The 58,575-nt window shown below is 43.0% G+C and overlaps 1 protein-coding gene and 1 long non-coding RNA gene across 3 annotated transcripts; one reads left to right on the forward strand and one right to left on the reverse strand.

Moving 5' to 3' along the window:
- Positions 1-8,517: 8,517 nt before the first annotated feature.
- On the forward strand, positions 8,518-57,372 carry hs6st1a (heparan sulfate 6-O-sulfotransferase 1a). Its single transcript, XM_028395137.1, has 4 exons — positions 8,518-9,324; positions 49,827-50,049; positions 50,920-51,168; positions 53,790-57,372. The coding sequence occupies exons 1-4, from the start codon at positions 8,831-8,833 to the stop codon at positions 54,105-54,107; spliced, it is 1,284 nt and encodes a 427-aa protein (XP_028250938.1). The 5' UTR covers positions 8,518-8,830; the 3' UTR covers positions 54,108-57,372.
- LOC114427235 (uncharacterized) lies at positions 11,806-17,639 on the reverse strand. 2 transcript variants are annotated; one of them, XR_003669449.1, is made up of 4 exons: positions 17,582-17,639; positions 15,628-15,738; positions 14,992-15,201; positions 11,806-14,608 (listed from the first exon to the last, which is right to left on the reverse strand). It is a non-coding gene; the product is annotated as an uncharacterized LOC114427235 (long non-coding RNA). The 2 variants fall into 2 exon arrangements; XR_003669448.1 differs by having other exon boundaries at positions 11,806-15,201.
- Positions 57,373-58,575: the final 1,203 nt, after the last annotated feature.

The following is a 58,575-nucleotide window of genomic DNA, read 5'->3' on the forward strand; positions in this document are numbered from 1 at the left end:
GAAGAAGGAGGGGTTATATGCTCTGGCTTCCATATTTTAATATCCATCATGCGATCAGTTTTATCTTCTCTGTCCATCTGATAAAATGGAGGAATGGAAATCAAATTGTTCAGGGAGGGAAATGGATGCAGTGTGTTTTTTAGTCCAAGATCCATCTGCTGCAGCATTTTTTTCTGTGTGTGTGATTGAGGTGACGTCAGCCCGTACAAACTCAATTTGTCTTAAAGGAAAATTTCATGATTTTGTGATTGTTTTTTTTAAAAAATCAGAAGCTCTATATTTGTTGTGTCCGCTAGCTATAAGCTGTGCATGCGCTAAAAATCTAAATAAAGAGACGATGTGATGAAGGCTTCCCAAATCTCATCTTTTTAAAAGAATATAAAGACAACAAAGCATGCTGGGAAACTGCCAACAACCCAGAGAAAAATACAAAGTGTGTGTCAGAGCAGAATAAACCTGTTTCCACTGCGTACACTGCACATATGGAACACCTCCCTCAAGCAGACTACAAGTAAACCAGAAAGCATTGTCAGACTGACTACATGTCGTTTGATGAGAGTGTGTGTCTGTGTCCTACTTTCCAAGCTACAGCTGCTTTCCACTCATTTCATGAAAATCATCATGTTTTCGACTTGTTGACTCTGTGACACACAGTGACACACAGCCAATAACATTTAGACCTCGCCTTTATGTGCAGTCTCCTACTGCCCAGTCAATCTGGACGGTAGGAGAAAGGATAATAGGAGTTAGAGGAGTTTTTTTTTCCAATCTGAGACAAACATGAGATGCCAGATGTCAAAACTTCCCTCCAGCCACAAGAAACATCCACAGAGAGCAATAAAGCTCATGCTTCAAGCTTAAGTCTTTATTTCTTCATAGATTATCAATTACATCAGGTTATGGCAGTCAAGAGCCTGAGGTCTATAGATTCACAAGGACTTGGTTGGAGAATGTAGATAAGTGGGGTCACATTTTACTTTCATTTTCATTACGTTCAGGCAACAAAAACTAGTTTAGGAAAAGATCAGCTACCATGGTGAGAAATCCAAAGATCGCTTTGTCAATTGCCCAGTTTACACTGTGTGATTTTGGGCTGTCGCAGATGAAAGACCATTGTAGGAGAATCATGACCATATCTTTGGTCATGGCTCTAAAAAGGGTGGTGTTACATCGCACTGTGAGACAGGTTCCACGACTGCCGTTGTCAGCGTCTTGCGACCAAAGACAAGCTGAGATAAAATTTTAGCAGTATCAGAAATTTAGGATGACTGTCTTACAGTGTGACAGCTGCTATGACCTGTCACTCAGCATCCATGTCCTCCTCCTCGCATGTTGACATACATCATACCTGTGATCACCTGCGATTCAGTAAATGTGCACGCAAACGCAAACCTGACGTTATACCGAAGTTTATTACATTCACGCCGCATAGTGTGTCATGCAATGGTCTTATAAGATTGATAAAAATCGCACAGTGTAAACCGGGCATAAAAGATGCAACCACTTTTTCAGTTTTGTGGTAAAAACAAGCTGTGTATATGTCAGCCTTTTTGGGAAAACCCCAAAATTAGGCTTATGCATCTTGGCAGAGATCCCAGCTGACCCTAATCTGTACTGTAACCACACTGATATGGCAGTGCTACAGACATTTGTTTTCCTGTCCTGTGACGGTACCTTGGCAGGTTCATCGTACAATTGAAAGTGAGCTTCAGTTACAATCTGCAATCAGCTCATGGCAGAGATACAATACTGAAGGCAGACTCTGCAGCTATCTTTGGAGCAATTCTGCATTTGCCAATCTGTCATGTCAATAATGTGTAAGAGGCGGAAGTTGAGTTGGAGGGCAGGGTGTTGGGAGGAGGGAGGAGAGGCTCAGATGAAATAGATGAAACCGACCGAGAGGTGGAAACTTGGGATTCTGAGGTGGAAACCACCAACAGCACAGTAATTACTGTCCATTTATTTCAAAGGAGATAAGCAGTATGACAGAGGATAGTGTGGATTTCTCTCTGTGAGAACCTGATGCCATGCGGCTTACAATGAAAGGAAGGACAGGCGGGACTCCGAAAGAGAGAGAAATAAAGTGGTAGAAGAGAAAAAAGAGAGATAGAAAGATGGGAAGGGGGGAGGAAGGACGAAAGAGGGTGAGACCGTGTGAGGTTACGTGGCTTCCATTAGTCGTCTGTTGTCTTCCAAGAACTGAAGCAGCAGCTAGATCGGATTGCACTCCATTCAAACAAAGAGCCTTGGTTATTTGAGTCTTCTGCCATTGTACCAGCTAAGATTCCCAAGGCAAATGTTGACAGAGAAAATTGATATTGAGTGCGATATTATTCTCCTCCGATCAGAAGGCATTTCCTTCACTAACGTTGGTTTATGATGTCTGCTTTTACATTGGCCTCTGTCCAAGAACGGCCTTTATTCAAAGGATTAGATAACTGCTCACACAATAAAACTCATTTATCAACATCGCAAAACACATTTCCACCAAACATGTGACCTTTATTTCCCTTCTATACCTACCATTTTTACAAAACACCTGATTCTTAAGCTATCTATCCCAGGTTATCTCCATAAATCAATACAGTTTAAGCAGCCAATAAGCAGCGGACAGTGGTTATGCACAGCATTTTAAATAAACCCTTAATCATTAACAACTGCCCTGAAACACGAGACAATCTAATTCCCTGTGGACACATGTCTGTGCACTTTAATCCCTCATGTCTGTGAGAAAGAATTAAGTGTTAAAGCCCACCACACCCATAGAAAACATATGTCCTCTAGCAAAGAAAGTTCAAGGGTTAGCCTGTCACTAGAAAATAACAGCCCTGCACAGAAAGGTACAGCACAGCACATGCACGGGCTCTCAGAAATGTAGACACTAACACAAAGGAATGTTTGAACAGAGTCAGACTCATGACATGTGGAGGATTAGGACAGATGTATGCTTCAGGCTATGTCTTAAGGGAAAAGTGTTTGTACCTGTTCTGATTGGTCATACATGAAAACCATGTGTAACTACAGAGGAGGCTTACTCCATAATCACATCAGACCACAAGGTAAAGCATTTGTTATAAAACCATGTCAGATTGATCCAAAAGCCGAGAGGATGTGTCATAAGGTTAAAGCTACAGTGCAGGACGTTTTTCTCCCCCTACTGGCTGTAAAAGTAATTACATAGGTATCAACTCACCTATCAGGATGTGGTGTGACACCAGGACTATAAGCTATAGCTAAACTAACCCAGCTTGAACATAGGATAGAATCCACTTTGATTATTCACCATTTTAGAGAATTCTAAGAGACATAACAGGGACAGGTTCTCTCTCTCATCGCCTGCTCATGTCCTATTTGCTACTCACTATAAGGGGAGTTTGTTGTAGTGGATTATATAGTAAGCTCACTTGGAAAATTTTAGATGCTACTTACAGAATTCCTTAACAGGAAAATATAACATGAGGTCTTTAAGATGGTAAATGTGTCTTTTTCTCCAGCCACATCTCTACATGTTTATAGGGGGTGGACTCGTCCCAAAGGTAGCTGAAAATACAGTGATACAGTTATAAAGTGTGTGTAATGTCATGAATCTGTGTGTTTAAAGATGATTCTTACCAAACTCCTAACCTTACTGTTACTCCCTAACTTTAACCAGTATTAGTTTCATCCCAAATCTGACCACAATTAAAGAAAAATAAAGTTAAAAGTTGGTGAAAACAAAACAGCCTGTGGTTTTAGGGGGGCTTGGACCCCGGAGTCCTGAGTGAAATTCTACCAAGTTGCATGTACCCTCACCATCCCCAACCTCTTCTTCTCTGACTTTTGCAGCTGCATTGTTCTCATAATCGGATTACTTCAGTCATATCTGCATTTAACATAAAAAGTAAAGTGAGTAGGGGTTGATTTCGGACACACTTCAAACTGTCTGAACATGAACCTGAGACTGTCCAAAGCTAGGCTGTGTGTTGCCTTCATCATCTATTTTCCTTTATAATGATAGTTTTTTTTTGTTAATCCGCCATATTTCACTATCAAACCATATTCTTCTGATTGACAAAAAGCACAATTCTACAGGTGCACCAGCATGGGAATGCTGCCACAATGACCAGTTTTAAAAGTCTGGTATAATGCAAAATGCAGCTGAATGGCTTAGTCAGCATTACGTGATCTTGTTTGGTAAGGACTTGCACACATTCATTTATATGTAACTCCTGCACTCCAGCTGTAAATAAGCCCAATCAGGGAGCCATATTTCCTTTCAAGCCGTTAATTAAATCCTTACATAGTCATTCACACTTGCCAGCATGTAAGTGCACACCTGTACATACACATTTACAAATGTATGGCACACACACAGATGTGCAGAGACTTAAACAGCATGTATAGACCCTTGAACTTCCTCAGTGTACCTTTTTTTTCCACAAACACTCACACGTTCAAACACTTACAGGCTGTGGAATGTAGGAAATACACGGCGCCCAGTTTTGTTTTCTTTCTACAGTGTGCACTTCCCCCAAGGCACATCCAAAGAAAATATTTGTGTCTGAAACTCTCCAAGGTTCACAGAATAATTCATTTCAGGGGCCCTGAAATGAAAACTGTTTACTAATTCTTTTGACTTAATTTTTGTCTGTTTATTCAAAAAGAGCAAACAAAAATTTGTGAGCCGTGTGTGTGTGTTTTAATACCTTCCTGCTCTTGTTTTTATGTTTTTTTCACACTCAGTGGTATCCAGTCCTGGCTGCTGGCTGGATGAAAAATAAAGCACAAACAGACGGAGCATGTCTGAACATGTGTATGTGTGTGTGTGTTTGCAGGGCAGACATTAGGGCTTGTGAGCAGATTCCTAACAAATGTAGGGACAAAAATGAAAGCACTGCAAGATACATCTGATATCTGACATTTAATTGGAAGAATTTCATGGATCTCTAATATTTATAGGTAGACGTGTGCGTGTTGTTGTGTGTTCTTCTAAACATGATGATTTTATCATAACAAGACAAATCTTATTAATAAAATGGGCCAAAAAATACATAGCAGAGATACAATGTGTGCCACAGAGGCACTGAGGAAGGACATAAAACACAAGCGAAAGCCTCTGGTAACAGTATGGAAAAATCCATCTAAACGGGATCATTATGCAAAGGCAACAATAAACTGGTTCTGATGATAAACAGACTGTCATATCTCTGTGTACCCGAGCCAGAGGGCAACACACTTTGTGACATCCATCTTCTTTAAGTAACGCTGCTTATAATGGCACCGTGAGAGCCAAACACACTGGCACACATGACAACGAACTATCATAAACACACACGACATACACACTATTAATGTTCTCACTCTAACAGGCACACACACACACACACACACACAAAAAGAAACTAGTATTAAATACAACTGCCGTGGGCGAGGCAGAAGTCATAATCATGAGTGTGTTTAACAACAGTGTGACAGGAGGATGCTGCTTCAGTGTAAGTAAAGAACATGTAAATAAGCAGCTCACACACACGCTGGCCTGCTCACATCCAGTCACGCTGGGATAATCTTAGGAAGAAGAAGAAGAAAAAAAAGGTGCAAGGTGCAAACATTCTGCACACCAAGATAGAACCAAGTGGGGATTTTATAATGCGACAAATGTTGTGTACTCACATGACATGGTTGTAAATTTGAGATTTGTGTAGAGCCATGGAGATGCACATGTGGTGTCCAGCAGGCGGTGGTAGGCTCAAAGGAGGGAGCTGTGTGGGATGACAGCGGAGTTTAGTGTGGATCAAAGACATGAAATTAATCAATTAATCACTTAATTCATTAGTTAAATGACTGTTTAAATCTTTATTGATCGTTAACATGGAGAGTATGGTTTATTGATCACATCACTGACAATATAACAGTGTCCTCCGCCTTTTGTTGCAGGGTTTATCTGCAGCTTTTTTCATGTGGTGTTTCTTTGCTGCCAGCAGCCAAAAGCAGCTGAAAGGGGAATTTATCTTCTGCCTTTATGGTTTACATGGAATATTTTGTAATATTTCCCCATGAATAATCAGACAAATCCAGCTTTTCGAGTGTAAACGTTGTTTTATAGACCAAACAATCCCCCAACTAAACAGCTGTGAGTTAATCCGAGTAGCTATTCTATCAAAAGCAGAAATCATGGATCCCAACGTGGCGTATACCTTTACAGTGATAGACTAAACTGTAGAATAGTGATGCCACACAAACAACAAGCTGAAAAATAAGCACAATTCTACTCTAAACCACTAATAGACCCCTTGGTCTGAGTCTGAACTGTGCGTGCTGGGATTTTCTTTTTGTAAAAAATGACCAAAACAAATGACAAAATTTGGTACCTCTTACTAATAAGCAGGCCTTTATAAAGGGTTGTATTTGCATTTAATAATTAATTTAAGTGTGCTTTGCAGTCTAATTAAAGATAATAAATGGGTGCAACTTTTTGGTAGCAAGTTGTTAAAAAAAATCCCTCTAATGAACAGTATTAACATTCACAACTGCAGACTGCATTCAATAATTAATAGATAGTTTTAACTGTATTAATACCAAATACCATTAAAGTAATTGGATGTGTATTAATTAATAAAGCTGTTCATTAAAACAGATTATTTTCTGTATTTTTCTCAGCTTTCTGCAAGATTAGAAAAAAAATAGAAGGCGTGTTGTTTAGCTTACAACTACAGAAACTGTTTAAAAGTGTGATTTAAATGTTTGTGTGACTGAAAACTGTGAACACCTGGTCCTACTAAAACTCCACTTTGCATGAATTACAAGATGGCAGGTTTTCAGGAAGAGGGGACGAGCAGTGGCCTATGGAGATGTGCTGCTTCCAACTGGGAAATCACAGGAGCTAAAAAACTTGTGTGGAGAAGTACACAGGTAATTACAGCCTGACTAAAACACACATCACACCATCAGTCCAAACCACTCCAAAGAGAGTGTACCCTCATCCCTTGCTCACCTCATTTACCAGCAGCCACAGCTAACTGCTGCTTTCACACCCCGGAGCCTGCTGATCGAGCTGATCTTTCTGATTGAGCCTCATTTAAGATACATGTGGGGAATCGGGTCTGGCTGCCAGACTGCATGCAGGTACTCACTTCTCCACAAACAAAAAAGTTGCTATTGTCATGAACTACACACACACACACACACACACACACACACACACACACTGTCAGCTTTATCTGAGCTGCAGTTGTTTGTTCTCTTTGATTAAAGTTAAAACAAATCCGACAGTAATCACTTCCGGGAATCACATGAACGTGTGTGACAGGTTGGTCTGCAGCGCTGAAGATGAAGAAGAAGAGCAGCAGCAGGACTCTTTGCTGACCACCAGCGGGAGCAACGCGAGAAGCAACGGGAACCACTGGGAGCTGTTGATCTCATGGTTGTCGGGCCTAACACGCTGTGCTGGTGATTGATGGACATGTGCGAAAACCTGAACTGAGGAAACAAGTCATTGATTAGAGAACAGAAAAAAACGGGTCGCTCTGTGTTACTTCCTGTTTTGATCTGTCATTTGATTCTAGTTTCTGTTGATTCCGCGTTTTATTTTTAGTTAATTTAACTTCTTAGATGCCCTGTAGCCTATATGTCTGCTCTCTCTCAGTCAGGTTAATATTAACACTTGATTTTTAATTTTATGTGTGTTTATGTGTGCAATGTGAATTTCTTCCTCTTAATATAATCACTTCACATTTTTACAACCTTTTAAACATAACTAGATGATAATATTTGACATGTTAAATGTAATATTTGCTCAAAATGTACTGAAATGTATTATTCAATGATTTAATAATTGTTTACCTAATGTCATTTTGTTAAAGGCCTTCAGGCCATCATTAAGGCCATAAACTAGGCCATCATAGACTAGTTTGCATTTTATAGGCTCATCACAGGCTTTGTATTGCTTTATTTGCAAAGTACAAACAGCTAATTATCAGACCAAGCCATAATAAGTTGCTTTTTTTATCTAACAATAAGAATAAGAATGTGTGTCTTGATTGTTGTTGACTACCTGCTGCTCTTTTGTGAGTTTTATTAACTCATGCCACACAAGGAAATATTACAGATCAGATCATAGAAATGTCTGTGAAGTATGATGTCATATTTATGAACTAATTAATTAAATTACCACTGTTATGTACCCTTCTCTCTCTCTCTCTCTCTCTCTCTCTCTCTCTCTGGAGATGCTCACATGGATCCTGCAGCTGTGTGAAGTGGTGCACATGTGTTACTGATATTATATATATTATGTTTTTATGTCAAAGTTTTTCAGTTCTACTGCTGGCTTCTGTAAACGTAGCACACATTGCAGTTTTCACATATGCTGCTTTCAATGGCGGATGGCTATTGGCCCTTGGTGGATGACGCCGTCGTTACGTGTCAACCAATAAATTAAAGCGACTCTTGCTTTCGCTGGGGTTTCAGAGAGAGAGGGAGAGAGAGAGGGAGAGAGAGAGAGGGAGGGAGGTTGAAAAGGTAGTCTTCGCGCTGCATCCTGGGTACATAGCTCCACTGTGATGCAGTGAGCCTGTTGTGTTGACTGGAAACCAAAGTAAAGTAAACGGGGGAGGGTCGGCCACAGGGGGGGCTTTCTGGCGAGTTACAATGCGTCTTTCACGGTGTTGAACGGTCTCGGAGAGCCATGATCCAACTTCGCCGGTCATCTCGAAGAGGAATGAGCCACTCTTGAACCCCGAAAACGAGTCCCTCTTGGCGGGGGAGAGCGAAAATGAAGAAGCCGAGCGCCCTGCTCCCTGTTGTCGGCTTGACTGGGAAATGGTAGCGTGCTGTAGGAACCGCACTGGGAAGGATCATGGTCGAGAGGAGCAGCAAATTCTTGTTGATCGTCGTCGGATCCGTGTGTTTTATGCTGATTCTCTATCAGTACGTGGCCCCCGGGGTGATCAGTTTCGGTTCCCCGCACGGTTATTTCACGGAAGAAGACGAGGTGGACATCTTCCCCACTCCGGACCCCCACTACGTTAAGAAATACTACTTCCCCGTCAGGGACCTGGAGAGGACGATCGATTTCCAAATCAAAGGTGAGGACGTGATCGTGTTTTTGCACATCCAGAAGACCGGGGGAACTACCTTCGGCAGGCACCTGGTCCAGAATGTCCGTCTGGAGGTCCCCTGCGACTGCAGACCGGGGCAGAAGAAGTGTACCTGCTACCGGCCGAACCGCAAGGAGACCTGGCTCTTCTCCCGGTTCTCCACCGGCTGGAGCTGCGGCTTGCACGCCGACTGGACCGAACTCACCAACTGTGTGCCGGGGGTCCTCAACAAGAAGGAGAAGAAGAATCTAAGGTAACACGGGGGGCTGTTTATCCTCACTGAAACAAGTCAGGGGGTTAGTTTATAACCTGTAGACCCAGACTGCCAGGGAGCAGGAACTCCTTTTTGAGGTTTGCCGGAACTTTAACACTGAATAACTGTTGATTTAGAGCAAGAGACCGTACAAAACTAATCACATAATAAAACTAGTATAAGATCAATAACATAATTAATCCACTTCTAATAGAATTGCAGCTCTTGGTCCATTTAATGTTAAGTTTTCCACTACAAATGATCAGACGTTCCCTCAGTGAAATGTTATTTTAAACCAAAGGGTCTGGAGATCAAAGATTTCCCTGGCAGTCTGGGATAATAATAGATAATTGGAGACAAATATTTGATAGACATTTCAACAGTGCGCTGTCACAGGAGCTCAACAGTGTGTCTGACAATTGTTGATAGGTGCCAGTATCAGGGCATCCACCCCCTGAAATCACACACACTGAGAGCAGGCTGAGTTTCATTCTAAGAGATTGTAACATTCCCGGGCAGCATTTCCATGCTGTAATAATCCCTTGCTTTGACTGTGAGGTTTCCAGACATGATGTGCATTCTTATTGAGTTATAACCCATTTGGTCTCTGCACCACCCCATTGTTGTTGCCCACATATTGCATCCCTCACACAGACATATTGACGGCTGCATCAGCTTCCATTTCACTGCACCCTTGTGGTTAAAGGGTAGGCTTGTTGAATGGGTTATGTGCCTTTGTATTGTCTGAGCTTGCTCAATATTTTATTTTGGCTATGAATGATCAATAGGACAAAGAGAGTTCAGACATATGTGGAAATTTGTCTGTCTGGCAGCCAGGCATGCTGGAGATGTCAGGCCGGCTGCTCTGCTTCCCATGGCAGCTCAAACTGGGGATCAGTGCTGCAGGCTGGGCTGGGCTGGGCTGGGCTGGGCTGGTGGGGGGGAGAAAGGGGGGGGTACCCTGCGGGGGTTTGGCTCCGCTCTAATCCGGGTGATTATTACCGCTGGGACACACACACATACACACACACTAGCGCTGGTATTTGCTGCTGGCGTCTGTCCTGACTCCTGTGGTTTCCCCCGGTCAGAGGTGATAACGTGTTCGGCCATTCTGCATGGTGAGCTGAGATATCACAGTGGATGCAGGATAAACGGCCTTTCATCACTTGTGTGTGCACTGTTTCAAAGCCTAAACTTATGTGTGTATGTGTGTGTGTACCTGAGGAGGCCACGGGAACAGAAAGAGACAAGACGGCAGAGCAGATGAGAGCAGTATACACGCATTGGTGTGTGTGAGCGCAGCCGAGAGACGATCTCTTGCCTCAGGTGTAATCGACTATCCGATCACTCCTGACAGGAGAGAAACAAGGAACTATAAGCTTAATAACACCCCGAGGAAAGCAAAAGCAGCTCTATATTACAGGCAGAGCTACTTTGACAAAGGAGAGAAGTGAATCGCTGCAATGAGGCACTCTGAGGGAAAAATGCACTTGCCATCACAAGTATGTTTGTTCCCTCTTCTGTCTCATTTGCTCCTTTTCCTCTTTATGGGCTTTTGTCCTCTGTCCTTGCTGTTGGGTTCTCTTGTGTCATTGTGCTAATGCAAGGAACATTTGTCTTGAGGGCTCCGGCAATATGGTGAAGAGGGCAGGGAATGTGTGAAAAAGATCGTCTGTGGTGAGAGGTTTTATCACTGCTGCATAACTTTTCAGATCAGTTGTGTGCATGGATATTTGGATAGAGTGGTGCAGTACATATCTGCTGACTTTTTTTGGAGGATGTAGTGGTAATCTAAAATAAACACAAGTTGAGAAACAGAAGTGGTTATCATAGATAAATGCCTGACCATCCGGCCTCAGAAGAAGCAGCAGCAGCGGCAGCAGCCGTCCTTGTACTCTGCAGCTGTGTTCTCATCCAGCTGTCAAGTGGATTTTACACAAGCATTTCAGATGCTGCAAAAATAAAATGTGAATTAGGACCATTTCCATCAGTTGGATTGAGGCACATAAATACGCCTCCTGACACACACACACATGGAAAAGGAAAAATGAAAGCAGTCAGTAGCTGAATGTATTTAAGAATACATCAATAGTGGACAAGTTACTAGTGACATTGATTTTATTTTAATTATATATTTTTTAATGCTGATTATAGGTTTTACATACTACTTCATTTTCTCATATTTGAGGAATCAGGCAAAATAACAAGCTCAGTTTTAACAGTAAAATACAATATATACGCTCACCATTTGCAATTCCAGATGTTTTGGTACTGTAATATTTTTCACCTTAGCTAAAGCTAAAAGCTAGATTATTTATTGATCATACAGCTGTGTCTGTTGCACAGTCTATGTTGATGCATCTACTTCAAAAAAAAAATTGAACCTGTTTTTAATGCAGTACATCCTGTGAAAAATGCTACAATGGATTACTCTCAGTTTGGTCTGCTGACAAATGCAGCAGAGGAAGGCGCGTTCGGAAGGAGCCAGCAGCGGTGAGATGAATAGTGGATAATAGGAGAGACAGGTCTGCCTTTGATCGGTGATTAGATGCGATCGAGATGAACAGTGGCATTGTGGGTGAAAAGAACTCACACACTCAGCAGAGCGCCACTTGGAGTGGATTGTCATTTCCCACCTCTTATATCAGTTTAATGTTCCTGACTGATCCCATGAGACACACTAATACACATAGTAGTGATATAAACACACACTAATGAATGTTTGAAACAAACAGGGCCTAATACAAGGCCTAAGATATGGGGCTACTAATTGGTAAGGGAGGTTCCTATCACTTTACTCAAATTAGAGCCACACTTTCAGATGGGGGATACCATCTGTCCTGTGCACACATCTCACAAATGTGTGTGTCTGTTTTTAATCCTAGTGTGTCACAGAGCATCTTAGTAAGCAAATTGATGGAGCCAATTTTACTGCGTCTATCTCGGCCCTCTCTCAGATCACTCCGTTTTTTTTCTTTCTCTCCATCTCTTTCTCTCCCGCCTCCCCCTCATCCCCTCGGCCTGCCTCTGAAACACTTCCATCCTTTTTCCCCTTTTTTTGTCCAATGTTGGTGTCACTCTCTAATCAAACAGCAGGCTTGCTTTCCACTTGGTGGCTTTATGGCTGGGGGGCTCTCTCTCTCTGTCTCCTTCCTTCACTTTTCTCACTCTCCTCCTTTCTCTCTATCTCTGCCCCCTTGTCTTTCTCTCCCTCCTTTGCCATCTTTCTTTCCCTCACCCTCCGAGCGTGACTACCGCATTAGAGGAAATGTCTTTTCATGGAAGATTTGCTGCAATTTCCAAAATGGCTGCTTTGCCTAATGGACAACTGCCTTGGTTCTAATGAATGATTACATGTATGAGTATGGAGGGAGAGGGGAGGGGAGGATGACGGGGGGGGGGGGGCAAGCAGAGAGGGACACAGGAGGAGATGGAGGCGATGAAGAGTAACATGAGGAGGAGGATGGGATGAGTGTGAGACAAGAGGGGAGCTGTCAGGAAATGATTGAAAAGATAAAAGATGGAGGGTTGAAAACGTTTAGTTTCATTGCTGGGGAGGGGGCTAGTCAATTAGCACGGTTGTCAAGCACTGGGCATTACTCTTCTTTCAATAGGTCTGTTTCAGATTCACATCACAAATCACTGCATTCTAAGATGGCTCTGTAAGTAAATGCGCGTGTGTTCTGTGAGAGTGAATGTGTATGCATGTGGTAGCCCAGCGTGATCCCATCAGCCAACCAGCCTGCCAGCACAACCCAGAATCCAGATGAAATCCAGGAAACTGCAGTGGCAGCCCAGGGCTGATTGGCATATAGTACCAAATGTGTTTTTGTGTGTCCATGTCTATGTGTATGCACACACGCACACACTCATGTGTAGTCGGGCAGGTCGGTGTTAATCCAATCAGATTAGCCGGGTTTAAGTGCTGGCGGCTGGGCGCTCCAAAGCTGGTTACGTCCGCTCATCCTGCAGCTGTGGCTACACAGCATTCCCAACAAACATTCCCACATCCCCTTCAGCCAGTTATTCCCTTCATGTTTACTGGGATCAGATCAGCTTCACACATGGGAGGTGACTTGTTGTCTAACTGGAAACCAGTCACTAATTGGGTTAGCCATTGGTGACGTTACATAACCTGTAGGTGTGTATGGAAGGAACAAAACAAATGTCATAATAAAGTCTGAGGAACATTTTGTTCTTCTCCAGACTTGTGTTCCGCCTTTTGAAAATTGATGGTGTTGTTCAGTGGTTACCAATTTATACATCAAAACAATAACAAATGCTTCCCCTGCCTCAAATTTAGGCCTCAGCTTCAACATTGGATTGGCCTGTCAGCAGCAGATAATGCTGTGGGATGAGTGGCTCTTCAAGTGTTATCCTGTTCTCCTCACGATACGATAAGGATGGCCGCGCACAATCTCACACATAGAAGGGTGTGATGTGGCCCCTGTGTGTGTTTTCATATTGAGTAGCTGGGGGTGAGTGTTGACAGGTCTCTCTCAGCGTTGCTGTTGTTTCCTTTTGACTAAAGGAGTTCAACCCAGGTTCATCCTCAGGTCACCCTACTGTAACCCGGCCTCTCAATTCATAGTTGAGGCTTTTGAGCTCAAGAGAATATGTGGATACCTCTGTTGGGCCCCTCGCTACACACATGGGGCTTTAGTTTGACTCCATGCCACGTCCTCCGTCTGCAGACATTTTACAGTTGACAATAGTTTAGTTATGGCTAATCAAGGATGCAAAATGGCTTGATTAAAACCAAACTGTTAGCTTTGAGTTTTATAGATGGGAGTATACATTAAACTGAAACCATCCAGAATGCAAACCACAGTACAGTCAAGTTGAGTTAAAGCTGTTGCACCCATTGATTTGCCCCAGCTGTTTCACCTCAGTGCGCCATAAAGACAGGACAAGGAGAAGGATCCGCTTGACTGCTGACGACTGCCTCCGTTGGTGGTCTGTGAAGGGTTATCATTGCTCTGCCTGCAAGCCTTCGTTATTGATTAACCGGATGGATCGGAGAGGGTTTTTTATTGATTGATAAAATTTGAATGACACTAACGGAAAGCAGAGCCTCTCCAGAACACTCTGGATGTATCCTCAACAAAGAGGACAGACGAGGAAGATAGAGAGAGAGAGACAGAGAGAGGGAAGGAAAAGCTAGAGTGATGGGTTTCTTAATCATTACACAGCCTCTGTTACCCTGTGTGTCACTCCTTCTCTTCCACCCTCTGCCGCCGACTGTCAAATGTCAAACAGCTACCACCACAGTGAATCTGTGGCCCTGTGGACAAATAACAGTGCGGTGAGTGATTAGCAGACATTTCTTTGGCTGGTAATGAGGGGCGCTACGCTGCAGCAACTCCGCCAACAGGATTAGTGCCTATTGATTATCCTAACCTAGCATTAGCTTTGCTAGCTCAAAGCGACTGACTGATTAGTAGAAATTTCTATAGTGGTTAATGAGTGGTGTTGCGGAATGCTATGGTATGCTATCCATGAGAATGGGATTACAGTCTATTAATCAGACAAGAGGCCCTCTGAAGTCATTAGCCGGCCCTGCAGCAAAGTCGGTGTGTCCATGGCGAGTTCCTGGTTTCTAAATCGGGTGTGGCCTTGTCTCCGTTGTCTGATCTCTTGCTACACATCTAGTGTTAACATCCTCACCCCTTCATGCCCTGTTCTTTGATGGTGCTCCTTCACGTCTTCCTTCCATCTTCAGAGATAGATCAGGACAGCGAGAAATACATCCCCTCAGGACTGCCCTCTGCATCCATTAACAGCACTGTCTTTTCATGTCTCTGACTATGACAAGTCCAGACAGGATGTGACCCAGGATCCTCTCCGCATCTCTCAGGTGGAACCCCTCTCATTTATCTGTAAACAAACAAATAAATCCATCAATTTTCTGCATGTGTGTGCTTGTGTGAATAAATGCATCTATTCATGAAGCTGATGTGTGTCTGCAGGAGCGTGTTTGTTTGTGTGTGAGTGAGCGATGGCCAAAGGAGGCATGTGAACGGAGAGGAGATGCTGACAAGCGTGTTAATTGAATTGTGGGAAAAATGCTAATGCCGCACTGCCTCTTTGAATTAGGGGGAGGAGTTTCAGCTGATTGGGACTGTCTCCTCTTTGGTAACACACAGACTAACTTTTAACCAAAAAGAGAGGAGAGTGTTGTCTGCTTCAACCTGTCTTTTTCCCATCATACATCTCTATTTTTCTGTCAGTCATGCCATCCCAGGGCTTGGGTGTCTTTTGTCTGTCTGCGTGTGTGTGTGTCTGTGCATGTGAGAGTCCCACCAGTAGGACTAAAGTGCTGATGCCATTCATGGAAAGACAGAGTGAAGGGGGAAAAAAAACGGATTCCTCGTTCTGCTACACTTGGTTTGTCTTCTTCGCTCCAGGGCAAAGCTGTAGAGAGAGAGAGAGAGAGAGAGAGAGAGTGTGTGTCCTCTGCTTTCATTTGGGCATTCAGGCAGCGGTTGCATGTGTCTCAGTGTGTGCCGTGTGAATGTGTGCCCTGTGTGATCTGTGTTCACAAGACTGTACGTTGATTTGATTTGTGTGACTGTGCGTCTGTGCTTGCTAAACCACAGATGAAATGTGTCACCGCTGTTTAAATCATTCTTCTGTCTCTCAAACCTCCCGAATTACGATACGCAATTCATTACTTTTTCTGACAAATGTTGGTAATGGGTTTTGAATTGTGATTATTTCCAGGAAATATTTGACAATCTATAATCTAAACATATTTTCAAATAATTTGAAAAAAGCTAATAAATTCAAGTCAATTTTTGACCTTGCACACCAACTAAAAAGGGTTACTCCAGGACAACGTATTAACTTTCTCTGGAGCTGCATCTCATTATCACATCTGAAGACCACCAGCTTCAGATGTGGTTCAGAACTGCATTAGAAGCTATAGGGAGACTTCAAATGCTCCAGCTGATTTATTTGAAACCTCAAATCAAGAAACTGGTCTTGATTTTGGTTGTAGAGACATGTCGATGTTAAACTGACGGATGGGAAGAAGTACACAGCTGTGACAAACTGAACAGCAAACACTCATGGAATATGAAATCCTAGCATCTGGTTCTTACTTTCTGCAGCTCAGTTGCATGTCTCATCGAGTATTCCTCCCATTGTCTTCCTGTGGTTTGCTGGCCAAGACAAATTTGCATCTTTCGACTCAGCCGTGAACTCTTCTGGATTTTAGAAATATGTATTTTGGTTCACAACACACAGAACACAGTTTACCCTGCATTGCTGGCATCAGACATACCCTCAACAGAGAAGACCAAACGTTCTATTTGTTAGACAAGGAACAGTAGAAGTTGTTCTGAGCTTCCTTGTTCTCGTTCCACATTGCAACATCTGCATGGCTCATTCTTTCCTCTCATACTTCGTCGCCTCTCTGTGAACCCTGTCCTCATATTCCCCTCTGCTTATGAATGCAGCCAAAAGCCTCTCAACGTCTGATGATGTCTGTCTTGGTACTTCTTGTGTGTAATCTTGTTAATCTGTTAATGTGGCTGCATACCGTTCAGACTAGTGCCCTGTTGATGTTCGACACATGAATGTTATTAATCTGGTTCTGAAAAAACAAAATTGCATTACTATCACAAAAAAAAAATCATACCAGGAAAACTTGCTCCGATGCCATCAGATTACAGGAAGTCCAAAAGAGCCTTATCATACTTATATAGTGCTTTTTAGGCAAAGCCATCTTGAAGTGAGTGTGAATAGCACAGGCTTGATCCTGCAGGAAGCATACTTGCCAAACCTGTTTTTAGCTTTTATTTTGTGATGATGTGATTAATTCTAATTGGCTGCAGACTCTTGTTTGGTGTAACTGTCAGATTTTTGTATTTAAAAATGGCAGAGCAACAGATCTGGTCAAACAAGGGCTAAAAACAACATAGACCGTTGTTAGATTGAACTTAGAAGTGAAAGTAGGACAGGCTTCTCCTGTAACAGCAGTGTAAGAGCAATTGAGAAGAACGAGGGAGTGTCACCCTGCTGAATAAAGGTCAGTGTTAAAGCTAATCCAGTTATACTATTCTTAGTGTCTCTTCACCTCTTTGTCTCTTACTGCTCTGCCTCTTCCTCCTCCTCCTCCTCTTCACCCCACTCGGCTCTGCAGATCTGGGCCACGAGTATGTAGGTTTCACCTTTCTCTCTCTCTCTCTCTCTCTCCCTCTCCCGTATATCACCTCTGTTTTCTCTTTCTCTCTTGTCAAAAAAAGTTTTTTACCTCTTCATCCTCCCCGCCACCGCTCTGTCATTCCGCGTCCCCAGCGCGTGTCGGCTTCCTCCAGAGAGAGGAAGTGATGTGTCAGGATGTGCCTTTATCCGCCAGTGATCTGATCTGATGTGAGATTGAGATAAACACGCCACGGGAGGAGTCTAGTGTTCTCTCTCTCACCCTCGGGAACTGTATGACAGAGAAGCCCTCATTTTTTTGTCTGTGACTGCTTCTTTTCCTAGTCTGCACTGACAGAGAAATCTGGTGGTCTTGGGGTGATTGCCAGATTACAAAGAGAATTCTAGAGAGTAGGTCTTTGAGACCTGTTCCACCTGTCAATTCCTTATAAAATCCTCTTTGATACCTAATATGAGAACTTTAGGAAGTAGTCTTGTAACAGTGAAATCACCGGTTTGATCCCTTGTGATATATAATATGTCTGCCAACAGCCTTGTGTTATCTGTCAGTGTCTTTGAAGCCAAACTTCTACCTGCTCTCAGTTTTTTAGACTTTGTTAGACTTTCAAATAAGTGCACAAAAATCGTTTTTAGGAGCTCCTACACATGCTTAGTACACTTTTGTGACATTTGCAAAGACTAGTACATAAAAAAAGAAACAAAATATATCAATATTTCAGGTTTTGCCTGAGGTTGTCCTAACAAGCACATATATTGGCTGTTTAGAGTTTAATAGGAAGGGAAAACCCAGTCCCACTGAGCCTAGACTATTTTCAGGAGTCAGCGTAGTGTCTTAAATTTAAAAAGCCTCTCTGTATGTTATAGTAAATGCATGGACACTCTAAGCTAATACACATTCATCAGCTGCTCATAAATTTAAAAATCAAGCCAAATATGATGATTTGCCAATCAAGCCAACATCTGTGTTGAAGTTGATTTTCACATTTTAACAACAAGGGGATGTAATGAGCAAGGAGGTCATCCATTGCTAAAGAGCTCAAAGGCATTAGCATCAGCCTAAAGCCTGATACGAGCTGTTACAGTAGCTCTAGACTGAAGATTTATTGTGAACTCAGCAGCTATAAAGCATAGAGTGCGTTTGTCTTTTAAATGTAAATGTAGCGGCTTACTTGTCCACACAGTGCAGCTTAGAAAACATCCAATAACCAACCTGTTTGACATAGTCACTTACCTGTCATTTCCTGACATTCTATCAATGATATTTTTACCAACTGCTCTTTGATCTGTTGACTTAAAGTTTGCAAACAGAACACATTAAAAACCGTTGTATCCTATGGTATAATGTGCCAAAGTCCAGAGTGTTCCAGCTTGGTGTAAAAGTTTTCCAATGTGTAGCACCCACCACCTGGCAACGGCTAGTCATGTTTATTTTAACTCATTAGTGAAATGGTAATACAGAGCTGTTTTCTGCTTCGCTAAATGAGTTTAAAACGAATGGAAGAAAAGCATCACTCGAATGTGAAATTGGAAGCATGGAAACACATTGCTTGGGAACTCTTGGGAGTAGTTTGTCAGGCGACAGCGCAGTGACAACGGCAGAAAGTAACAGCCCAATTAGAGCTAAGTATGTAAATGACATGCTTATGAGAGACGAGAGATATCCTGTTTCTTTGAGTCTTACACTGGAGCATGTGTGCTCCTCTCTCGCTGCGTCCTCTCTCTGTGGTTGAAGGCAAATAGAAAAAATTCCCACCTTGTAAGTGGTCTTTGGTGGATACATTGGCTATTAATGGCATATTTATATCCAATCGCTTTTGTTTTTTCTCTTGTTGTCAAAATTAGACTTGGCTGAGTATTCCCTCCTCTCTAATTGCGGGACGAATAAAGCCGAAGCAATAACTATTAGACAGCCTTTTGAATGGCTGCCTGTCATCCTGCTGCCATCTAAAATTCATATTGGCTTCAGAATAAAGCCAGGAAGCTCATGTGTTTTGAACAAATGGTTCCCTCCAATAAGCCCAGCGCTGAGATGGTTGTAGAGGTTAATGTGTCAGGCTTGCACATTGTGTTTAATTTAGGCTCTCATCATGGAAGCACAAATCTTTAACTCATATGACAAGAAATAGGAGGCAACAAAAAACCAAACCAATGATTATGATGCCAGAAAACAAAAACATAAAACCACTAACAGTAAAGCAGAGTCTAGACTTCTAGAATCTAAAATCTTGCCCGTAAGCAATCTAAATGTCCATAGCAATGGAGGAAAGAGAGTAGAGGTATTTGAGTCCCACAAAAGAGCCCCAGGCAGTCCCTGTAGTGCAGAAAGACGTCACTCCATCCTGACTTCCTGCTTGCGTGATGCCGGCCTTTTGCATTTTGAGCACCACAATGCAAATACTCAGTGGCACTCATGCAAAAAAAAAAAAAAAAAATGCAGACCGTGCTCTCTCTCACACTCCCCCCATTCTGCCACACACATTCTGCCTCTGTCCCTTACTGACTTTATGGATGTTCACTGTTTGACGTTTTCTCTTGTTGAATATACCCCCCTCCTGCATGTTTTTCTCCTCTTCCTCCCTTCCTTCCTTTTTCTCCCTTCACTCTCTGCCGTCTTTTGTCCGGCATCTCTTCACGCTTGACCAGCCTTGCTGTGACTCTTGACTTCAAAGAGCTACTTCATTCATCAGTCACTCATCAGAGAGAGAGGGCCATTCAGCGCCACGCTAAAAGAGAGGGAGGGGACGAGGAGTGAGTGTATAAAAAAAAAAAAGTGGGGGAACTAGTGTATAAAAAGAGGGCACGAGAGAGAAAGAGGATCCGCTCTTGACCGCGGGGGACCTCTGGAGTCACAAAAGCCGAAAAGGGACACACTCCCACTCTACAGAGTCACTGCTCGCAACTTGGAGCACTTAAACACACCATCTCACCCTCTTTTCAGAATCAGAAATACTTGATTAATCCCAGGGGGCAAGTGCTTTTGTCTTTGCTTTGCTGGATGTGTGCAGATGCATCATACATGATCCTTTTCTCCTTTCTGTCAATCTGCACTCTTTCTGCCTCGTCTTTCCATCCTTCCTTTCAGTTGAGCCGACAGTACAAAAGGGCCGTCGGGGCCTGTTCCTTCCCGTAATCTCTCACTGCACCTGGGTGTGTGCATGAGTGTGGTGCGTATTTTCAAATCTTTTCTACACCGCCACTCTTTAGTTTTTCTAAATCTCACCTTCTGTATTTTCATTCCCTTCGTGCTCACTGACATTCTCCCCCCTTTTCCCCTTCCCTCTGTTTTTTTTGAGGTGGCTGGCAAGCTAGTTTTCAGGTCAGTGGGAATTGCTATTGCCTCCCCTCTCAGCTGGAGTCTGGCTCACACTCAACTGCACACAAATGCACACTCACACAGGCAGATATGCACACTTATTGTTCATCCTGCTCTCTTTGTGCCAGCGGTTTATACGGACATGTGGTTGTGTGGTCTTGTATTCACAAACTTGTAAAGATGCTTTTCACGTAGATCTCCCAGGCTCCCCCCTTTTTCATCTGTTTTCTTTGCTCTCTTCATCATTCCATCTTTTATTTGTGTTTCTCCTTCAAGTGAGTAAGTCATAACCCAACGTCCGTCACGCTCTGTGTGCTCTGCTCACCTCAGTTTGTTTTGTGGTCGTACACTTTCTGTAAGGAAGGAGAAAAAGAGAAGTTTCTTTTATGACTCACCGTGCGTGGGCACGCATGTGTGTAACACAGATTAACCTTCTGTGCTCATCACGAGAAGAAATTCTGCTTTTTTTGTTGTTGTTTTGCTGTTTCAAGTTTAAGACATTTATCTTTGCCGGTTTACAGGGCGTGTTGAACAGTGCTTGAGTGCTGCTTGAATAGAAGCAAATGAATATTGTGGATAAAGAGGGCAAAGAGTGGCATCAGATACAAACAGAGGTGCACAGGGGAAAGCGGGAGTTCTTTTGTCCAGTTTAAAACATGCTTTACAAAGTGAAAGTTTAACTTCTCTCACTTAAGGGCTTTTGCACTCGGTATGTTTTAAAGGTTTTATTTAGTTGACTCCTTTACCAGGCACTCTCTACATTTAATTCTGTATTAAAAGGAAGGAAATAATCCCAAAAGTTTATTATGGTTGACAGTTTAAAGAATCACAAAGACATAAGGCAAGAAGCAGCACACCTTAACCTATGGAATGGCTAAAAAAAAATATTGACTAATATTATTCAAATTCTTCTGTCCCTTAGTTTGCTGGGACACCATCATAGGCAAGTGTTAATTAGGTTTTTTTTGCACTTTTTGAGCAGTCGGATTGTATTGGACTCTATTTTAAGGGGTTTCTACTCTTCCTTCAGTCGCTCAGACAAAACATAGATTTGTAGCTTGGAGCAACAACAAACCCTGCTAAACTCATTCAATTCAACTAATTAAATGCCCGAATGAGTCAAAGAAGCTTCAAAAATATTGACATGTTGTTTTTCGATGCTGCATTCTAAAATGTAAAGGGAATAAAAAAAGAAAAGCGGAGGGGGGAAATTGCGCCCCACTGACAATCCATCAAAAAAAATTGGCACCAGAATTGACGTGTGCTCAAACCACAGCATGTGGATTTCCAGAGTCAAGATACCGTGTCCATGCGCACACTTTTTTTTTTATTAGGCAGAGGTTCAGACACACGTACTACAACACACCAAAAGCTTCCACAGAGAGCAGGTGTGGAGACGTATATGAGTCACAGGTCTTAAAAAAGCAGAGGAGGTGTTGAATAGTTAATGAAACACCTAGTCATTTTCATGTTTCCGTTACTGTTTGTCAGGATGAGAAAGTACGTATCTGTTTAGCTGCATTCATGTGGATATAAATGAGTTTTCATCAGTGTGGGAATTACTTCCACACTCCTGGTCCAATGTGGTGAGACAGTCTTGTTCTTGTAAGCCTGAGCTCTGGACCTGCCACAACATGCCTTAGCAGCACGCACACACACACACACAGGAACTTATGCGACGACACATTAACACAGCCACAGGAGAAAATGGATGTGATGGTAGAAAAATGGAAATAAAGAGCTTAATAAAAGCAGCGCAGAGGAGGAAATTGGAAAGGTGGGATAATTGCTTTTATGTAGGCAAACAGAAGGAAGTCGAGCAGAGGGGAGAGACGCAGAGCGAGCGGCTGGAGGTAAAACGATCAAAATGGAGTGAAAGAGAGGAAAACAAGAGGGCATGAAGGTGAGGGAAAATATCTCTTCGTCTCCCCCTCCTCCCCTGATGGAATGTTAATCAGCGTAAAGAGGTCAGGCCTTTTGGCGTTGCTGTGTGTGTGTGTGTGAGATGGGGTGAAAAGGTCGGGCATGGTGTTCTGGCCTTTTGGAGCTTTGCTCAAAGTGAACAACTGCACACAGGGGCCCATTACAATGTCCTTTACAACGCTCTCTACTACAGACTCTCAGCCACGAAGTGTAGATAAACAGTTCTTTGATTTATCCGAGTTATCGGGACAATAGGACAAGGAAGGATTTATATCTGAGAATCCACTTGTGGAGAGGAAAAACATCCATAGCTCATGTCTTGATCTGTTCTTGCTTTTATAAGCATTAATTCCAAAGTTTAATAGCTATACCTGTCCGTTTCCCCACATGTCTCACAGGGAATCGAGTTGCCAGTCGGTTAGCTTTTGGCAGGAGGTTGGTTGTATATCACTAAGCAGCTAAAATGTGTCATCCGTGGAGCTTATTTAAAACATTTTGTGCTTTTCATATTTGTATTAAAGAAGGCTGTGTAATAATATTTCAGGGCAGCGATAGCCTCGGGGTGAGAAAGAAGGCTTTTGCAGTATTGACAAAAACATCATTTTATTTTTTTGCTCTCGTCTGAATTGCGCACATTGGCTTTTTGACCCAAATTAAAATTCCACGGCTTAAAAATATTACACAATGCATAAATCAAAATTGCAGCTGTGTGAGAGGAGAGGTGAGGGTTTAGGATTTTCGCCAGTATGAGTCTTTGGTTTGCTGGTCAGACAATTCTTCAGGAAACTATAAAGAGTCTTTGCTTTAAAGCACTATACAGCCACTATACAGTTAAAAATAGTCGGTATTGAATTGTCTTGTTACATGATTCATACTGCAGGCCCATTACAGAAGCAGATCTGAGATTGTAAGGCTGTAGGTATGAGAAGCTTGTTTTCAGTCCAGTTCAAAAGTAAAGAATTTATTCTTTGTGACTGTGTGCCTCTCCAGAGTGGGTTTCACTTTTACAACATTGTTGTCGGATGGTTAGCTGGCGGCTAAACCTCTTTTCAAACGAACTGCCTTATGATCAAAACCTAGCAAACCAATACCTTCACTAACACAGAGAAGAACATCAGACAGGTCTCAGGCTCTTTACTTATGTAGATGGAGGGAGTGGTGTAGAGCAACAGAACCGTCATTTTACTTAAACAAATTTCTTGAAGCAGTAATAATAACTACAGTCAAACAGCCAGCAGGCTCTGTGGATTTAAAATAAGTTATTCTCCCTTTTGCACAAAGCTCAAACATACCAGTAACGGTTTCCAGCCTATACTAGAAATACATCCTCACATTTACCATAACATGCAGCGGAGCAGCCTTTCTTATCAACGAATTATCCATCTATCCTTTAATATTTATCGCTATAGGATCAACATGAATTAACAATGCAGCATCGCTAGCATTGCTAATTAACCAAACTAGCACATTTTCCAGAGATTATAAGAGCACACAAGATGAAGAGGAACCATGTAACTGAGGCATCCGTCTCATTGAATAACAACACAAACACTGACGCTTACTCTACTGAGAAACCTCCACCTCCTCTTAGCCTCCGCCTCCCTCTCAGGCAGGTATGTGCTCATTAAGCCTCGGTGATGGACAGACTGTGCACGGCTTGAAAAGTCGGTGTGTCTGTGTAGCGATCAGAGTAAAAGTATTCAACTCATCAAAATGATGTAGTAAAGTAGGAGTTCCGCCTCCTCTTCCTCACGCTTGTTCTCAGGCGCTGTGCAGGCTAGCTAGGGAGTGCATTTTTAATGCAACCTATTTGCATAATGTTTTTTTAGATTGTCAAGTTCTCAGAATAGGCAGGGGCACACTCAAATAATGCAATACAAATGATTAATTAAAACTATTACTGTGAATATTTTACAATAACAATTATATCCACTGTCCCTAGGTGGCCAAAAAAAATCCATTAAGGGACAAAGTGATTGTAAAACTGTCTTATGGTGATGCAGAGTGTAGTGGTGAAGTGGAAATGCAAAGGAGCTACTTTGTCCTGCTATTTTATTTTGAAGGCTGAATTCACTTACGTTAATCTTCCCTCAGCAACTTATTTTAAACATTTCACAGTGATTGCTGTATTTCTCGGGTCACTACACCGGCGTGGAATGCCAAGCTTATGCAGGTTTTTTTTTTTTTTGTACAACTAAATCAGTTGAAGTAGCTTTTTTTCCCAAACTGAAAGTGCTTTTCAGTTTATTGGGCCATACAAGAAAGTGGGCTGTTTAATTTCACTTGGGACCAAAACAATCAGACCAGGACCTTGTTGAGGGGGCGTGCTCGATGCGTCTCGCTGTGTGAGAATCGTCTGGAGGGAGGTTTGGAATCTCACTGCCATCCGTCTTTACTACACAAACACGCTGAGCCGCCGTGCAGATGAGACGGAAACGTTGCCAGCAAATGTTCATGATGTTTCAATTAGTGCTTGAACTAACCGTATTGTAAAACCGAGAAATTGAATAGAATGGGATGAGTTAATTATTCTGAATCGCATTTTATAAATTGTGGGATAATCCTTTGCGTTGTTACATTAGGACCACACCAGGCTACATTTCTAAAAGAAGTGGAATCCACATCCGCTGCAGATACTGATGCTTCGTGATTGTTCAGCTGTTGGAAGGAAGTGTAGCTACTAGATTTTATCACTGTACCAGTCAGAATGTTCATAAAAAATATGGTGACGGTACTTTTGAAGGTACCTGCTATAAGTTCCTAGTTTTAATCTGTTTGGGAAAGTGAGTATTTGATTGCAGAGTTGCTGGAAAGACATTCTACTCCTCTACAAAATGAATGTACCTATATTATTATGTTAATTGATCTGCAGGAACAACATGATTTTCTGCAAAAATACATGGCACACTCATCTGTATAAGTGAATATCAGATGGCTACTATTGGTTGTCAATAAAAAGCCAAGTTGTAATAGAAGTAGAAGAAAGAGAAGTACATCATTAGCTGCTTCAAACCCCGTCACCATCCCCTCTGTGCCTCACAGAGTCACAAAGTTGAGGTTACAACATGTCATTCGTTCTCAGCTCTTGTCTCCCACAGATCTTCGTGCTTGAGTTTGAGTGTTTTAGCTTGATAGTAATGTTGCATTTTAATGCCGTAATACATATGTATGACCTTACACACGTTTGCTGTCAACTTTGCCACATTTCCTTTTGATTAATTTAACTTTGAGGTGAAAGTGACTCGTGTCTCGCGCCCACCTAACAAGTGAAAGCACGCTCACGCTCACATATGGTTTCTGACAGTGCCGAATTCTGCGGGTGTGTAGAACGGGATGTGATCCCTGTGGAATAAGAGATGCTATCTCTATCTTCTCATCTCTCTTTCTCTTCAGCTCCTGCAGTGTTTCTCTCCATTTCTTACCTGTGCTCACTCTGTCATCTCTTCATCTCTCCCTGTCCCTCTCTGCGTCTCCTCTGTGTGTGTCTCCCTCTCTCTCTCTCTCGCCTGCTCTTCTCCTCCCTTCCATCAGATAGAAGCCGACAGCTGCCATCAGGCTTATTTCAGGCACTGGCACACACACATCCGCCTGCTCTCTCTTCCCTTTTCACACTTTCTCTCTCTCTCTTTGTTTTTTTTTCCACCATCTCTCGTAATTTTTCCTGTCCTTCTGTTTGACTCCATCCGAACATACCTGTTTGTGAGGAGAGTGTGTGTCCAAATTGGACAGCCTTCTGAAGCTTTAGCCTTCACCAGCAGAAGATCTGGAGAAAGACCATCTGGTTACCTACTCCAGGGAGGGAACTTCTCGCTGTGTGTTTGTGTTCCTCCCCTGGGTGTCAGCCTCTTTGAGCATGCGTCTCTCATTCATTTATAATGAGGTGTCAGGCCTTCCTGTCCTCATGGCTGCACAAATCCCAAGCTTTTGGCATGTTGCTCCTGTCGGTTTCAACATATCTGTGTGTCTACTTGTCCATCTCCTCTCTTTTCCCAATTTATACATCTGTCTACCTGTCTGTTTGCTGGCCTGCCTGCCACTCCTTTTGTCAAATAAATAGGTCATCCACCTATCAATTTGTCCTTCCTACTTGCCTTCCTTCCTGTCTGTCTTGCAGTCTGCCCCTGGTTGTGGTTCATTTTTTCCCCACACTTGTCAGTCAGTCGTCTGCATCCCTGAAATGAGCCAAGTAGTTGCATTTTGAACTATTGATTTCATACAGTGTGATTGCTTTTGGATTATATGTACTATATATCCGATTATATATGTATTATATGTAGTTGTCTCATGTTTACACTGTGTCACTCTGTTCTTAGGACATGTTGTCCTTACGTCTATGCAAACCTCCATTTATCTTATCTGTCTTCTCTCTCTTTTTTTCCATGGCATCCCATCATCTTCTTCAAATGGGCCTCTTCTGGAGCAGGTATGACTTTTTATCTGACCTCTTTTGTGTGTTTGTGTAAATCAGCTCCCTTGTCACAAGTTGTGTACTGCTGGTTTGTTAACCAAACAATGTGTACTGCCCTTGTGGCTTTCCACACACAAGCACAGTCTCTTGTCCCTGAGTGACACAAGGACAAGAGATTGTCTCACACGCACACACTCTGTTTGTCTCACATGCAGTTGCAATCACACACATGCTCCTTGTGTGTTGATTTACTAAAGTAGTTAAAGGTTAACTCAACTTTGAAGGGCTGAAGGTCTTTGTGTTTGTTCCTCTTCTGTGTGTGTGTGTGTGTGTGTGTGTGTGTGTCTGCTGGGACAGTTCTGCTATCCCAGATGGGATTGGCCTCTTCCTTCCTTCCATTCATGCAGCCTGCGGGACTAGTTTTCGTGCAATTTCTTTATAAGTGTGAACATTGTGTAGTCTGTGTGTCATCACCTGCAGGATGTTGTTTTCCCTGAGCTGTCTCTTGTGATCTCCCTTGTCTCTGAAGCACCTCTTCTCTAATTTCCCATCATTCTGTATTCTATCCATCCCCTCTTGTTCCCTTTTTTTCTGCCATCCTCTCTCTCCAGTCCCTTATCTCTTCTTTGCAGTGAAGCCAAACTCAGAATGAGCACCTGTACGAACCTGTGTGTGTGTGTGTGTGTATAAATGTGTGTATTGTTCTGTGGAACTCTCTGGTGCAGTCAGGGAAGGTGTTTCTCCACGTTTCACCACCCACTCATCTGTTTTGTCCAATTTTTTCTTCCATTTACCATCTTCTTCTTCTCCTTTCCCCCCCTCCGTCTCTCCCCTGGTCTTCAGTTTACAATCTGTCGAAAATCTGTGTTTCCAGCTGAGCACCTCACTTCCTCCTGCACATCTAACTGTGTGTCATATCAGCTCCGTGGTTAGAGTGTGTGCATGTGTCTCTCCCCCGGTCACTGGTGCATCAGACTTCACTGGGCTGTTTTCTTTTTCGGTCCACTAATGTTGACATGAAAACTCCGAGCGTGTTTTTTTTTTTCCTTCTCCTTTGGCCGTAGACCTGTGGTGGTCCGTCCGTCTTGTAAATGTAATATCTCAGGAATGGCTTAGGGGAATTTCTTCACATTTGGCACAAACATTCTCTTAGACTAAAAGGATGAATTGATTAGACAAAGGTCCCTATGACCTTAGAAAACCATTTTTGGCCACAGTTCAAACCTCAAATACACAATTTACCATAAAAATAATGACACAATTGCACATAAATGTCTAATTAGGTAAAATTGTGACATTTTATATTCAACAGGTCAAAGGTCAACTTCCCTCTGGTATTAAAAGGCTATGTAATTACACTAAATATAAGAGTCTGGACTGGTTTGGAACTGCACCCTGGCACTTTCTTCGTTTTTTTCCCTATAACTAACCAGAAGGCAAACAAACAAAAACAGCCAAAACCATTGCACCAGCCAGAATGCTCTCTGCTCTTTCCAGGCTGGCAAACAGAACACAGCCTCAAAGATATTTAATTGTCTCGGCATGTGGAGTTGGTTAAAGAACAGTCAATGATGGGAGCGGTGGAGACTTTGTGGGTGGGGGGCTGCTGGACTCTCTTTTACAGACATTTTGTCAGAAGCTTCTGTTTTCTCACACATGCTTTCTTAATTTTGTTTTCTTGCCTTGTTCTGTACCTACTGTACACCCGTAGGGAGACAGAAGAAAGGATGACCCAGATAAGGGGAGAATGAATGAAGCGGGAACAGAGAGGGCTGGTGAGGTAAAGAAGTAGGATTGAGAGAATGGGAAGGCAATCTAGAAATTTACTGGCGACACCTGCTTTATGTCAGCGGCATTCCTTCCTTTCTCTCGTCTCTCTCCTCAATCTGTCTTTTCTTCTGTGTTTTCCGCCTTTCTCTTTTTTTTCCCGCTGCCTGTGAAATGAAAGGACGAGGGAATAGGAGGGGACAGACAAGAACATGTCATGCAGGGAGGGAGTGAGGCAGGGTCCCATGTGTGCCTGTTTGCCTTTGTGTGTGTGTGTGTGTGTGTGTGCAAGCATGCACTTGTCGCTCTGAGAATGTGTGTGAGTGTTTGAAGAGGGATTCTCAAACAGCATTATTAACTCATCTGGGTTTTGCATGAGTCGCCTCCCATTTTCAGACAATGCATGCGCTCAAACACACACACACACACTTTTAACTCACGCACACACAGAAAGCGGTGCAGTACATCTTGACAGCTCCCCAGGCTCCTATCCTGGAAAGGCGAGACAGGAGAGCAGCGGAGCATGCTGGGATAGTAGAAGACCGGGACGTTCATCTCTGAGCCCCCCAGCTCAGTTAATACTTAATGTCCCAGTACACACACACACACACACAGAATGGAGAGCTGCAGAGTCATAAACACATATGTGCACACGCCATACACAAAGCAATGTAGGCATTCCTACACAAACTCCTTATACATACACACACACACACACACTCACACTCACGGTACATAAAATATTTAGGAGTCCATGAAATAATGATGAACATTGATGGAATGAAACTTGCTAATTTAACTGGGACCCTCTCTCCTTTGTTAGAGAAGCATGACAGACTTGAGACGGACACACACACACACACACCGTCGCAGCATTAATCGCAGCAGGAGAAGTGACATCTCATGGGCACCACTGGGACAGTTTCCGAACCAAAGTGTGTTTTTATTTTTTCACTACATCTGTCCCATCGGACATGAGGAGCACTGATGGGCCAGTGTGTGTGGGTGTGCACAGACTCACTTGGTACACTTAGTATATATCATGGTAGGAGCATTTGAATGTTACAGTGGTTTGATTGTACACACAGAGTGTGTAAGTAGGGCAGCTGTCCTGTCTCCTTCAGTGCAACAGCTTCAGCAGTGAGTGGGAAGTGCAGCAGCATTGCTATAAAGACTAATAATGCTGGCTGCCGTTTGTAGCATTGAGATAGAAGTTTGGTAATCAGTTAATTAAATCAGCTAATTAAATCAGTGTTTGGAGGCGAGCATGTTTTTCACATTTTGCTTTTCTGAATGGTTGCAAACAGTGGGAGGGAGATGGAGGAGAAGCACAAGGAGCTATGAGAAAGACGGAGAGGGAATATGAGGGCCTGTTGAAAGCTGGATGTCCTGGATGATAAGGGCGCTGGACACAACGAGTCACGGGACAGGCGGTGTGAGAGTGTGTTTGTGAGTGTGCATGTGTAATGCTCACTTATGCACATGTGCAAATTTTCAAAGAGCATTATTAGCTCATCTGGATTTCGTTCTCCTCTGTGTGTTTAACTTAAACAGTTTCCAACAGCAACAACCTCACATTCCCCGAGTGGCAAATGGTAAGTGTGTGTATAGTGCACATTTTCCACTGACGTCAGCATTTAGACACACAATCACCCTCTAATGAAAGTAGTTACACTCCCCTACAACAACTGGCATTAATGCCCTGTTACCCTGCACTGATTGTGCTCTTTGCCTCGCTTAAGCTGCCAGATAGCAGCAGAGGTGAAATAAAATGTTTCCTAACATATTCATGAATTCCAATTTGGACAATTGCTTCAGGTGGAGGACTTAAATTACAGTAAACTTCACACTTACAGCTTGTTTTCAAGAAACCTGTTAAGAGCTTTACAAAACAGTATGGAATTGTGATTGTGATTAATAGTATAATGAGAAGAAAGTGCAAGGTGTGAATTAAAAGACTGCAGGAGAATTATGTGCAAAAAAATCCAACCATAATAAGGAAATGTGAAAGCTTTCCTGTGAAAGTACATTTTTTTTAATAAGTGAACCCAAACCTGGTAGTCATTTTCTCAGCCTAAGCTCCTCAGGCAGTGTACTCGAAAACCTGAGAGCACAGACGCCACATCTAGGCCCCAAGACTTATTACTTTCTGCAATGCCTTCAGACTAAAGCACATTAAAGCTAAGTTAGCAGGGTTTGTATCAGCATCACTTTGTCATGACTCAGGGCTGTTTGGAGAGGTAACAGGCTTGGACATCACAGAGAGGAAGGGTTCAAATTAAATTACATATCTAACAATAAGGTAATTGTTTGAGCATGTGCCTGTTTGTGTTTTAGCTTGTGCGTGTGACATGGACCACTTCTTATCCACCTCTATTAAAAAAAAAAAAAAAAAAAAAAAAGTGCAGTGGTCCCCTACTGCTCAGCAGATTGGCACTCCAGATCTCTGTTTGTGTCACCCCTTAATCTGTCCCCCTGCGTTGCGCCGTAATCCCTCCCCTGCCGACCTTCGCTGACAGGTGGAGGTTGCGCTGGGGTGTCCTTGACCTCCGCTGCATGGTGGGGTTGGTGTTGGAGTGCATCAGACTAGATCAGAGCTGGCTCACTCTGTGCCTGCATGTGTCTGGGAGCCAGAAAGACCTACGGGTATCAGCGTGGGTTTTTAGGGAGGATTTTCTTTTTTTTCCACTAGTGAGTTCTGTGAATTTCACCACAACCTTGTTTGGTGTCCAAACACTGTCAGGCAGACAGAGTCATAGAAAATGTTAGGCTGGCCTAAATTGTGTTCTGTGTGTTATGCCCTAATAAGAAAACATGATTTAATTGTTCCTTAGATTCCATCTTGTTATTTCAGGCCTTTACCCTGGCAGAGACTTCTTGTCTTCCTGTCAGTGTACGACAATTGACAGTAAGCAGAGGAACTTTGTCTAAAGAAATAACAATGACGAAGGCAAATCTCAGTTAAGACTTAATGTTTACTACCATAGAATCGTCTCGTCTGTTTTTGTGGAAGTTGTTTTTCGTCTAAAAGGGAACGGCAGCAAATCGTTTCTCCTCAGGGTGGGGAAGTGAGTCCAGATACAGCAGAACAACAAAGAGGAAGAACATGATGGTGATTAGCTAGACACCATCATTATCCATCAACTCAGAACCCTGCAGGTCAAAATGGATGAATCTGATCATCTAAAGATAAACGGGTTTTTTGCAAGATTGTTTATACTGAGTTGTACAGAGAGTCAAAACAAGAGTGCACATAGCATTTCACAAACAGATGATCTAATACAGCTTGGGGTTTTTCACAGCACCGGTCACCCTTCTCACAGAGAGTTCTTGGTACCGTAGGGGTTTGCCCAACATGAAATTTGATTAACATTCCCCGCTCCAAAGAAAGGAAGCTCTGAAATTGTTTTATACATACATGTGGGAGCGTAGCTTCAAGGTGGGACGGAGCCAAAATAACAAACAACACAGCAATACACCATCTTGGACTTATCTTTCGATTAAATCAACAAAAATGGCCACCCCCACCCCCCACCCCAATATCCTCTTGAGTCCACTGAGGTGTTTACTCTGCATTAGAACAAAATGTTTTTTTTATTTTACATCAGCTTAATGAACGTCTCCGGTAAAAATGGAACACCATCAAACAAGACTGGTTGTATTGTCTAATCAGCAGTCCAAAACAAAGACACTACTTGTTTCACAGAGACGAAGTATTAACAATGATAGAAGCTGTAACTTTAAAAAAGGAATTAAAAGCTGCCTGCCTTTATTCTGCAGTGCTAAAAAAGTACTTGCTATTGATTTACTTAAACTTTTTTATTTCACCTTTAGCTTGTGGGAACACTGTGTATTGGCAACATTGCTTACATCTGTTTTCTATTCCAAAGAATGACCCTTATTTTCCAGTCTCTATACACTAAGCATGAATTACCATGTATAAAGAGGATTAATAAATCCAGGCCTGTCGAGTACAGAAGCCATCCTGCAAAGCATAACTGCCCACACGCAAACAAATGAGAGGACTGTCCTTCAGTTGGAAGGCCTTTGTCCATGTTCCCCCTGGAAGGCAGGCGTCCACATGGCTGAGGTGTCCTTGTACAAAGCCCCAGATATCTTTAGAGGTATCGCACATCAACACAAAATATCCATCTGCAGGCCTTGGGCTATACCTGGCAGCCTCAGAGACGGACTTACCGTTACCCCTGGAGAACTCTTAGAATACCTTAATAATCGCCCTAATGGACACCAGTGGCTCAAAGGCTTCGCGCTGCGTGATAGTTTAGAGCTTTTTAAACGTCTCCTGCAGGGGTGATTAGTAATGTGGTCATCCAGCACAGACAAGTAATCTTGAATTCTCAGACTAAATGTCTGCTGCTGAACCTGAATTGTCCTTGCAGCTTGGTGATCGATTTCACTTTATGCTGCTCTTCTACATTCCCTGTCTAATTGCTGATCCTCTCAGCTGTACATTAATGAAGCCAAAATTAATCTTCTAGCAGCTATTTCTTAATTTCCTCTTGCCAGACTGTTTTTATTTAACTACTGTTCATTAACTTTTTTCTAAGACAAGCTAGGTCTTTATTTTCTTTCAGTCAAATTAAGAAGACTTATTTGCACATCCTGTCCTTAATTTGAGAAGTTTTTGAACATCAGTCAGTCTGACACAAACTGGGACACTCTTATCTGTTACAGCCCTGTTGGCTTTTTATTTTTAATACGTCTCAGTATTCTCTTTGCACACACGCTCACCCTGTAGTCTCTTCCACCCCCATGCTGTGAAAACAAAACCATGAGCACTGCCTCAGCAATGAGATTCAGTCTTGTGCGCTGTGTCCCACAGCAGATGTGGAAAACCCTGTAAAATTCATTACAATCATGATCATCACCGAAGCCCCCTGGGGCCTGGAAGACTCTTAACATCACAGCGCCCAAATCTATTTTTCCAGCTGGCCCTTTTTCCCCACAGGGCTACTTCCAGCCCGACAGGTATGGATCTGCAGTCGATAGCATCCTGTAGCATTGTATTTGTGGTCACTTCTGTGCAACCTCATGGTCAGAACGTCTACCGTACATTATAGACGATCGGTTATATTACATGTGATGGTTGGAGGATGAATCAATTCCATCACTGGAAGATTTGTTTTTCTGATTTCCAAAGCACAGGGTGCAAAGGCTCTATTTCTTTGGGAGTTAATGGTAAATCCATGTCTTTGTTTTTTGAAGCCTGGGTTTGATATTTGTTTTACATTGACAGTGACCTTGATGCCTGTTGCTTAACTCGGTTCTGCAACAGGAATTACTAGGTAGGCAGTCAGTAGTGCCTTTCATTAAATATGAAAAGTTCATTTGATGGAAACAGTTCTGCGTAATGAATCTTTTAAAAATCTTTGAAACACCCAAAAGTAGCTGCTCTGCAGTCTTTAAACATATTACTTTTACATATCTTTGTCTATTCTCTGCACCATGAAACTCATTTTGGTGATAACATTAAACTTTATTTGATTTAACCTTATGAAATGTCACATGGAACTCGTCAGAAGACGAGTGTTTTTGCCCAAGTTTACGTTCCACCTTGGAAACTGCCGTGGACAAAAACAAATCAAAACCTGAGAGAGACCTCGTGATGACCTTGATTTGAACACAGATGTTTCTTTCACCTAAATTGTTAGCATATTATCTCATTGCTGCAAGTGTCATTGCGTCAAGCTTCAAAATGTGTGCTATGATGTGGGATTGTTTGATATTCGATACACAAGCAAGAGTTTGTGTCACGTTACCAGGCTCTGATGCATCTGTCTTTTAAGTTCTTTGTAGATCTCTTTGTGTTTTCTTTATTCTGCTGCCAAGTGCTGATTGAACAAGGGAGCAGAATGAAATGGAACAGATTAGGAACCTACAGTAGAATTCTAATTCTCTTCATCTAATGGCCTACAGTAGAGTTAAAGTAATGTGAAAAGGATTAACACTGGGATGAATGCTCTAGAGGAGGCAGAGAGCCTGAGATTACAATGAGAGCTTTGTTTCTCCAACTATCGAGCTGAGGTTTCTGTAAGGATCCATTATTCTTGCTTTGATGCTGCTGTCTCAATGAAAAGTAGTTGGCGGCGATGCATTGTTTCAACAGCAAAGGGGATATCACTGCAGTGCTATTCAGCATAATTTAGCCTACCCCCCACCCTCTCCTCTGCTTCCCCTGCTCACACCCTCTAACTCACTCCCTGCCAGCCTCGTTGTGACTGTGCAATTACCTGCAGAACTAAATCAGCGTTTGACAGCAGTGGCTAAATATGGAGCTCCATGCCCACCTTCACCTTATCAAACTTTCAGTGCTTTGCCAAGCTGAAAACACTCCAAAAGGGATGGGTGCCCCTGATAAACGCCCTGGTTACCCAGGACGACGGTTGTCGAAGGCACCGTTTGTCAGTTATATGGGCTGGTTGTCAAGAAGCAGATTGTCCTAGACCATTGAAGTGGGGTGACAATTAAAAGATGGGTGATTTATGGCATGTGATTTAAAAAAAAAAAAACCCAAAACAAAACAAAAACGCCAATGCAGTGTCGGGTGGGCGTCGGCGATCACCCTAGTGCTCAGCCACGGATGCTCTTTTGTACATGCAGTCAGATGCGTTGATATGTCAGACTGTGACAGATATTCCTAGCTTGGCTCTCGCAACATCATTTCCCATCGCTCCTCTCAGCACAGATGTTCGCCTGTGCACACCCAATCACACACCGCACACAGACACACACATAATGGGCAGCACTCCACACGCTTCCCAGCTCCAGCTGTTCCAGCAGTTAGTGGGACATGGTAGATGCCTCTATTAGAGAGCTGCAAATCCCTGCAGAGGTAGAGAGAAGAGACAGAGTGAGCGATGGATAAGGAATGAACAGAAAGAGATGAACAATGACCCCAGTGCTGCAGGGAGAGAGAGAGAGAGAGTGAAGAATCACGCTCTGGATCTGGCAAGTCTCACAGCAGACATTCTGGACATTTCTGGATTCCTGCTTCAGAGACATTAGTGGAAGTGGAGGGGGAGAGGTACACACAGCAGGGGCGTGTGTGTGTGGGGGGGTTTGAGGAGAGGTCTTGGAGCGGGTGATAAATGCGCCAGGAATGCTCCAGGAATGTCAGATTGGGCTTTTTAGAGGCAGCCTGCTCAACGAGGGCAGATGTGGCCCCAAGGGAAATCACAGGATCATCATTCCACCACTGCTTACCTTCCAGCGCGCACACACACTCTCACACACACACATTCCAGTGGAACATTCACCACTGTATAACCATCAAGAGAGAAAGTTTTAGGGGGAATTTAACTCCCAGCTGTGGAGCAGTGGTTACCTCCAACCTTTACAGATGGTTTTATTTACTTTTACAAGGATTTATGTTTGCAAGTTTGAAGTGCCTGCCAGCTGCTGGTAGTACACTGGAGGTTAAATGCTACAAAATAAAGTACAGGGTTGGTAAAATCCCTCTGCTCCAGCAGCACCTCTTCAGTGCGTGTTCTCAACGAGGAACCGTGTATGACCTCTATAGTCTATATTTTACTTCTCCAATCCCTGCTATTCCTTCCTTTCTGCCTCTGTCCCCTCTCCACTCCCCCTGGGGACAGGCTGTGAACTCACAGGGTCACTGTCCAAAGCATTGTGTAGGTAGATCAGCCCCGCTGCCACGCGTAGGCTAGACAAACAGACTAGTCCTGCAGGCTTTTTTGGAGCGATTAGCTTTCCCATCCTGTCTCGAGGTCAATCTTTTTTTCAGCAGTTACTAATGTTTGCTGTTACTCTGGGATGAACCAGTGTGGGTGGATTAACAGATAATAGGCAGTGGGAAGACATGGGAAAAAGACACGGTGAGCTTTCAGCATGGTGACCCAGCGTGGGAGGTATGCAAGCAGGCTCTGATAAGGGCCAGACTGCTAACTGCTTCCTCCAGTTGCTACTGAATGCTAATCAGGAGGAGCAGAAGACAAGATTGGCTGGTTTTCTCTTATTTTCTGCATTGAGCGTCTGCCTCTTCCCTCCCTTTCCATCTCTCGTTCTCATTCTGTTTTCCCTCATCACAAACAGAACACAGATAGCTTTTACACGGCTTTGCAGATTTAGCATGAAAATGAGAGAAAGCACTTGGCTGTTCAGCTTAATGTGGTTGTGTGTGCTCAGTTGATTCACCATATGGAGGAGCTTCATTTGCATAGTATATTGTTCCCTTGGCACACGGTCTCTTGTGAGATTTAGCCCTGATATATACTCTATATATACATACAAACTCTTAACTGTGACCCCAACACTCAGTCTAGCTTCTTTTTCTTCCCTCGCTGAACCCCTCTGTCACAGCACCTGATCCGAGGATTTGCTCAGGATTCTCTGGGATTCACCCTGACTCTCTCTCTGTGCACTTGCCTCTATGTGTTTTCTTCTGGCCAGGCACATGGATATAATTACATATCAGCCTCCACCCACACATTCTTTGATATCTTCCAAGGAGACAAATTCTCGTATTGTTGATTTTGGTGAGGGTAGGATGTGCTGCTACAAATTCACACAAACTCACACATGCTCTGATACTATTACTGTTGTGTAGACATTCCATTCATTAATATATCTGCTCCAAAACACACAGTGGTTTGCTTATTATGATAAAAGGCATAGTTCTGTGTGAAATACGAGTTAGCGGGGGGATGATTGAAGGTGGTGTCACAACTACACTGGAGCACACTCCCTTTCAACTGTGCTCAAAATTTCTTTGTTTTCTTACCATGTTCCCAAACCTCAGCACTTTAAAACTAAAATAGGGCATATATATAAACTGGAAATGGCAATTTTTTTGGTAAAATGTTCAGTCTTTTTTCTGCCAAACCCACTTCCATTCACCTGATCTTGTTTAAAACATTCCATTCACGGTACTTTTCATGTCTCTTGCCTTTCTTATAAGAGCACTCCAGCCTTGACCTTTTGACCCGTGTTTACTTTCATTGTAGAGAGTGGGTGTCAGCTGTGATGTATGTTTTTCTTTCAATCAGCCTTTCACTTGCTGTTTTTCCATTTTTATTATTTGCCAACAAAAAAAGCCCCAAATACTCAAAGAAGAACAGCAGCCTTCACGTCGCTCTAGTTCTATAAGGCAAATGAGTGTTTTCTTGCCAAATCCAACCAGGTGGCACAAATTGTGAAAGGCACTGTAAAAAAAAAAAAAAGATGACTAAGGCTGCCAGCTTCAAAATTAATTTAGCACATTTATTGAGGTAAAAATGTTCCAGCGTTTACATTTTGTCCTGCTTTTAAATTTTGACTAAAACATTCTGGGTGGGGTCTTCAGCTGAATGCGTAATGGTTACTGACAATATGAGTGGCTACTGAAGCTGAAATACACACGCACATACATACAGCCTGCATGTACCCTGTGCTCTGCTGTGTTGAATGTCGGGGTGTTGATGCTTGGTAAGTTTCTATCCCGCTTGGTTGACGAGGAGCACTGCCAGGCCGACAGCTGCTCTAACTCCACATTCCCCTGCATGTGATCCGAGATTGGAAACTCAGGGGAGCGTCTGCCTGGGACACACACACACACACACACACACACCATGAAAAACACATGTATTTAGAGCTACACATGCACCAGCTTACAATCACATACACACACATGCAGGATGGGAGAGGGCTGAAGAGCTAGAGAGGCTAGATGTCACAGGCCTTATAATAAGGGGATGCCCTCTTAAGCTGCTTCACACCAGAGCCTAGAAAATCAAACTGTCATATCAATGAGAGCCCCACCCCCTCAAAAAAGGAAAAAAACTCCTCCTCACTTTTCATTTTCAGACTGTCTTCTATCTCTCCCCCTCCCTTTTCCCATGCCTTGTTGAAAAGCAGGTTTGAAGTTTTGTGGCCGACAGAGCGGGCTTTTCAATTATTGTCGGTGTCATTCGTAATGGTATAAGAAGGAGAGAGATGAGAGGAAAGGGAAGACAGAACTGAGAGTAGATGAGAACATGGGTGCTGGAAGAGCAGAGCTGTTTGTGGCAGGCTAAATGGAGATCTAATTCAATTTTAGCTCTGACCAAAGGCCAGGGTCCTTTACTAAAAGCCCGCTTGCATCAATGTAAACACAACAGCTGTTTTTTTTTTGTTTTTTTTTAATCCCTTTCTTCCTTTCAGCCAAGGATGGGAACATCAAAACGGGCCTGGACTTTCATCCATCCACTGCCCCTTTTTTCTTCTTTTTTTTTTAAATTTCTGTTAAAAGGTCATTTGATAACAGCACTTCCAGGTCTTTTCTTATCCTGCCCTCGATGTTAGATCCTCTGCACAATTAACAGCCTTTTAAATCTCTGAATGCACAGTCAATATGCACCCAACAGATGGTGCGTGGCTACACTGCTTTTCCTCTTCCTCACATCTTGTTTTTTTTTTTTTTTATCTTTTTTTCCTCTCCACTAGCCAGTAACAATTTGCTGCTCAGTGTATGTTAGGTGCATGTTGCTTTGCATTTGTTTGTTCTGCTCTCTTTCTCTTTTTATCGCAGATGTAGCCTGAAATCACGTCTGTCACACTGGCCTTAATCTCGGGGTTAGCAGCTGCCAGTTGATTGTGTGTGTGTTTGGAGTGCAAGTGTGCCTATGTTTGTGTGATGTTCTGTGAAGAACCAAATAGGCAATTAGAATCCCCCTCAGTGCTCTGGTCGACCTGAACGTGTAAATGTTTGTTTGAAGCCAGTGGTCAGTTGATAATTGAAGGAACAGTTTGACATTTTGGAAAGCAGCATCTTCACAGGAGTTATATAAGAAAAACTCCATCATGTTTGTACAATCAAAGCCAGGCTATAAGGCCAGTGACCAATCAATAAGGTCTGGCGCTGGTCAAAGGAAATAATTCTGCATGAATCGCACACAGTTGGATTTTGTTTTGTTTGTTTAATAGATTCAAAACGGTTTAAAAGAAATGAGTTGGTTATATGGACAGATTGTCTGACTTTGAACTTTCCAGTGGTCCTTGAACGCAACACATTTGATGAAAGTTTCTGTCTGAAAATATGACCGAATCTCAGTTTTTCATTCAGAGCAACAACTTTCTTTATAAATCAAAAGATTTAAATCACAAGGCCATCTAAAGCCAATAAAGTGAAAAACTGACCAATGAGCAACATGTGGAAATCCCACCTTTTTCCAGGTTCCCTGTAAACTTTTAATGAAACTTATGACGGTATAATGTAGTTCCTGTAGTGCTAATTAGGGGGACTGAGTGGTACCAGTTAAACCAATCCGACAAAGCCATGTCAATTAGTAAACTTTAGAGGTGCCGCTGTGCAGATTTTATGACCTTCAGACTGGGCTGTATGGCTGTGTCTTTCTGTTCGTGCTAAGCTGACAGGCTGTAACTAACTACATTTGTCAGAAATATATTGTACATCCCAGTACTTCCCAGTTATTTATTAAGTGCATTCTTGTTTTATTGCTTAAAATGTCAAGGAGGTCTGAGTATGGTTGAAAGTGAGAAAGGAGTAAATGAGGACAGGAGGAAGGAAAGGAGGAGGGAGGCTGCAGCCTCACAGCTCGTCCGAGGCAAAGCTGGAGCTGTGAGCTTGAGTTACACTGCTAGACAATAGGCTTCTTTCACTCACACTTACACAGACACACACACGACACAGAGAGGCATTCTGTCTCAAATGCTGTTGTTGCTCCTGTTGCAAAATATTTGGCTGTTATTATTTCATTATGCTGCGTTCTTCCTGCCCTCATGCCTCTCCCAGTATTTCTGGTTTTCATTTTCTTGGCTGGATGTTTCTGTTCAGCTGATTGGAGGCTCTGTGTGTGTGTGTGTGTGTTTGAACTTGCCATGTGACATGTATCTCGCCTGTACCGTATGATTGCATATGATAACAAAGGCTAATTTTAGCTGTGAAATCCCTCTGACATTGCGTGGCTGAGTTGCTGCTGCATAATGAGAGGGCAAGCACAGGGACGAAAACCGGGGAATGTCATCCCTATTCTTTAATTCCCTGGAATTTTCTTTCCAGTTTTCCTCTGTGCCTTGCTCATGCGATTCCCTCTCTCCAGGCAGTGCTCATTAGCCCCTTGGCCCTCTCTAAACAGGTGGGGCATGTTTGGCACAGCCCTCCGACATGCAGTCAGGCTTAATTGGGCTTGGAGGACCCCTTAACTACACACACACATACACACACACACACACACACACACACACATGCATACATCCCTATATGCACCCCTCCCCTCCTCTCCTTTCACACTTTCCCTCCATTTTTAAAGAGCCAATTGTCCCCTTTCCTATTCCCCAGGGTGAGGCTGTGGTTCCTGGGCCGGACGACGTAAATCCAGCCTCAGGCCTCGGGGCTAGCTCACTGACGGACTAACTGGCCTCCCGGCTGTGTGCACCCCCCCCCAAACACACACACAGAGCCACACCCACACCTCACCTCTGTCAAAAGATAATAACAACCATTACCCATACAGCCTCCATTGATATGCAGACGTATCCCCCAAATGTCACCGGGCTGTTCTAGTCTTTGGCTCCTCCATCTCCTTGCTCTCTCTCTCTTCTGTTTTTTTCCCTTTAACTTTCCACCTGGCATTTACCTCTCCACTGCCTCTTTATGTTCTACTCCTTTCTGTCACTGGCTCTTTCTCTTTGTGTCTTGGTTGCCAGAGATTTTTGTGCAGAAAGAGAATTGTTTTTCTTTTACTTTTCAAGGATCGGGAGAGTTATTCTCATGTGACTATACTGTTTTGTGTTTGTTTGTGCTGCATGCCACTGCTGAGGCAAAAGATGAAGTATCACCATTCCTATCGACAGTATGTCTGCGTAATTACAGCTGCATCGGCCTATTTTCTATTTTTTTTTTATCTTCTCCTTCCTGGGCAAACACTTGACACCACCTTTAAAAGAGTTTTCTTCAAAAGAAAGAAAAATCCTGCTCTTGCTTCTGTCTCCTCTCACATCTACTGCTACTGACTCAGCAATATCTTATTATTCTGTTTATTCACACAAACAAATCCCTGCTTTTCCCACACACACACACACATATACAGATGTAACTAAAAAAACAAGCGTTTTATCTCTGTTTGTGTGTTGTGAGGCTGCGCAAGGCAGGTGGGGAGGTTTGTATGTTAACTGCCTTATCACTCCAATTTCACACTCTCGCCTCCAGTCACACACACACACACAAACACAATGCACTCTCACAGAAACACCCTGTTGCCTCCAGTCTCGTATGTGACGACTGATTAACGGGGAAACAGGGGGTGTCACACACATACATACACACACACACACACACACTCATGCACACACTAATCCCAGCCAGAGGGGAGGTTTTGTGTGTATGAGTGTGTTAATGAGTGTGCACGGCTGCCTCTGTAATGGGGCCACCTGTCTACTCATTAGCCTCGTTACCCAGCCTTTTAATTGCCCCCAAACTCTGCATCATGGCTCCTTCTTCTTCTCTTCTTCTTCTTCCTCCTCCTCCTCCCTCATTCTTTTTTCTTTTCATCGCTGTAAGTGAACTATTGGGACGTATCAATAATCTGACATCACTACATACAGCAAGTACATGCAGGTGTGTGTGTGTGATGGGATTGGGTGTGGTGTTGTGAGTGCAGCACAGCCATATGTCAGCGTATTTAGCAAAGTGATTGCTTTGACCTCAGTATCAGGAGGCATATGAACATGACGCTGGGTGGAGGGGATTTATAAATGCACACACACACACACACACACACAGACACACACACACACAGGGATATCAGGATGATTTGTGTTACCTTGAACAACCTAAAGCTCCACCTCAATCCCTCTTGCTTTCTGGCTCATGTTCCCTTTCCTAAATGGCTGCATGATTATGAAAAAGGAGTCTGATTACTGTATTTTTATTACTACTGTGCTAACACTTCCAATCATGATTATTTTTCTCAGCTCCAGGAAACTACAGCTGATTGTTTTATTGAATCCCCCCCCCCCCCCCCCCCAGCTTAGCAAACATTTTCACTTTATTTATTTCGGTGCAGTATTTCTCAAAGTTGCTGAAAGCAGTTTTTTTTACAGCCTTTTATACTCTTATTGTGGTCTATTTTGTACCAAATTCAGTTAATAATGACTTCTTTATTGCTTTGGGATGCAGCAGCAAGCCAAAAAGCAAACTGGATTTATAGCTTATTTGTCATCATCTGTCTTGAAAACCAAAGATGAAACTAAGGTTTTTTGGGGGGAAGCATTTATTTTTCTGAAGTGATGAGTCGATTAAAAGGAGCTAAATATATAATTTTATGTAACAGCTGGAAAAATCTAAAGACAATGGCACGTCTGTTTGGGGAAAAAATGGCTGTTACAGTACTTTATCAAACTAAAAAACAGTTTTTTGTCAGTTGAAGTTCCCGTTGCTATGTCCCCTCTTGTGGTCACATGATTAGGTATATGTCTAATATGTCCAGACATATTATAATATAGGGCCCAAAATACAGGAGCATTTTTGCTTAAAGCTGGAGTATCAATCAGTTGTCAGACTAGTTGCAGATCATCTTTCATAAATGTTGCGTGAACATGCAGTTTTATCTGTAAATGGTGAGGCAGAATCTCAGACTCTTAAAAAAATGTGTATCTTCTGGCAATGTATCATATGTGGCCATATCTTTCCATCAGATGCACATAACTTTGATTTGAAAACATGAAAAATGATCTGCGATTACATGTGCAATCCTCCATGTCCTCCACCCATCTCCCTCTCACCGAATCCATCTTATTTCCTCCCTCACTCTCTCTCTTACTCTCAGACAGTTCTCTGGGCTGTTGCCAGTCAAGTTACATGAGAGAACAGGCGGCCGTACATTCCTGCTGTACATAGCTTTGCACTCAGGGGATTCCCTTCCCTGTCTCCCACCCTCCCTCACTCTCTCATGCCCCGTCTTTGTTTTTGTCCATTTCTGAACTGTAACGTCTAACTCTGTGAGCTGTGGGCTACACTGAGGCATTCTTCTTCTTGTTTGCCCCTCTCCTTTGTCTTGTAATCACAGAAAGGTTTCTTTTTTGCTGCAAAAATACAGCTAGTGTTATTCTGCACTCATGGCATAAGCTACGTTTTCACACGCTCCTTTCGTTATGGTCGCACGGCAACTCCCACTTGCATTGCCAACTTGCATGTTTTGTAAAGAATACCTTACATGCAGAGAGGAGCTCTTTGAATACTTTGTTAGTGACTGCAGGGGCTCTGCAACATTTCTTTGCGTTATTGCATTTTTTTTAGGTCCTAACCAAGAAATACGGACTGTTGTTTTTTTCTATTAGCTGATAAATTAATTAGTATATTGTCTTCAGCTGCAATAACTGCGGCCTTTGTGTTATTTTTTGTGTTATAATCTCAAAACAACCACAAATGGATAATCATAATTCCCTGAAAGACAAGTGGACAAATTTAAATTGCCTGTTTTTGTCCACAAAAAAGCAGCCACCATTTAGTACATTGGTGTAGTAAATGACTAAATATATCATTAATATATAATAATATAGTCAGTTAATATAAAATATTTTAGGCACAAGTTCCTATAATCAAAAGTAAGGCTCCAAACAGATTGTGAACGATGTGATGAGCAGCCTTCTGTCATTTTTAGTTGTAAATGAAATATCTTTTAGGTTGCTTGAGTGGATATAATAAGCAATTTGACTCTGTCTTCCTTTGCTCTGGAGAACTGAGCTTTTTTTTAACATTTATCAGAATTTAACATTCTGAGCATTTGCCTGCTTATCTGAGTCACATTTGCCTTGCCACATCAGCACATATCCAGTCCATCCAAAAGTCTGCAAATCTGAGTCAGGATGTTTTGATATATAGAAAATGTGGAGGAAAATATTCAGAAACCAGAACTTCTTGGCACACTTTGATTCCTCTTTGCTGAGAGAACAAAGAATTTCCACATATGTCCTCATATTTAACCACATGCTCTTGGATGTCTGCTCTGCCTTCAGTGTGGCCCCTGCATGTCCCCTCACTTCCAACACTGTCGCCACTGTCTCCTGTTACTTCCCTGTGCTCTTACTCTCTGTTTTCTTTCCACTCTGTTCCTCATACATCCTCTGTGTTTAAAGTCTAAATTACTAAAGCGGCCTGTCTGAGTCCTGAGGCTGTTATCGATCAGCTAACAGAGAGGGAAGAGGAAGAGTAAGCCAGGCCAGGCAGAGAAAGACGCTTGGATAGCTTGTCTGAACCAGTGGGTCTATTTCTGTCTGTCTCAGTGCGTCATTAGTGACCAGGAGACACACAGGACACACATGGGATGAGATGACGGATGGTGAGCAGAGGAGAGGAGAACAGGAGTAGGAGTGGAGGGGTGAAGTTTAGACTTGACAGGTCACCTTTTCAGAGAGAGACTGAGATGTAAACGAGGCAATTTCAGTCTGGTCCGGTTGTGTGTAGCTTGATGCCTGTCAGCTGCCAAACAAATCACACTGTGTCGTTTAAGGCATGCAGTCCAACCCGATGATGATTTTAAATCTGTGTGAGTGGGTGTTGCTGCGAACGATGACGTGTGTAATGGCACACGGAGAACAGGAAACGACAGTCTGCTACCGAGATTCAAGTCCTGACATGTCGCCTCTCGCTCTCCCATTTCTAAACATACACAAACACACACTCTCTCCAACATGGTTGATATTAAGTGCATCCACAGACGGTACATTCCATGTCTCAGTGTGCGGAGGGCCTAGACTACCAGGGCTTTCCCTGGAAGATAAGCTGGACACAAACAAACACACACACCCATATATAAACACCGTACTCCTGCTGGCTTTCAAGGACAATCAGATTTTAATCCCTCGTTTTCATAGTGGCGTGTGTCAAATGTTTAGATGGAATATTGATAATGATAACATACTGATATACAGTAGCGCACTACGTTCCAGTCCATTATGTATCAAGCATGTCTCCGGCATGTTCTGATGGGTGAACTTGTGTATCCTTTTTCCAGCTAAAGAACGTTTTCCACGTTGACTCATATTATTGGAACAGCCCACCTTTCTGTTGAAAAACATGCCTGAAATTCCTTCTTGCATGAAATCTTCAGAGGCATAAACAATATCAGGTTTTTCTCCCAATTTGTTTGACATGCCTGGCAGATGCCTCATTTCTATTGGCTGATTTGTCACACCAGCATCTAAAGAACATATTGTTCAAACAATTAGAAAAGAAAACAAAAAATCTAGCCACTTAGTGGACAGCTGTGCCTAATGCCTGATCCTAGCGTGGTCTGTTAGAACTTCTTCTTTTCACTGGACAAACATGTCTTTATAGTTTTGTGTTTTTTGTTTTTCTCTTCATAATTATATGTATATTTTAACTTCTAAACTTATTGAGTCCGGATTCCATTTTTAGAGGTGGGAAAGAGCTGTGTTGTTGGGTGGGTCTGGTTTCAACAAACATCCGTGGACTATTAATAAATCATGGCTGGCTTACGCAGTAGGGTGCTGCTGGCATCACTGCGTTTGTGTGTCTGAGTGCTTTGTATGAGCATGTGTAAATCATAATACGAGCTATAACCTTATATTTAAACTGCTTTTCACACTCTCTTGAGACACACAGACTTCATATCTTTTTGCAGCTACAAGATTTTCTGTGCACTTTTTTGTGCTCCTGTTGTTGCCTCCTATAAATGGAGACTCTGTTAGTTGGCGTTCACTGAAAATGGTACCCAGTTCCTGGTTAGAGCCAAAACTAGAGAGGCAGACAACAGCAGAAGATGTGCTAAAGGAAGAGGAACGGCAGGAAGGGAAAGACTGAAAGAGAAAGCAAAGAGGGGTTAAAGAGAGAAGGTAGAAGTTGTAGAAGTGGTGATTTGTGACCTGCAGGAAATAGACTCATTTTCTCCAGGCTCTCGGAGACCATAACAGACAGAGGCATAGTGTGTTTCCTCTTGATAACGCTCAGCACACTCACATGTACTCTCATTTTGACTGCAGAGTCTGACATGTGTTGCTATTTGAAGCTGTGATTCAAGCTGTAGATGTTTATTCAGTTATCATGATGATGAATTAGTTATTGTCTTGACAAGGTGGAAAAGGGCTTCCAGGCGTCTTTTTCCTCACTTATCTACGGCGAACATGGATCGAACCACATGGATGTCAGCGATGGTGAGGAAAAAGAGAGCAAAATGAAAATGTGTTGCAGGCCATCTCGCTTTCAATGAGTAATTTTGAGAAAAAAGAAAGACAAAACACTGCCCTTGTGTGGAACCCCATCACACCTCTTCCTGCTTTCTTATCAGCCCACTCCACCATCTGATAGGAGATAAAGTGTTCACCGATTAGTCGACATGTTGGATGACTGAGGAATGCAATTTTGTATTTTCTCGCAGTCATAAAGAAGAAACCAAATGAAAAATGTGTGGCACGTAAATGTAGTCTACAAGAGGAACCTTCAAGGTGTCATTTCCAGACTGCAAATTCCTGGCAAATGATGTTCTTAAATCACCACAGTGAGAGATTGAGCACTTCATATTAGCTTTGAAGTTAATTTGACAAGTGTGCATATGCTTCAACTGCAGCAAAATCACCTGTAGGAAAAAATATCAGTTCTGTCACCTCGGAGGCAGAGAGAGGTGTGTGAGGGAAGTGGACTTGCTGAATATGTGTGTGTGTGTGTGTGTGTAGTCTGTGTGTGGGTTGCAACATTATTACCTTGGGTTCTGAGTACACGGCCAGACATCATTAGGCTTTAAGGCGAGAGAGTCTCCACTGCAGCGATTTTTGCCGTCTGCCTGACCCAGCAGACACGACAGGCAGGCACGCCGTTTAAGATCATTTATTTGGGTTTGCATGTAGACCCGTGTGTGTGTGTGGGTTACTACGTGTGTTGCGCCCTCTGTGTGTGTGTGTTTGTTTGCGTGTTATTTATTTATTTTTGCCTAGTAATATGCCTGAGCCTTCATTATAGCTGGAGCCATAACTTTGATAAATCACTTGGGCTTGGGGCCCTCACTGCTTTCACAGTATTAGAAAACTAATTGAAATTCTCTTCCGCCCCCTACTCTCTCTCTCTCTCTCTCTCTCTCTCGCTTCCACTTTTTCTCTTTCTGTTTCTCACCCTTTCCCTCGTTCTCTCTCTTCCTGTCTGTGTAGCGAGGGCCAAGCAGTGCAATGTTTTTCAGTGGAATAGAAGCCAAGAGGGGGAAAATGTCATCACTGATTTAATAGGCGTGTTCTTACTGAGAAACACACACACACAGCATGGGCACAAACACACACGCTGTACTGTGGGGAGTGTTAGGAATCCTGATAATGTCATCATAGGAATCTCCATAATGTACCCCTGTATCTCCTGCAGGCCGTAGTTTGACTCTGTCTCTCCTCTGTTTCCCCGGTTTTGGTGATATAGCGATGAGATTTTAGGTTTACGTTGATGGGATTTAGAGTTAAGATACTTGTTTCCATGGCAGTGATCTCCCCCCGCTGTCCCTCGGATTTTGGGTCTGTTTGGTTCATTGCCTGGGATCTCCCAGCTGCCACTGGATTGAGGGTTTAGTAGTTTTATTGTCGATGATCCCTCCTGCTGCTACTCGATTTGTTTCATTTGCAGGAATCTCCCCATGTTGCAGCTAAATTCAGGGTGTGGTTGTTTTGTTGCACAGAATCTACCCTCCCAGATGAAATTTGGAGGTGTTTTACTGTCCTGGATCTCTTGCCGGCTTTGGTTGTTTTATGAGGCTCCATCTCTCAGCTGTTGCCAGATTTAGGGTTCAGTTGTTTTGTTGCTCAGGATCTCCCTGTTGCCACTGGATTTTAATATCGCAGCACTGCTACTGTTTGTGTGACACTTGGGGCTTTGTGTCCACCCCTCTTCTCTCACCGGGTGAGCTTTGTAGTGTGAAGCCAAAGATATAGTGATGAAAGCCACAGACTGTGTGTGTGTGTGTGTGTGGGGGGGGGGGGGGGGGTATTTGAGGCAGCTTGTGTGAAGCAGCCGATTTCGTGGAGTCCTGTCAGCACACAAAATTCTCTCTGCAAACATTCCTCTGACGTGATGCAAGCCGAGGAGAGAAGGGCAGCGGGTGTGCCAGTGTGTGTTGACATGCATTTGTTGCCCAGACAAATCCATACCATCGCTCTCAGGCACGCTGCAGGCACATAGTCACACACGTACACACACACAGGATGCATGTGTGTGTGCGTGGTTAATGAGGATGTGTTGATTGATTAGACTGCAGTAATTAGCTGGAGTGTGAAGGCCTGGAAAGGTCTCCGCTCTGGTGGGAGTGTCCCCTCTGGAGAGACATTGAACTGTGCTATGCACCATTACATTACACACACACACACACACACACACACACACACACACACATCACAGCAACAGTCCCATCCAAATCTCAGTTGTGGGATGAGTCATCTCTCAGAGGCAGACCTAATACTTGGTGCAAGTGTAAAGCAAGAGAAGGGATGTTTGCTGTGTGTGTGTGTCCTGAGTCTGAGACATAAGGATGTTTGCAGCATGGAGATGTGTGGACCACAGTCAGATGTGCTTGTGCCAGCAGTTTCTTTTCCTGCACAGTGTGGCCTGAACACTGACCTGATCCTTTGCCCTACAAAACAGCTTTCTCTCTCACCTCCTTCCTCTTCCTCTTCCTCCTACTTCTGCTCATTTGCAGTTTCCAGACCTCTTTTGTACATCACAGACCTGCTTCTTGTAAATGCAAATCATATAGCACTAAGTATGACAACTACCTTTGAATTAGTCGGATGTAGAATGCTGCAGGAAACCATTGCAAACAGTGCCACCACATGGTCAACAGGAGAACTACACCTGATTTTGTTGTTTAGGTTTGTCGTTTCTGTGCAGTTAATGTAATCATTTTATCTTCTCTTCTCTCCATCCCTCTATGTTCTCCTCCTCTCTTTCACTCTCCTCCCCCTCTTCTAACTACCCACAAACAGGAAGTTCTACTACATCACTCTGCTGAGGGACCCCGTGTCTCGCTACCTCAGTGAGTGGAGGCATGTGCAGCGGGGAGCCACGTGGAAAACCTCTCTGCACATGTGTGATGGACGGACCCCGACGCCCGAGGAGCTGCCCTCCTGCTACGAGGGGTCTGACTGGTCAGGCTGCACCCTGCAGCAGTTCATGGACTGTCCCTACAACCTGGCCAACAACAGACAGGTACACAGACGTGTATCTAGATGTAATACACTCTTTAAGTCAGCCAAAACCCTCAACCATTTTCGTTTTTTTTCTTTTAAGTTTTAAATGCAGATTCTGTGTTACTGAGCACACTGAAACAGCAGTGGATCTGCGCTTCCTCTGTATGCTTTATCTGGATCACCATAAAGATTATTGTGCAGACGTCAGCGTGGAAAATTAATCTCTGCAGAGAAACAGATTAAGTCTTGAAAAGATGCATTTTAACTTCACATGGCATCGAATGAGCAATGCAAATCTGTCTCTTATTTGTTTTCTTACATTCAGAAAGAGGCAGGTACATGCACAGGATGAATTGCACATGAATAAGAATACACACACACACACACACACACATCCACATCCACACACACTTACTCATACACAGTCAGTATTTTGCCTGCTGGCTATAAACACCTCAAATTCACACCCCTCTTTTCTCATGCTATCTCAGTCTCCCACCTCAACGCGTTGGCCAGCTTATCTCATCTGAGCCTGAGGGTGTTATTACTCAGGGTCCTACGACTAAAAAATGTGGCACACACACAAACTTAAGGCATCCTGATGGACCAGGAGGTGTACAGAATGTACGCTTGTGAATCAGAATCAGTGTGTAGTCTGTAAGGTCATAAAGTAAACTATCGTTTTGGAAGAAAATTCACTAGAATTTCCACAACTGTAGTCCAATATGTAAAACTGATGATCAAGGAGTGTTAATGGGAAAGCTGTTAATAACACTGGGCTCATTCAGGACTACAATATCAGGCTTGCAATATTTTCATGCTCATTGAGTCTGTTGGTTGTTGACTGTTGGCATCAGTGGTTGATTCCAACTTTTCCCAACATCCACAGGTTCGTATGCTAGCAGACCTAAGTCTCGTTGGCTGCTACAACATGTCCACGGTTCCAGAGAAGAAGAGGGCTCAACTTCTCCTGGAGTCGGCAAAGAAGAACCTGCGAGACATGGCCTTCTTTGGCCTGACAGAGTACCAGAGGAAAACCCAGTTCCTCTTTGAACGAACCTTCAGGTTGCGCTTCATTAGGCCTTTCATGCAGTACAACAGCACCCGGGCTGCGGGGGTGGACCTGGACAACACTACGGTCAGTGCAACATCTCATTCACCTCAGTAATACAAACAATAACTGAGCACAAATACTTCCACATTCCAGTCATTGTCTGAGGGGATTGTGAGCTGTATGTGGTTCCACCATAGAAATAATAACCTTTTAAACTTATCAAAAGCCAAACTTGAAAATTAAACATAAAGAATATGTTTATGTTTCATATTTTTAATCATCTTACAATCTCGCAGATTTATCTGGTGACCTTTGCAGAAGTACAAAGAGTGGATAAATTAGATCCCCACCAGCCACAGTAAAATGCTGCTTGCACACTAATGTATAAATATTAGAAAGCTATAATATCATTAATAATCTGAACCCAAAAAAACTTTATCAATCCCCACAGGGAAATTACTTTGTAACAGAAATATTACACAAAATGGAGGAACTGTATAACTGAATAGCCACAGGATATTAGGACCTCCTGTGACATTCAGTGTTGCTTTTAGTCATCATTCGTTTCTGGCTGAAAGTGCACGGTGGAGAGGGGGGGGGGCTGTTGTTCATAGCAGAGAGGAGTTTCGACACCTTCCTCCTCTCCAATGCTGCATACAGGTCGTTGGGCTCCACCTCCAAGACTGAGCTGAGTACTTCCATTGCCAATAAGGACATTGTTTGTTTTGGTATTTTCTCACATTAATCCTGTGACACTTCAAATGCAGAAAAAAATAGCATGAATAGCAAAAAGTCAAAGATAATCTGAGAAAGAGAGCAGAATAAAATGGAAACACAGAGGAAACGACCTCTGTCTTATATTGCTGTGAAATGAGTTGGGGTGACTGTCGCTTCTAACAGAACAGCAGCTTCAAACATGTTCTTTACACTTTGATTGGTCCTGTGTGGGAGTTCTGAAGCTCTATTCCCAGCAAATAAAAGGATCCTCCAGTACACAGCAGACTGGTGATTTATACATCAAACCCAGTTGGCTGGAGAGTAAATAAAATATGCACAGCTGACAGACGCTGTGGGAAATGTGGACCAATGGTTATTAACATAAAAAAAGAGAAAATATCCTGTTGTGACTGTGTGTGTCTGACAGGTGGGGAGTCGATGTGGTGATTTTATGTAAAAAATTAGTTTTAAAATAAGCGTTCAAATCTAAAGGCGCTGTGTGAAATTGTGGTATTTTAAGCAGAATTATTACTTTAGACTCTGCTGCTGAAAAGCCCACTCGCACCCTCCTGACTTCAAGACCCCGCTGAGTCATTTTTGATTGAAACTGGTTTCTAAATTATTTGACGGCTGTTCCCTTAGCGTCTTCTTAAGCTGAGCGCCGTCTTCCTGGCTTTGTGCCGTGTGTACCCCACGCCGCTGATCAAACATCTCTAATTTTTTAACATTGATGCAGCATGTCGCTTCCCTCTGTTGTCGCGCACGTTGTTCATGAATGCTATCCAGCACTCCATCGCAGATTTCAAAGGCATTCTCTTAATTAAACACATTTCCCCTCTCCGTGTTAAATTCACACACAGCAGATGATACACGGCAGTAAAGCCAGCTGGATTGCACAACCGAACATCAAACACATTTCTGTTGTCTCCGCGCTGCCAGCGCACTCTCTCTCTCCTTTAGTTTCCTCTCTCTCTCTCTCTCTCTCTGTCAAAGCTCTTTAAAGCATTTGTTCAAATGTCATATTATACAGCGTTTGCACAAGTAAAACTTTTTTTCTGGAGGACACAGAAGTTTACCTGCATCACATTCAGGATTCAGGGACTAAATTTAGTTGCAGTAAAATGCCAGTTCCTTCTCTGAGGATAGGCCGGCATTACAAAATGAAAAGCATATTTGCACTATTTCATACATACTGCACTTACTGAACTGCTGATTACCTTAATTGTTGTGATAACATGCAGCAATAAGATGAGGCATGCTGTAATTTATTAGCCATGTTGAATTAGCTACTGATAGACGAGGCTGATGTCTGTTTTCACATGAAAAAGGGACATAGCGGCTGCTCAGACCCCGTCTGAGGAAGCAAACAGGGCTGTCTGCAACCTCATTTCCAAAAAGCAGTAAATGCAAACCTGAGTTTTCAAACTGTGGTCGGTGGGACTTTGAAAAAATCTGCATATTATTAATGGTATAACTAAACACTGTGTATGTGCAGAAACAGTGCTACAGTTCCAGAAATACATTTTTCTTCCTCAGCTACAGCTTATGTGTCACGTCACTCACAAAAGGATGATGTTCTAGTGATCTAGCGTGAATGTTAGCATGAGACGGGCCGTCATGTGTCTTGTTTGTGAAGAAAAAAGTCATCAGTTATAAGAGATGGCAGGGAGCAGAGGGTGGAGGGACTGAGTAGTTACAAATGCTAAAAACGTCCCTGCTTCAGGGGTACTGCTGTCTTTGCTTTGTAATGCTGAGCATTTCTGGTTGGTCATTAATCACTGGAATCTCTAGATACCACTGTAATCAATGTTGGGACAAGAAGTGGACATTTGTAAGTGGAAATTTGAGGGTTTCTTTAACGAGAAAGTAAGTTAAAGCTAAAAAGGGAAGAAGCTGTGAAATTCAGAATCATTATCTAGTCCTCAGGAAAAGACCTAAGCAATAACTTCCTCTGATCAACACTATGTCTTCTACTCTGCCCTTCACAGGTCCAGCGCATAGAAGAGCTGAACGAGCTGGACATGGAGCTGTACGACTACGCCAGGGACCTGTTCCAGCAGCGCTACCAGTTCACCAGGCAGCAGGAGAGGCGGCAGCAGCGCATCAAGAACCACATGCAGCAGAGCCACCAGGGCCTTGGCCTGGGCGTCAGCCTGTGGCCGTCCCGCAGCCGGCAGAGTTTGTTGTCGACACTGGAGGACGGAGAAGGGGAGAGGGAGGAGGGGGAGGAGGGAGGCAGAACGGAGGAGGCGGGCAGCAGGCTCCCCACAGAGGACTACATGAACCAGATCATCAACCGCTGGTAGCAGCAGAATGAGAACAAACAAACAGACACGCATATGTAATGTGAAATACACACACTGACACACACACACACATATTCACAGGTGGCGCCTGCTTCAAAGACACAAATTACTGACAAACAGACTTTACTAGAGAGTTGGGCTGCAGGAATCGGAGTCCAAGTGGGTTGCTATGGAAACCTGGGCTAGTCGATTGCATCAGCTTGCATTATTGAGGTTTGCCCAGTTGTTATTAGCGCCTGCTTGCCCTTTTCCCCTTCTCTCTGCGTTTCTTTGTCTCTCCCATCATCATTACTGACTGAGCAGATGAGAGATATTTTTAAAAGTTGCTGACAACCAAGTGTCTGAACCACGTCTCCCGCCTCCGCTACTCCTCCTGTATTCCTCTCGTCCTCTGTGGAGCCTGATGTGGAGCATGAGAAAACGAAATTAAGTCTGTGAATTTCCCGCTAATCCTTGCAGAAAAGAAAGGACCAGAATTCTTCCTGGATGCTCCGATTTCAAAGAAACTGGGAAAGCTATGAAAGTGTGTTGATGGCTGAGCTGAACAAAGAAAATGGCGGAAATACATTAGGGACTGAACCAGAAAGAAAGAGAAGTTGGACTGAGTTGTGTATTAAAAGCTTTCTGCTAAAAAAAGAAAAGAAAAAAAAAACAGCCATTTCACCCATGAACACGCTTTGGTCATGAAATAGTCTCATTCTCATTTTAGGATGATTTCATATGTATTTTCCTTTTGTGTTTATGCTTTTTTAAAAGCAGAATTGTAATAACACTGAGACCAATATTGCTGCCTAATGAAAAGTGATTCCTTTATTTCTTTATTTTTATTTGTTTTATAAGTCAAAGCTAATGGATTGGATTGACGTACAATGGACCATAGCCATTACTGAAGCCTTGCTTCTTAGGGGGGAAAAAGTAGCCTGTTTTTCTGTTAAAGGTTTCCAAAGCTCCTGTCGCTTAACAAGTTCATTATTTCTCCTTTTTTTTGTTCCTTTTTTTTGGGCCACCAGTCCTGCAGAGAATGACAGCCAATTACAGAGCCGAATCTCACATAGGTGCGAAAAAATCAAAGGGAGGGAGAGGAGTGAGACTGCTGTAGGTTGTTGCCAGGAACTGTGCTCTGTGAGCGGCAAGCGCTTTGGAAACCTTAAATCAGACAAATGCTTGAGATGGGAGCTGTGGAACTACTGGTCACCATGGCAATGTGAGCTCTTAACGTAGTGGGTGGCATTTGAGTTTCTTCTTTTTCTTTTTCTGACTGCATCAGTTTTAACCAGGCCTCCGTCCCACCTGCTGAAAAGGGCGCACACTGGGTTTGGTGACCTGCAGTTCATCAGTGTGCGTTTGTAGTCGCTTTCACCCTGAAGAACGGACGGGGCGAGGTAGCAGTGCCTCTATGTACTGGGATCATAGTCAACATAATTATTGCCAGATATTATGTCTGCATTATATTACAGTAATTTCTCTGACTACTTGCAAGTCTGTGTGTGTGAGAGTGTGTTTCTGTGTGTGTGTGTGTAAATATTATGTACAGTATGCCTTTGACTGGTGTATGTGTATGCCTTTGTAAATAGTGTGCCTGCCTGACTGACAGAGGATGCCTGATGAGTTTGTGAATGATTGATTACAAGACCAATTTATCTGGCCATTTTTTTATTTTTATTATTATTTTTTTGTGGTGGTGGGCAGTGCAAAAGTCCCTCCAACAATGTGTCACAGCAGTGTGACCAATACAGTGATGCAAGCCCATAATACTCCCCTCTGTCCCGTCCTTCTCCCCTTTTTCTTGTCTCCTTCTCAGGACATAGTTCAAGGACTGTACGATTATCTTAATTTAAATAACCTGTGTGGCGGCAGTTCTGGTATTCAGTCATGTAGCGTTCCTTATACAATTTTATCCAAAAACAGGTCTCGCCTCCAGTCATATTTGTGATATCTCAAGCATGTGTACTAAACAAATTGTTCCTCTGAGGCTAAACCAGCATTTAGATGTGAGTGAGATCTTTCCACAGACCTCCCTTTTATGCTGGAACGTACGATAAGTCGGCTGCCCGAGCTGCGTTTAGTAGAGCTGCTGACCCCTGTGGGATCGAGAACATACCTTTGAAGATATGGATAACAATTTAGAAAAAAATTATTTCCCCCCCTAAGGTTTGTGTAGGGAATACCGACTGAAATGAATCACAGATGGGGCTGTAACAGCAGCAGTTTAGATCAACTTTCACTAATCCATGTTAAGCTAAAATAAATCTTTTGGCTTTTGTCTGCGTGCAGAGGATTGTACGACAGAGAAAAGCTGAGCACGGTTTGTTTTTTTCAGCTGAATTTTAGTGAATCTTTTGTGCATATTATCAATAGTTGGTTGGAATGGGGGGCGAGTTTAACATCACAGCACTCATCTGTGGTTTTAAGCAGTTTGATTCACCTCATTAAAAGGTGATTACAGCACAGTTAAATGACAAATGTTGACAAATGGCTTTACTTTGATGCAATAAAGGGTTCAGGCTAACTTCTGCATTTGATAAAAAAATCAGCCCTTTTTCACATGAAGATAGCAATAAGAGTCGAATGTCAGAGGGTGCATGCAGACAACCTGCTTGATAAGATAAATAACACAGTGCATCCTGTTAATTATAGAAGTAAACAAATATCTGGCGTCCATTTTTCCTGTTAATTTCTAACAATCCTTCCGTCTCTGTATTTGATCAGCTCCTTTTAAATCAGGGATGATTCATGAAGAGAAGGAGAGAAGAACAAGGGGGGATGATGAAAGGTATTGGGACACATCCAGAGTCAATATGCTTCTTTTTGTGTAGCCTTCAAAGTAATGCAATAGGGACAGAGAAATGGATATGGATGGAGAGAGAGAGAGAGAGAGAGAGAGAGAGAGTCTCCCTTTTTCATATCAACTTCCTCCCCACTCTGGTTATTGTATTCTTGAAACTGGAGACTTGAAAACGCTGCAGCTTTCAGGCATTTTGCCCAAAACCTTTTGCATTAGTCTCCAAATTAATAACAGTCTCTGCATTAAAACCAATTCTCTACCAGGAGAGTATTTTATTTTCAGCACTCCAGTTTCAAGTAACCAAAGCAGTCCTCATAAATACCCTCCACCAAGATGATTCCAGAAAGTGATGCTGTAAAGCTATACTCAAATATTTTGTGTGTCTCATCACTATGTATCTGATGTCTTAACAGCGTTTCCTTTGTGACAAAGAAGCTACCCAGGTTGTCGCTAGCATCAACTTTTGTTTTTTTTTTGTTTTTTTTTTGGATGTGTCAAAGAGAGTGTGATAGAGACTTGTTTTTTGATTTGGTGTGCAGTCTGTCTCTGGCTCCCTCTGTATGCATCTTTCTGGGTTTGTTTCTTATGACTGCAAAAATGAATCATCAAGCCACCAATTAAAATATTTCATTTTTACAGACCCGACTGTGTTGTGGTTGTCACTGGATCTCATCGATGATGTTCACTCTTATTAAGCATGCAGTTATGGACAAAAAAAAAAACATCTCCCCTTTGACTTCCAATGAGCTGAACTTGAAAACTGGTCGCATATTCATCAGTAATTTGTAAGCTTTGCCCTCCAGGTCTCTACACTTCCATTCACAGGCCAATTTGTAACTAGAGGACATTTCTACCACTCGCCTACACCAACCGCAGGACCGTGACCCCATAAAGCAGCCTGTTCCCCTCTCTAATGACAACCTCAGCCCTGTCAGCAGTGATCTACAGTCTAATTCAATCTGCGGACACTCTTGGCCTGCCTCACACCTACGGTATATGCAGACAAATATGCTTCTTCCTGGCAGGTATGCGAGTAACATCGACGATGGCAGCGGATCAGTGTAAATATAATTTCCTGTCCTTGGTTGAGCATGCAAAGCGAGGCAGCAGAGTCACAGGCCTTCACCCCACCTCATCAACACACCAGAGAGCTTCAACTCTGACCCCACGAGTTATGGGGGGGGGGGGGGGGGATAATTTGCCTGGCCAGTGATGGGCAGAGGCAATTGGCTGGAAGGAGAGCAGCAGGCAGTAACAAGAGCAAGGGTGTACGGGCGATGAGGATGAGAGGAGAGAAAAGGAAGAGCTGTGCAGCCTCTCTGGCAGCTGGCAAATCGTGTATTACACTGAACGCAGTTTTTAATCCCGCACATAGCTCTGGGTCGCTGTCATTTCAAGTGCAGCTGGACTAAACTAACAATAATGGCTCAGCTACTGCAGAGAGCTGGGCAGCTTTTGTTGGGCTGAACATATGCATGTTTGGGAGAAAAGTGCTCACTCACTGCTGCAGTGGGAAATCCAGCTCTGACTGATTGTATGGGCTCTGGCTGCTGTCCATTATTAGGAGGTCAAACTGGCTGCAGCTCCTCATTGCATCCTCCCATGTGTCTTTCATGCAAACAAAGAAGCTCTGGCATTATTATTGCTTATTTCCAGTGTGGAATTCTGCAGATAAGTTCATGT

This window comes from Parambassis ranga, chromosome 22 (genome assembly GCF_900634625.1).
Source record: "Parambassis ranga chromosome 22, fParRan2.1, whole genome shotgun sequence".
In the NCBI taxonomy this organism is placed as follows: Eukaryota; Metazoa; Chordata; class Actinopteri; family Ambassidae; genus Parambassis; species Parambassis ranga.

What these genes read in the sequence shown, in the direction of transcription:
- hs6st1a (XM_028395137.1), top strand. Translation starts at nt 8,831, where the DNA reads ATGGTCGAGAGGAGCAGCAAATTCTTGTTGATCGTCGTCGGATCCGTG. An exon ending in AAGGAGAAGAAGAATCTAAG is followed by an intron (nt 9,325 to 49,826) that starts GTAACACGGGGG and finishes ACCCACAAACAG; the next exon opens with GAAGTTCTACTACATCACTC. An exon ending in ACCTGGCCAACAACAGACAG is followed by an intron (nt 50,050 to 50,919) that starts GTACACAGACGT and finishes CAACATCCACAG; the next exon opens with GTTCGTATGCTAGCAGACCT.